Source organism: Lolium perenne, chromosome 3 (genome assembly GCF_019359855.2).
Source record: "Lolium perenne isolate Kyuss_39 chromosome 3, Kyuss_2.0, whole genome shotgun sequence".
Taxonomy (NCBI): domain Eukaryota; kingdom Viridiplantae; phylum Streptophyta; class Magnoliopsida; order Poales; family Poaceae; genus Lolium; species Lolium perenne.
In genome coordinates, this window is record NC_067246.2 from 211819313 (window position 1) to 211891034 (window position 71722).

Sequence of the window (71722 nt, forward strand, 5' to 3'; positions counted from 1 at the left end):
CATGTCTTACCTTTTCTTATGAGAACCCATCCCAAGTTTTACTTGTTTTCCAAATGATTTTTCCTTTTATAGTTAACTTTGGTCAAAATACAAGTGGTTGTTGGAGTAGTGAGTTAGCCTTTCCAAGCAAAGCAAGGTAGCACCCCTCATGACTTAGAGCTAGTGCTAATCAACTAAACTTGACTACTCTAGATGGGAACTTTGTGATTTTGAAAGGAATTTGAAACCTTGGAATGAAGATGCATTCCATTGAATGATTTTTGAAGGTGAATATGACCAAGAGAAGATGGTGATTTTTGATAAAACATGATGTTGGTTTGAATGCGATACCTTTCCAATTCTCAAGTACCCCCACAATACCTGATTATGGGTAGGGCTTAACTGGAAGTTTATGCGTCTTAGTATGGGTTCCCTCTAAACAAGCGTCATCGGGGTTATGCCGAAAGCTGCCTCTACCACAAAAGAAACGATACGATATGACGCGAAATGAGGTGAATGTCCGGCCCAAGCCCTGTGCAGTTCCCAGGTTGACAGTTGGTCTTCACTGGGAGGCCAAGCTCATGGGGAGAGGTGCTCATACTAGGATTCGTAAGTGAAAGGTTATGGTTGATGATCCGCGTACTGTGTTACGATTATTCGGGGAAATCCCGACGGATGAAATCAAATGTTGTGGCACAAGTGTGCAACCTCTGCAGAGTGTAAACCTATTCGAATAGCCGCGTCCACGGTTACGGACGGTTGGAAAGGCCATACAGTTTCCGATGTCATATCTTTGAAAATGATGTTGAAAGGTGATGGTGAAATGACTTGTGGTGGATTGAATTGAAATCACCACTTGAATGGTGGGAATGACACTAATGTTCCCACTTGGGTTAGTTAGCACTTGAGTAGGCTTTTCTCACAGCTTTGTGAACTAAAACTAGCTTTATGCAAATAAACTAGAGCTTAGCAAACCCTACTAGAATGTCTAGCACTTACATTAGTATCAGTTTGCGAGTACTCAACGTACTCACGGCTTTGTCCCTGGCTATTCAAATGGCCAGAGTATGAAGATGAACAAGGAGATGACCAGCAGGACGCCTACGACAACTAAGCGCCTTCCGACGTCAAGCGTTGGCCTGTGGACTAGAGAGTCCTTGTATCTTACGCTTCCGCTATGTTGAACTATGAACTTGTGTTATCCGTTGATCAATAGATCAACTATTCGTGTAATATGGATCATGTGATTCCAATTTGTAAGACTTATGGTTTGTAATGAATGATGACTGTGATACTTAACTATTATGCCTCGCAACAACAATATTCCTGGGATTGCGATGTATGACATAATAGGCATTCGGACTTAAAAATCCGGGTGTTGACAAGAGGTCGGACGGCCGATTCCTCTCCAGACAAACCATAACGGTACCCCAAAAGTCTAATAGAAGCGTCATATTTGAGTATCTATATGTCAATTTGCAGAGTTCTTTAAAAAATATTTGCCTCTTCAGTGTGCATTGACATTTCAATAGACTATCCAATTCTCGATCTCTAAATTCTATCCAAACCATGGCAAACGGATGCAATTCTCGATCTCTAAATTCTATCAACACCATGGCAAACGGATGCAATGTGTTCACAAACTGGAAAAGTTAATGATAGTTTACACTACTCCAGCCACTTTTAGTAGTTGAAACTTGAAAATAAACTTATTATTAATTGAAGAAAAGACCTAAAAAGAACAGGGGAGAAGGGAAAGTGAGATGCTCTCCATGTTAGTCATGTGCCTATACATGAACTACTCATCAGCCATGCTATGTGTTTATTGTGCAATGTGAGAGTCAATCATTTTACATCGACAAAATATATCTCCTAGCTTTGTGACAATATCATCCAGGTGCTATATATGCAAAATAAAAATAAGAAATCAAGAGTGTTTGCTTGCCTGATATACTTTCTTGCCTAACTATTTTTCACATAACTTGCAGCCTCTGATATCCATTTACTCATATAAGCGTAGGAACGATTGAATCAATTCAAGAATTTGAAATAATAGGCACTTTCGTTCAATTGAATCACATACCAAAGTCAAGAGAATTTTATTATTAGAATAGAATACTAATCCAAACATATTAAGAAATATTCAGAAAATTATTTCAAAAACATATATAGTACCATGTGATTTTTACATGACGGGCTAGGGACCTAAAAGCAGTTACAGAGGTAAATATAATTCTAATATGTAATCCATTTAACATAATCTAAGTGTACCATTTGGTCTGTGTATAAGTGAATTGCAGGTACAAATCTTTCAAGCTCGAGATTTAAAAAAATTAGGACTATTTACCGTCATATACAATACATATCTCGCTTCTTCTGGAGTTTGCATCTTTGTAAATGGAAAATGATGGCATGAGAACCAAAAAGAACAAATCCTGCTCAATAGTTCCAATTGTGGTGCCACTAATTAATTAATACCAACATCTCCACTAAAATGCGATGCACGTCAAGTACAGAATACCAAGTATTGCAGATCTTCAACAGATTGGTGTAGGCTTCAAAAGATATTAAAGTACAGAATTCGCATAATATTCTCCAGCATCAGGTCCATCACATGGTCATCATCAGCGCAGCACACACTTCCCATAGTATCATCAAGCTGGGCAGAGAAAATGATGAAGGAAGGCAACGCGCGCACCGACCCTATTTCCACAAGTGCAGAATCACCTGCAGTACCACGCTTAATCGTCCGGAGATTCGTATAGAAGGCGAGACGAAGGGTTCCTCTCGCTAGCACCAAAAATTCCACCAGATCTCCCACCCCTGGGCATGGACAGAGGGATCAGGAGCAGGACCATGGGCTTCTTGGGCACCTCTTTGTCGTCGTCGTGAATATTAGGGGGCCGAGGCCGATGATGGAGGTGCCAGTTCGCAAGGCGGAGCGGTAAATCCTGGCAGCGGCCGCGTGAAGAAGAGGCCAGAGGCTCCAGCTCACGAGGCGTTGCGGTAGAGGCCGGCGGCGGTCGCGCGAAGAAGAGGCCCAGGGATCCCGTTCCTCCCGCCGGAGGAGAGCGGCAGCGCCTGTCGCCGGGTATCGAGGCTTCTAGCGGGTAAGAGTCCTACAGATTACGATCCCGTGCTTTAATCAATTTGGTGTAGGCAGATCGATCGCTTCTTATTTGGATTGGAGAAGGAAAGAAGAGGGACTCGTGTTTGATCGGGATACTCAGGTCGAGGACGACGCCCAACCAGATCTTGCGGTCATCTCAGCTCGAGAGAGGGGATCTTTCGGGAAGAGGAGGAATAAAGGACTGAACCGGTACCCCACGAATCGGTACGGAGGTGGCATATGTGTGTTATATGTATTTTGGTGGAAGGGTAAAACGGTCTAAAAATTGTTGTTGACGAAATTTTTGGCAGAAATTTTGGTTAGACGGACCGAACCAAGGAAACGTTAGCTCCTTTATTATTAGGTATAGATTGGGTTTGAGCGGTGTTATCCTTCGACTGCCCTAAAAACAGAGCCGGCCGGTTTTCGTTTAGCTTTTTTTTTTTTTTTTTTTTTTGCTAGGAGATGATGCTCTAGGCCTCTAGCCTCTAAGATACGGCCATTACGGGAATATACGGGATCTCCATAGCCGTCGTTTCCATTGACGTTCAAAAGTTCAAAACTTTCAAAAATTCATGCCCGGAAAAATGGAACCCTATATCGGTGGATGAGACTGACATGGTGACACCACTTCCCCTCTCTCGACAAGGAAACGGCAAGGCCAAGTCTGAGACCCCCAAAACCCTTGTCAGCTCTGCGACTGCGAGCGGAGGGCGATTGCCTCCTCTGATGCCCCCCTCGACGCCCAAGCGGCGGCGCCCGCTTGGCGCCGCCGCCGCCGCCTCACCGCGCACCCGGAAGAAGCAGAAGCGCCTCGACGCCATCTGCGACGTCGCGCCGCCGCCTCCCCCGTGCGGCGGCGGCGGCGGCGACGGCCAGGATTCCGACGCGGAGGCCGTCCGCCGGAGCACGCGGTTGCGCCGCCCGCCGGCCACGCTCGACACGTCGCCGGCCGCCTCGCCCCGCCGCAAGAGGCCCCGCCGCGGCGGGTCCAGCGGGGGCTCGCGGAAGGGGGGTAGGGCACGCGGCGCGGCGGTTGCCCGATTAGTGGAGGGGGAGGAGGGGGAGGATGAGGAGGACGGCGGGGGAAATGCGGCGTGGCGCTCGCGGCTGCGGGATAGGGCTAAGGGGAAGGCCGGGGCGAGGAGGCGAGCGAGGTCCATGTGGTTAGAAGACGAAGATGGGGAGAGGACGGTGGCGGTAGGCGTTCGGGAGGGCACTAAGGAACATGAGGGGGCCGAGGAGTCATCCCGACGGAGGGGAGTCAGAGAGGGCGAGATCAGTTTAACCATTGATTTGACTGTAGGAACGCCCGAGGGTGTCACTGTAGTAGAAGAAGTAGCGGAGGAAGATGATGGTGATGAGGATCTGGAGGACGAGGAGGAAGAAGAAGCAACCAGTGTCGGAACTGATCTAGCCCAAGCCAACGTGGAGGAGGACAGTTTGCCAGGGGCACCTGTACAACTAGAAGGAGAGAATGATGATGAGTTGGCTTGTGCTGAGAATGCCAACAAGGCCGAGTCTGGCGATTCGGGGGAAAATGAGCAGCTCGGTGTGCACCATGGGCAGATTGCGGAAGTGAGCAGCCTTCCTGATGAGCAGCAAATGGAACTTGACGGTCCTGGTCCTGGTGAGCAAGTGGAAGAGGTCCAGCAGGATGAGCAGATGGATGGTGCCCCAAATATAGTGTTGTCTGGGGAGGCTCTGGATGAGAGAGCGGGGAAATCTCTAGTTTCAGATGAAAATCGAGGAGGTCTGGAAATCAAAGAAGGGAGGAGGTGCGGGCTATGTGGAGGAGGGACTGATGGGAGACCACCTAGGATCGCACTGCATGATACTGCCGACAGCGAGAATGAAGCCTACGAGGGTGCCTTGCCTTCGGAGGACCCAAACTATGATGTATGTGATGGATTCAGTGAAGATCCTGGATGGCTTGGAAGGTTACTGGGTCCAATACATGATCGATTTGGGATTGCCCGTGTCTGGGTTCATCAGAATTGTGCGGTTTGGAGTCCCGAGGTATGTTCCTCTGGTACATTTCAAAATTCTTATATGTTACTTGAATGTGTATGCTGAGTTGTATCTTTTTTTTCCCACATGCCGAGTTATTTGAATGTGTACCTTAGGTTCTTAGCTCTATTTTGCACAGGCAGATGGGCAGAAATGCCCTTGCCAATAAGCCCCTCTTTTTTTTTGAAAGGAAATTATAGGGAAGCCCTCGTAGTTAAATAGGAACCCGAGTGGTGGGTTGTACATCCACTCCCCCGCCAAAGATAGCCAGGCTTCCTCAGTAACCACCTTTTAGCTGCCATGTTTTTTTTTGCTGAAAATAGTATGTACCACTGTGTGGCCAAGTGGTTATGGACCTGCATTGTTTGTTGTTGATTTCTTGCTGAGCTCCAATAGAATGTATTGCCAGTAAACCTAGCTAAATTCTTCGGTATACATCATGCTAGTGATGCTAAGATTTTATGATGTATTGCTGGTATGAGAATCCATATTTTGGCGTCAAATTTCAGGTTTACTTTGCTGGTTTGGGGTGCCTAAAAAATGTAAGAGCTGCACTTTGCCGTGGAAGGCTTTTGAAGTGCAGTCGATGTGGCAGACCTGGAGCAACTATTGGGTGTCGTGTTGACCGCTGTCCGAAAACCTACCATTTGGTAATTACTTTGTGCTTAGGCTACATTTCATCATTCTATTATTGCTCTTTATTTAATATGCATTATTTTCTCCCCATCTGTATTCTGCAGCCTTGTAGTCGAACAGAATCCTGCATATTTGATCACCGGAAGTTTCTTATAACTTGCAATGACCATCGGCATCTCTTCCAACCCCAAGGAGATAAATATGCTGAACTACTCAGGAAGATGAAGATAAAAAAGATGAAGGCTGATCTCAGAAAGTTGTCACATGATGCGTGGAGAAAGGATATAGAGGCTGAAGAGAAATGGTTAGAGAACTGCGGGGAAGATGAAGAGTTCTTGAAACGTGAAGGGAAGAGGCTAAACAGGGATCTTTTGAGGATTGCACCTGTTTACATAGGAGGTTCTTCTGAAAATGAGAAGTCGTACCGTGGATGGGAATCTGTTGCTGGTCTTAGTGATGTTATTCAGAGCATGAAGGAAGTGGTGATACTGCCTCTTTTGTATCCTGAGTTCTTTAGCTCTTTAGGTCTCACACCACCACGAGGCGTTCTCCTGCATGGTCACCCTGGTACTGGTAAAACACTTGTTGTACGTGCACTAATAGGGGCATGTTCTCAGGGTAACAGAAGGATTGCTTATTTTGCTCGAAAAGGAGCTGATTGTTTGGGCAAGTATGTTGGTGATGCTGAGAGGCAGTTAAGACTTCTATTCCAGGTAGCTGAAAAATGCCAACCCTCTATCATATTTTTTGATGAGATGGATGGTTTAGCACCTTGTAGATCCAGGCAACAAGACCAGACACACAACTCAGTCGTCGCGACTTTGCTCTCATTGCTTGATGGTTTGAAATCACGAGGCTCTGTTATAGTAATTGGGGCTACGAATCGTCCTGATGCTATCGACCCTGCTCTTAGGAGACCAGGAAGGTTTGATCGTGAGATATACTTCCCGCTCCCGACCCTTGAGGCTAGGTCTGCTATTCTTTCGTTGCACACAAAAAAATGGCCAAGTCCTATTTCAGGCGCATTCCTCTCAGCTGTTGCAAGCCAAACTGTTGGATATGCGGGTGCTGACTTGCAAGCAATTTGCACCCAAGCTGCATTAAATGCTCTGAAAAGAACTTGCCCGTTGCAGGATATTTTACGCTTTGCTGAGAAAGGAACTGAACATGGGCGACTTCCTCTACCATCAATTGATGTGGAGGAAAGGGATTGGTTGTCTGCTCTTGCAGCTGCTCCCCCACCCTGTTCACAAAGGGAAGCAGGGATTGCTGCAAATGATCTAGTTTCCGCTCCGATTGATTCCTATCTTTTACCATGCCTTTTAAAACCATTACTTCACCTCCTTATTTCCCTCAATTTGGATGAACGAATTTGGTTACCTTCATCTGTTCTGAAGGCATCTTCCTTTATAAAGGAAGTTGTGTTTTCCTCTATGGAAAAGAACAATGTACCGCACACTTCGTGGTCATCCTATCTTCCCTCTTTGATACAGCAGAAGGATATTGCAAATAAGATTGAATCAATCCTGTCAAGCTATGGTCTTACAGCTTCCCAATTAGGAAATCATGGTTCAATGTTGTTAAGTCAGAACAAAGAACACGAGAAGTTTGATGACCGCAGGTTGATTTCCACTGGTTCTTCAAACAAAGGAGGGTTAGCATATAAATTATCAGGTTTTCGAGCTTTAGTTGCTGGAGAACCCAGATCAGGCCAGCGGCATCTAGTCCGTTGCCTTCTTCATGGTTTCATGGGTCAGATTGTAATACACAAGCTTGATCTTGCAACTATGGCACAGGAGGGAAATGGTGACATCCTTAATGGATTGACACAAATTCTTTGTAAGTTCCTTTAATTTCCTTTTACTTCTGAAATGTTGATTGAGAAATTGCCAATTAACTTTTTCCTGTAACTTGGGTGTTAGTGTTCTTTGCATGTGTATTATATTTTAGCTTATTTTATACTGTCTATATGCTTGTAGCAGAGGCTGGGATGAATAAAATCTCCACCATCTGAAAAAAGTGACTCATGAGTATGTGAAATGAACATCCACTCCGAAGTTATCTGTATAAGAATCAATCCCTTTACGCTTAATTTTTTTTATTCTGTAAGCAGATCTTGTCATTATGAAAGTTCATGGTGCTACTGTTTTTTTTATCAGAAGCTGTAGGGGAGGCTCTGACATTAATTGTTTTAGAAAAGAAATGTGTACAAAGGGAGAGATTACAATAGAGATGAGAATATACCAATGGGGCTGGGGAATATACAAAAGATAGAGCAAGGGAGACTAGGGGTTACTTATGTGCATGTGCTACTTTAATCTGATATGGCCCATACGGGCAGCCGTCCACAACTTGAACCATATTTTCACAAGCACTCTGCAGTTCACAAGAAGTAAAAACAGAAAACTTGTTTTTTTGATTAAAAACTTGTTTTGTTTACTCAAAAACAGTAGGTATATGAAAGTAGTTATGTACTCGATGTTGGATCTTTCTGGTGAAAAAAAGGTTGCGTTTCTGTTTGAAGAGTGCTTTGCAAATTTAAAACTGGGTTGATTATTTACATGGGACAGTTTGAGTTTGTTGATCCATTTGATGTTGAATTCATTTCAATTGAGCTGCACATTTCCAAATTGGATCATTAAACCTAAATTCATATATGCACTGAAGATTTATGCATCATGCAAATGATGATTCTTTATAGTTTGAATTTAATGCAAATCCATATCTGGCCTGATGTAAATTGACAAACTTAGTTTATCCTATTTCTGGCCACATCATCTGAGCTCAGAAGCCACTGTCACACCATCCGAAGGCATTCAGTAAAACGTTGATTCTGTGGTTTAAAATCATGGAAGATGCCCCATTCATTCTTTAGTCGGTGTCCAGTGATCTATTGACTATCCGTAGTTCCGTACTGTATTAGTAATTTAGTATCCTTCATTTGTTTCCAATGGATATGAATAAGTAACCATAGTTTATTTGCTTTTCCTTGACTAGTGAAAGGCCTAAACCTTGGAAGGTGTTTAATCTACATGCCTAGAATTGATTTATGGGCAGTCGACAAGGTCCATGAGCAAGAAACAGAAGACCATGGGCTCAACGCGGGGACAAGCAAGTTGTCCTCCTCGCCAATCGGAAGCATGACAAAATGTTCAGAAGTTTGGAATACATTGGTTGATCAGATGGATTCATTGTTAGCTTCTGTATCCATAAGTGTTCTGGTAAGCTTCATTTGCACTCTTCATGGGATATGCCTTTTCAATCCCTTTTTGCTTGTACTTTTCTGGATATGTATGTATATTCATTCTATCCTTTTCTGGTGAGTTCTGTTAAAGTATGTGTGGATTGCCCACCTTCTATCCATAAGTTCAGACTTCTGGTTCTACTGGTTGGTGTATTAAACTTAGTATGGTATCAGCGCAGAGGTCTTGGGTTCAAGTCTCAGATTTTGCAATTTAATAAAAAAACTTGCTATATTAAGTTTCATGCACCAACCAGTAGAACCCAAAGTTTGAACTTATAGAGAGAAGGTGGGAAATCCACATATACTTTAACAAATTCATGCTAAAATACTGAGATTTCAGGTTCATTAACATGACGAATAGAACTCTGGGGTTTCAGATTCATACAACATTAGCACTTGTTTGCATTTCTCTCTATATAACAATCTAAACTAAATCTCTGAACTGGTTACTGAGAAACAATGCCCAGAGTTACTATTAATATGAAATAATTAGTACGGAGTAGTAGTTTAGTTTAGTACATAGTCGATGGCCAACCACTTCCTTTTTGAATCAATACTTATATATTCAAATAAAAGGGAGGACAAATAGATGGAATGGCCCATATGTTACTGGATGCATTGAATTTAGCGTTTACTCCCCCTGGTTTCAAAATAATTGCCCAAAATGGGTGTAGCTACTCACTAAAACATGTCTAGATACATCTATTTTTGGGCAATTATTTTGAACCGGAGGGAGTACTAAATCATGCTTTTGGGCCTTACAAGATAGATATTTAAAAGGATATGCAGTGTATTATAATCGAAGACGAAGGACCTGCCTGGTGTTGTGATCTGTCTGTGTTGCAAAATATAGTTAGTTAAGAGAATCTTTACGTATGGCTATAATTTTTTTTAAATCTAAAAGCCACTGCATTGCTAAACTAAGTTCAAATTTGCTCCAGAGGTTAGTACCAAGTACTTTGTACCTGGGAGTCACTGCTCATAATCAATTGCACAACTTTGTATAGCAGTATTGCCCATGGATCTTAATAGCAACAATAGTGAGGTGCTCATAATTTGTGCTAATGATATAAAAGCTACATGGTGTTTGTTTCTGTCTTGCTGGTTAATCTTTGATCTCATGTTCGTGTAGAACACGCCACGGTGAATGTTATCATCATTGGCTATAGGCCCTTACTATCTTGGATTTGAGTTCTAGTGGTAATTGGCTGACCTGATTTTATGTAAATCGGAAATGTAGCTGATAATTCACTTTCAGGCCACTAGTGAGCTAAAGTTTCAAGATCTTCCATGTGGAGTAAAGCGCTTCTTCAGCACCCATGTTGTGGATCAATGTCTTAGTTCTTCAGAACACACCATACCAAGGTTCTCTGTGAATGTTGACAGCTATATTAGCTGTGACGATGTGCTCGATTCATGTGCTTTGCGGTTATCACATGACTTAATTCAGCATCATGTTCAGTTGTTACATGACAGAGCTCATAACAATTACGGTGAGCAGAAAGAAGTCTCTACTCCCATGGAAATTAGTGCACCACGTGAATGTAAATCTGGTGAGAACAAGGAATCAGTCATATTAGCAAAATCTTCTATGGACGTTGACAAACAACCCTCATGTCCTACTAAGCTAGCTACATGCAGTGCTCAGCTACAGCCAGCAGCATCTGATGTGAAAGATAAAGAGGAAAATCCCAAGAAACTTGATTTTCACGAGAGTGTCTCAAGAAATCCTTCTAGTAGAACTGTGAAGGGCAACGAATCAATTGCTATTATTGCCTTTGGAGTTCAGATACTGCAGCATCCTCAATTCTCCAAACTCTGCTGGGTTACCTCAAAACTGCGGGAAGGTCCCTGCACTGATATAAATGGACCATGGAAAGGCTGGCCATTTAATTCCTGTTTATGGCATAGCAGTAGCTCACATGATAAATCATTATCTGAAGAAAACACTGTTCTTAAGAGCAAGGAAAAGGCTCTTTTTGTGAGAGGACTGGTTGCTGTTGGTTTATTAGCATATAGAGAGGTTTATGCATCTGTTATGGAAGTCTGTGCTGATGTGAGGAAGGTCTTGGAACTGCTAGTTGGACAGATCCGAACTAAAATCTTGGAAAGAAAAAGTCGATATCGGTACTTTCATATCCTATCCCAAGTAGCATATCTGGATGACATCGTGAACAGCTGGGCATACACCTTCCAAAGGTATGACTAAAGAGTCTTTGTTTGTGTTTCTATTGATTGCCTGTATTGTTTCTTACTTAATTCAGGTAAAATATACAGCGCTTGGCCAACAATATGGTCTTGGTACTTAATATTGCTGATCTCATGACAAACTCTGCTGACCTTTTTCTTTTCTTCCTTTTGCTTTCATCTACAGATTACATCCTGACAATAATATAAGAGCATTAGGTACAAAGAAAACAAGTCTAGGAAAGTCCTGCACAAGAGAATGTGAAAGTACTAGCCATACTACAAAAAGCAATGTAGAGGCTGCTCCTCGTGGCTGCTCTCCCGAGGTGCAAAACAATTCAGCCCAGCAGTCACATGACCATCCAGTTGGCCCAGCTACCTGTCCTAGTGAGATGCAAGACTGCCCAGTCCAACAGGGTCCAGACCAACCTGAAATCCATAGTGTGGTGTGCAACCTTGATAGTGATCATTTGACATCTATATCCAGGATGGATGTAGTGGAACATGACCCTGTCCATCAGGCTTTGCATGACGTGCACAAGGGTCCCCTTACACCTGCAGATACAGTAATAAATGATGGAGGATCTGGTGGAGTAAACAATGGTGAAGAAAAGTGCAAACCAGATATTCAAAGATCTGAAAGCCTCTCTGAATCAGTCGAAGAGTTCAACAATATGCTAAGGGCAGAAAATTTCGTTGTGTCCTCAACTACCATTGACAATGTAGAAATATCCAAGAATGTGGCGTCTTCTGAAGCTCATGGCAATGGTAATGAGTTGAACACCAGCTTTCCTCTAAATGATGCTGAACCAGATCATTTAATTAATGGTCAACCGCAAGATAGCATAAAGAAGTTCCCTGCTCCAAAATCTTTGTGTCTCTACAAATGCTGCTCTGCATGCTTCGATGCCGTTTATAAGGTGTCCCATGATATTCTTTCAAATGCAGTACGGCCTAACCTTGATTGCTTAGCCGTCGATGATATGCATGACATTCTCTCATCATGCTCATCGAATCTACTAGCAACAGTTAGAAAATGCTACAGCTCTCAAGATCTAGTTGGCTGTGAAGAAAAAAATGGAAACAAATATTTTGTAGAAATCAGCTCAGAGCATTGTGCTTGTCAGAATGATGCTAGTTTTGTTTCAAGGGATTGTGCATGCCACCTGGAAAGCAGCGGAGAGGCTGAAACCAGTAATAAGGAGAGCCATTCTCTATGTGGGCGATCGTTAAGTTTTTTCTTTAAGGATGGTGTATTGATGCCACAAGATCTCACTGCAGGAACTACACTCGATTGCAACTTCAAAAGATTATGTTTTTGCTCAATACCAGGAACAATTTCTATGCTCGTTCGTATCCCCAGTTGATGTGATCATGCGAACATATAGAAATACAGTGTGTTATCCAATGCTAAAGATGCCACAGTTCATAGTTTTGTTCACCATAAGAATGGCAAGTCTTCTGTTTTCTCATTCTTGATGCAACTTTCAAGCTGCCTTCTGCAAAGAAATCCCCTTTATCGGTTATCGTTGGCAGTGAAATGCTGGCTTGTGTAGTCGCTGTGAGACATGAATTGGTTGGAGAAAACTGAAGCGGTTGATCTTTTGTTTGTTAATTAAGTGGCTCTGCTGTAGACAAGGACTGTTGTTACCGATGCTGGAATCTGTAGAACTAGATGAATGCTATGCCTTCTCGATTCTCATTGTATTATGTTTTATAACTCAATTCCATCAAGTTGAAACAAGGATGACAAATACTAACAGGCTCGGGTGTTACCTTCAGTCTGGTTACTGGTATGCTTTCTAATGAGCAACTCTCATTCAGCATGATCATTCTGTATAATTGAGTTTGGTGTTATTTAGACATGCACATAGTGTTTCGATTGTGACCAAACTCTACCTTACCAATTTATTTGCTATGACCAAAAAGTTGGTGTGTGTTTCGATGGTTGCCAATTTTTTGGCATGCCCAATTCCCCAATACCAACTCTAGTTCATTTTTTTAGCCAATGTTGGCCAATTCATGGGCAAGCAAGACATCAACCAGGGCTTGCCAATCTTTGGTAGGACAACCCTGCGCATAAATAATGACTAATGTACTTTTAGTTTAATGACAAATTTGAGTTTTGGCAGCAGAAATAATGACTAATATAGTAATATACTTTTGTTGATTGGTGATGACATTAACTCTTTTTTTTTTAACAATATGGATAAAGCAGTGAACCTTAGATGCCAGTAAGAAACCCTATCAGATGTTTGAAGCATATGATGACTGGTGGGTTAGAGCCCAATTGACGATATATATTATATTATATGCAATGGTTAGGTTGCATATTTGGCCAAGTGTCTGAGTACTGCCAGTTACCTGTCATAGCCATGCAATATGTTCATTGTGTCAAGGTTTGTACTTGGCTACGACTTATCTCTTTTGAAGCTAAGCAAGTTCCACCGGGTATTTTTTGTTGGACTAGGGGTAGTTGGAGGCATGATATAACTTTCCTACGTTTTTCGAATCAAAACTTCATATTTTTGTTAGTGCACTGATTCCAGATGGTGGATTAGCACTTATTACTCGTGCAAATGCTGGTCAGGATTACTAGAAACGTGTAATCCTATTCTGGGTCTTGAAACAGAAAAGGCCAGATATTATCCAGCTAGTGGCCAAACTGGTTTTCATATGGTTTCTTTGGAAACAAATGGAAATTTGAATCATGGTTATAAGTTATAGCAGGCTGTCCTTTCTTCCTGATGCATGTGTACCTCCTGGTTATATATGACTAGGTTTGATAGTGAAATGGTCTGGGCCCTGTGTCAGTACCGCTGACAATTTTTCACATAATTTGTGTTACTACGACCTACAGTCTTGTGTTATCCACTTGCTTTGTTCCTGTTTGGACTGGTTTGAGCTGTCTTGAGGTACCACAGGGTTGACTTTCCAAGATCAAAGTAAAACCAGCTAATTAATTTCATATTGTATTGAGAAATCCCATTTAAGGTGCTTCTTGATGCAATAAAGTAGCTAGACAATTTCATCACTTTATGTTCGCGCTTGGCAGGTACTTTAGTGCTTCCTATATGACGCAGAGCGTAGCACTGGCAGCTCTTTCTCAATGAACTGTAATTTTAAGCTGATCTTTCGCAAACAATGCAGTGGAGGTTGTAGCTAGTAAGAGTTAAATGGAACGAATAAGGTATTACCATGGGCCCACTGGGCATGAGGGTGTCAAAGGGCACTGCTTCTATACCTTTTATTGTGAAACAAGTTAATGCCTCTGACTACATTCTCAATGCTTCCCGAGAAAATTAAATATGTGAGGGCCTTATCGAGAATCTGTAAAAGTCTAGCTGTTTCCTTCTAATTAGTGGAAAGATATGCAGATCTTCTGCGCATTCTCAAAATATAATAAAAAAATGCTCAAGGTCCCTTAGGCCTTTTATGTCATCAGATTTGCGTTAATTACACCAATCAGCATGGAGATCTTATAGTAACAGAACTACTCATAGTGCAGCATAGCAGTTCGGCTTAAGTGATGCCTGCCATTCTTCATGCTATTGTATACTGCAGATCTGATTAGAATGATGCATACTTTGTTTCCAAAGAGAGAAAAGAGATGGCATGTGAACCTGAAAACACTGCACGACTCACTGGAAGATGCAGTTTTGTTATAACATGATTAAAACATTTCACATTTCAGCGTTGGAAGTTCTGTGCAGCCTTTTCAAGCCATGGAAGGTTGGAATAATATTTTTGCAGAACTCCTGTCATGCCAGGAGAAAGTTTTGATTTATTGAACAGGTCAAGAATATCTGGCGTTAAAGAAGAATCATTATTGCCATGAGAAGAGTGCCTTAAGTGCAAGTAAGTTTTCGCTTAGCATCTCAATAGTTTTTGTATTAAATTCTTACTTCTGAATTTTCGTACATAAGGTTCAAAATAAGTCATAGAAGAAATTGCTATTAAATAATATTTAGGGATTTCCCCCAATGCAGTTGTCTTTTTTTGTGTACTTTTGGCGAAAATTGAAGTATTTATTTGTATAGAGAAAACCACAAGAGTTGATAAAACGATATACGGATGGCATGTTCCTCTGAATTTATTACCGATAAAGGGTATATACTGTCTTTATACGCCAACGCTTTGCTAAATGAGTAACTGCACTGTATCCAGTCTCTAGTTTGGTGTTTCTGAAGTGTTCCTGTTCTCCAAATCTCGTGTCAAATGTACTTTGCTAGACGAGTAGCTGCACCAAATACTGGTTTTACATGATCTTACCATAACAACTAGGCAACATTGTGTTATTCTTGTCAAATTTGGAAGCAGGAACTAATAGTTTTAATTTGAGTAGAGAAATATCCTGCGTAACACAACCACATTTGCGTCTTAAAGGAAAATTCAAGACATCAGTGCTCTTTGATGTAGAGTAACACACAAAAACAACACTGGCTGAATGTATAAGTAACCAAGTGATAGAAGGCACAGTTAACTACGCACTTCGTGATGAACCACACAAACCACGTTCATCTTTCAGCTTGTCTAATCTGCTATCTACAAGGAATGACGAATTTACTGAAATTCATCAATAATGATTATATTGTTCTGTGTTTGTCTGTTTGCTCAATTCGCTAAATATTCATGGGGCTTATGAAACTGTAAAGGAAAAGCAACTGGTGTGGAAGAAAATAATGTACTACTCTATTGCAGATCTATGTCTAGAAACTATTTGCAGAACCCATTTAATTGTCTTCTAACTCTTTCAGCATTAGAAACATTTTATACCAGAACCCTCACAAATGCAAGAACAGTAATAACAAGATGACGTATATACGAGAGCCAAATACTGCACACCTAATTTTCCTTACCAGTCTTGCAGCCTCTGATGATACCAAACACAATTTCAGTAACACAAGGTAGAATATCTGGAGGATGGATCTAATCTTTCCATTTCATGCTACAAGGTATACAACTTAGAAAATCACATGATTGTTTAAGACTAAGCTTTATTCATTCACGCTTCTGGTCACATGTGATCAAAAGTATGCAGGATGGTAATCTTCATCATCGTACACCATGAGATCTTTGGCAATCTGATCCATTGTTGGCCTCTTGCTTCTTTCGTCAAGACATGAAATTGCTATCTTTGTCATAACTGTTGCTTGCTCATGATTGAAATGCCCTTTCAGCCTGGCATCCACTATATCCAGGTCTGCCCCACTAGTGAGCATCTGTTTCACCACCTGAACAAATTGCATCAACCCCATCTCTTCTCTGCCTTCTGTTTCCCCACTCGAAATTTGCAATGAGTCAATATCTTCTTTGCCTACTGTCACCTCACTGGAAAGTCTACTCCCGGTGACAATCTCTAGAAGCACAACTCCATAGCTGTAAACATCTACCTTTGCATCGATTGGCAGATTCAGTACCCATTCTGGTGCCATATAACCCATTGTGCCTCTCATATGAGTAAAATTTAAGCTAGAACTATCTCTGTTGGAGAGCTTGGATAGTCCAAAGTCTGCTATCTTGGCTTCGAATTCTCGTGTCAACAGTATGTTTTCTGGCTTTACATCACAATGGACAATCCATTCGAGACATTCATGATGCAGGTAAGCAAGGCCTCTTGCTGTCCCCAACGCAATCTTGAACCGCTGACTCCATGAGAGCAGTCTTTCAGTGTCTCTGTCATCAAAAAGGTATCTGTTCAATGACTCATTCTCCACAAACTCGTAGACTAATAACCTGTGTTGACCTTCTGAGCAAAACCCATACATTCTTACCAAATTCATGTGATTGATCCTCCCAATTAGAGTCACTTCCGCCCAAAATTCCTCTTCACCTTTTCTAACATCTGTAAGCTTCTTTACTGCCACAACCTTCTTGTCTCCGAGTATTCCCCTGTAAACTACTCCATTGCCACCTTTCCCGAGCTCTTCTTTGAATTTTCCTGTTGCTTCAACCAACTCGCGGTATGTAAACCTCCTGAACTGGCTTGTTATCATTTTGTAACCTTCCTCCACGGACTTGGGCATGTTATGCATTTTGAAAAGAACATACCATCCTGTTATGATAAAAAGCAATTCAACTGCTCCTAATATAGCAGCAAAGGTGTAGAAGTATGCCCATGTTATGTTGTCAGAGTTTTTGCTGTATGCAGATACTAGCATAACCTTGGATCTCTCTGGGCTGCAGGCCGTAATACCAGTATGTTTGGAGGCCGAAGATGTTGAACTGACATTCTTAGGAACTTTGAAGTAGTTGTCTCCTGGAAAATATGGAAAAACCTGGCCATTGTAGAGCAGATTTTTAGTGTAACATAAACCCTCTCCACCTTTGTATGTGAAAGATATGCACAAGCAGCTCTCCAAGCAAATCTTGGTGCATTCTTCAAGTGAGATTGACGTATTGGAAGTAAGATCAAAGCCATAGAAGTCACCATGAGGAACTTTGATGAATGTAAATTCCTCATATGGTTGCCCACAGTCGATGCGGAATGTTGGCGTGCAGCCTTTGTTCCAATTCTCCGGATCAATCATCTTATATCCTGGAGGACAAGTGCAACTGACACGACGTGGCGAGTACTCACAAATTCCATTCCTTCCACACAATCCATGCACATAGCACATCTGCTGTACAGCTTCCCCTGTAATAGCCCAGTTACCATTTGATGCATTCAAGCTGTACATTCTGAAGTTCCCATCATAATCAATGGTAATCCTCCTCTTGATCCCCAAACCTAAATCCGAAGCTATCATTCTGAACCCATCACTTGACAAGAAATTGCCCTCCTGGTCCAGGACTGCTATCTTGCTGCTGTTGAACCTGGTCCGACCATTTTGTAGCGCATTGTAATCTGGACTTGGCCAGTATATGCTTGTGATCTCTGGTCCATTGTACAGGAGCCGCAGGACGTTATCATTGTCAAAATAGAGGCGATGATAATCAGAATGAGAGGCCAACCTGTTTTCTCTCGTCAGATGCTGCGACGGAAGCAAGGTGTTGGTAGGCGAATCGAAGCTCTGCCATATGATCTTATCAGCCGAGGCGTTGATCACAAGGTTCCCGGTGTCGAGAAGAGATACTGTTGTGTGCTTGCCCCAGCTCGTGTTGCTCTCCCATGCTGTGGAGCCATTGACATCAGTAAGGACCAAGTTTCCGTCATGGTTCAAGGATATCATGGAGCGTTGGCCATTCACCGGAAAGCGAGGATCTGCTGTCCAGACGACGGTCTTGTCGGTGGAATGTGTGAACCAGATAGAGAAGTAGAAGGCAGCATTCGTGTCGTTTCCGGATGGGTAGAAGCCGCAAGAAAAGGTAGTGTCTGGTGAGATGAGCAAGACTTTCTCATGATCTACTTGCAGAGATGTGCCTGTGCTCATGGTGTGCCATGGGGACGCACAAGAGCACAACAGAAGGGAGAGGAAGGAAAGGAGGATTGGATAGACGAGTCCAGACATCTTTTTTCTGGTTGTTGAAGGTGATGGCAGGGAGTATGCCCTCTTATGTATCCAGCGCGGGCTGTTTTGAGTGGTGCCTGTCCATTTCGTGACCAGTAGTATTATGTACTACTAATTATGGCTGGCTTTGTACTGCTTTGAGCATCTGCTCGTGCTAGGGTGGAATCTGCAGTATACTGCTTTCGACTTGTGATCTTGACTAATTTATCAGGTCGTCGAGGAGAAATAGGTCATTCATACTAATCAGGCTTTATAAACTTAAAGCCGGGCAATGATACATGTTATATAAAAAAATAGGCCACTCATATTCTGTTTAAGTTCTCTCCAGATCTCCCTTTTTTTTCTAGGCAGGAAAATTCCACCAAATATCGCTTTCACATATGGTCCACAGCCCACAGGGGTAACATGACCCATAGATATTGATCATGTGCTCTGCTAAAAAAAAAGATATTGATCATGTGCTATTCTCCGTGACCACTGACCCGGAAATGTTTCTTTGAAAACGACCTACCGATTACAGTGCTGCTCAGTCCTTTGCATCTTTTTATGGACGGAGAGACTATTATTATCTGTTCATACGTGTACCCATGTGATCATCTGATGGCCATCGTGTATTAGTTTCGTAGTACTGTATATTTTATGGTTCGAATCCCTCTATTTAAATATGGATCTCGTCTTGTAGGAATTTTGGCTTGGCTGGTGGGAACGACAAAACAATTTGGCAACTCTACCTCAAGCATCTGTCCTAGTTTTCCTAAATAAAGTGGTCTCACCGAATAGTTTTGGCATCTTGTCCCAATCTTGTTTGGCGGTATCTTACTACTACTTGCCTTCCGTGGTGCGTATTTTCTAACAGAATTATTTGTGTTGAAAGTAACTTGTTGTACCGATTGTACCTGGTTCTGCAAGCGCCGGGCAATGTTCGTATTTGGCTTGGGTAAACAGACGGCGTCGACTCTGTTCTCCCGTGTGAAGTGGGACCCGTCGGCTGATGATGCCTGAAGTGAGAACCCGTCCTTCTGTTTGTCAGGCTGCCGAATGGAAAAGGCCCACCATACCCAGCCCAATGCTCCAGCACATGAATGATGATGAATCATGATTAAACAAACGAAAAACAAATTTCCGCTTCCCAACTTCGCGTCCTCCCCTCCCCTCCGCCATTGACGCTGGCGCCATTCCCCTCTGCCTGATTCAACTCCGGCCAACTCCCGCCGCCTACGAGCGCGTGGAGAACTCCCATCGATCCTGTTATCATAATGGCACAATCCCGTCAATTTTCGCAGGTAGTGTCGTGTGCAGACTGGTCGTGTCCCCAGTGTATCTGACCCCTTTCGTTGAACTCTTCCCCCAATGGTTGAGCAAACTATTACCATTTCGCGTTTGTTTGGTCGGTCCTCATGTTGCTGTCCAGCAGCAGCATTAGTGCCCTTACCCCCGTGTGGATGGGGAAGGAGTTTATCAACGTAGTGGACTACTGGTAATTAAGTTATCATGGACTTAGTGTCATTTTTTGTCGAGTTAAATTTATTTCCTCTTACTAGTACAATACAATTGGCATTGGCATCTCTTGATGACTAAAGATTGACTAAAGCCAGGGTAACAAACAAGGTCTGCATCAGGACTGCTCATGCAGACAGATTTTCCGCATGCAATCCATCAGAAGTTGCTGGTTCATGAGGTGACTTCCCTTGTACATCAATGTGCAGTAGATATATTGTTTTGCTTTGCGTATGGAGTGGTTCTCTTTTGATGGAGAGACTGGATACCTAAAAATGGCGTTTGTAAAAATAAAGCACATAACCAGACAACGCTGATAGAGTTTACGGACATGTATTACTGAATTGTGCTTGCCTCTTTCTGTCTAATTTTACCCAAATTCATTGAGAAAAAGAAAACGTTGCTGTCATGAGAACACCTGCTGCTGATATGTACGGACATATCAGTCCAGGATACTATTTATCCGTGCATCATTACAATAGGTTCTTGCAAATATGCACAGCAATTCACTCTTTGCGTCTTATTATCTACTTATGCCTATTGGCCTATAACGTTAACAGAGTTAACAAACAGTGTGCGTAGTCTAGTGTTTACATATCACTTGCATGTCAATATGAGTAGGCAGGATGGTCGTCTTCATCATCAAATTTCTCCTATAAATGATGCTAGACTACCCTCTCAACCAGGGGGTCTGAGAGGGGCAAATGAATCTGGTCCGTCCGTTTTACTCTGCTCAGTCCCACTTTTCACCACAGCCGTTCGATGCGTAAAAGATTTCCTCACCTGTTAGTTTTCTTAGACAGTCCATGACGCGTGGGACCAGACCTGTGCAGGACCGACAGACAGAGGCAGCAACGATAGCTTGTTTGGGTCGCACTCTTTTCCTACGCGCGTGGGGCACGGTGAAACCCTAGATCGATCAACCACTCCCCCAGTTCAATCGGCTGGCCAACCAAAAGCCTCATCCTCTCCCCAATCCCGTGCCTCCCGTCCTCCCCAATCCCTGCCTCCTCCTCCTCTAGAGACGGCGGCGGCTCGGCCTGGCCATGGAGATGGAGCTCAGCGTGGTTGGAGGTGACAGCGGGTGCAGGCGTTGGACGAGCGTATCCTAGAGGAGGGTGGCGGCGACCGGACGGAGCTAGATCGGATGTCCACGGTGGCGCGCCGCCTCTTCCCTGGGTTGCCAGACGGCCGAACGCTGCGACGACTAGACGCGGCGGAGGCTCGCCAGACGGCCGGATGCGGCGGCGCAGCGGCTGGACGCTGCAGCGGTGGAGGCTCACCGGAGGTGGATGGCCGGAAGGCCGGCATGCTTAGGAGGCGCGGGTCAGGCGGCGGCATGGCTGATGTGGGGACCATGGACGCCTTCACCGTTGTGCTGCTCGGGAGAAGCCTCTGCAACCCCGTCGACAGTAGCGGCCGCCGGAATTGAAGGGGGCGGCGGCGGCGGCCAGAAATGGACGTGGTGGCGGTGAGCAGAGCGGGAACGGGGCGGCGGCGCCTCGTCTCGGTGGCCCTGGGCGCTCAGGAGGAGCCCTCGATCTGAGGTAGGTTGCTGCCTCTTCTTTTCCTGTGCGCCGCTCCTCCTCTTCTCCCCACAAAAACAGCAAGCGAGGAAGGCTCCTCCGTGCTGTCCATGGCCTTTGCCAGGACAAATCATTTCCTTCTCCTTCCTCCCGCTTGAGCTCCAGATTGATTCCATTATCTGAAACTAATTTCTGCTTTTCAGCTAGGAGGGACAAGAGCGGATGAGGTGAAGTTGTAGGAGTAGCTCGGATGGGGTGGGACTCAGCGTCGAAGCTTTCCTGGCTTCTTGCCGTTGTTGAACATCTAGCGATCCATGTGTGCGTCGTCGCGTCCCTGAGCTGCTCACGGTGAAATTTCTAGCGATCCGTGTGTGCGCCGTCGGCCGCGTCCCTTAGCTGCTCACCGTGAAATATCCATGGGAGAATTCCCTGTGAAGGTAATGTTCAGCCTACACTCTACTGCTCTAGCGACAACCCACGTTCTTGTACTGTTTCTTCTGAAATAATGTCCGCAATCGTTTGGTTGGGCATGCTGTGGAGGTAGCCTTTAATTACACTCACTGGTACTCGCTCAAATGTCCTTTTGCGTCATTCTCATGTGTCCAGGAACACCGTCTGATCTTAGAAGGTGAATAAATATGAAACTATATTTACTCTGTACCAAGATACTTGAACCGAATCTGACATTTTTTCAATAATAAGCCACTTGAGGACAGATTATAGTACAAAGCCACTTGAAGGGATTTCTGTCATTTTTCCATTGCATTTCCCTTTCTTGTGTACTCATGAAATTGTTCCTTTTGTTATCTGTTGAACCTTTGGCTACTGATTAGGTTTACATTCAATTGCAATGCTGTGAAGTGCTGTCTATTATCTGAAAATTGTGTCTTTTGTTATTTGTTGGACCTTTGGCTGCTGATTAGGTTTACATTCAATTGCAAATGCTGGGAAGTGCCGTCTATTATCTGACTCTTAAGTATATATGGATGTATTTTGATACATATGAAGATTTGTTTACACCTTTCTACAAGTTGCAATAGTTACATGGGGATATTACTGGTGGTACATTTGAACTTGGATGCTCACAACAGATCTATTTGGTTATTGTATCTTGGCTGATTATTACCTCTTGCACTGCAGCTATTTGTCGGCATTGATTACGCAATCCTTCTTGGATATAGGATTGGTGGCTAGGATACTAGACAGTATAATGAAGCTCTGCCTGCGATTCTGTTAGAGTATCGAGCAATATGTAACAGGCGCAAACATGTTTGAGATTGATCACATAACTGAGGTAAGGTCACACCTGACACTATCAGCCTTCTCTAAACAAATAATTATGTGCCAGTGCTTAGCACATCACTCAAGAAAGTATTATCTCTTCGCTTAGTTTTATTAGTATATGTACCATGAACTTACATATACTTGGTGATATTCAGGAGTTCAACAAGAAATCAAATTCGATGTACACTATTCTAAGGAGTAGTCGACTTATGGGAAGTCAGAGAGCACCTTCCCTAAGGCAGTTCTGATGAGACTAAACTTCAACTGTTTCTTTGAGGTGAAGTGCCCTCTCCAGTTTTGAACAAGTAAGCTGTCCATAGACATTTTTCTTTTACTTGGGAAGGCTCCGGCCAAACACGGCAGGCTAGCAGCTATAACCTGTTTTTGCGAAGGTTTACACAAAAAGCCTGCTGCTTGCGGGCAATGGCGCTCACGCGTCACACAAGAATGGGAGGAAGAAACTGTAGCCTCTGTAAATTATCTGTAGTCTGAAGTTGTTTGCCCTGAAAAGTGAACGCTAGGTAAAGTTCGCTTGTGCCAATGGTTATGTTTATGGCTCCTCGTGCTTGTTCTTGATCCTAGGTTTTGATAGCGCGAGTTGTTTGCCCAGGAAAGCGCACAAGGCGATGTTTGTTTCCGCTGAGCGCTGATGATGTGATGTGCCCTGATTGCCGACATTTCCCATGTTGTTTTTAAGCTGCACTGTGGGGTAATCCATCATCATGATATAAGTACTCCCACCATTTCAGTTTGCTGAATTTGGGGCTAGCTTAAATAAGCTGATGATATATACCCTTGTTTTTTCTTCCAAGAGAAAGCCATTGTATTTATATAAACTATTGCCGTGCCTAGAGTCTTGACATTAGTTAAAAATATAACTCGGGCGTGAATGAAAAACCATAGTATACAGCTTATTGCTACAACTCGGTGAAAAATTATTTATGTTTGTTTTATATTAACTGTTTGTAGAATATATTTTTTTCACCTATACAATAATGTAGCTGCTGTGCCAGAGTCCCTGGACCTTGAGGTTACAAACATATACCATGAAAATCAATTGGTGGTTTGTTGTCATTCCTCTGCTGAAATTAACATGTAACAGAGTAGTTCTCGTTTCTCTGCTGAAATTAGTCTTGAATATAATTATAAAGGTATCAACAAACTTTATATATGTTACTGTTGCATTGGAAAATTTATTTTGGGTGAAAACAAAATGTTGTTTTGTTTTATTTCCTATGTAGTTGCAATTATCGGTAAATGTTCATGAATTTGCCAACGCAATTTGGTCCAATTTGGTCTGAAGTCAGTGTTGCAAGAAATAGCTCTTCCACTGTTACATACCAGTCAAGTTGGATGATTTTATATTATACAACACAATTTTTATTTTCTATTGTGATCTCTTTTTCGATTTGCAAAATTGAGGAGTATCATGGTTACTTTTTACATTGCTTTTGGGATTGGAACCTTTCACCCTGTGTAGAGCTATCAGTGAAGGCATGTAACTACAGATATTCCTCTAGGAATTTCTTTTCAAACTGCATAATATTTCCATGTTCCCCTTCATTGGGTGACCTATCTATATCTAGGTGAGCATCACTTGATAGTGTTGATGAACTTTTGTTACTTTACTCTATAGTGGTGTTTCATACTGCTCTTTCGATATGTTTCCTTTATACTCATATATGAGCTTTATGATGTGATATACACATGTTTCTTCTCTGTTTCAGCAGTCCTTCACTGATTACTTTGTTTTATGATTACCCGTGTTTTTTTGCGTGCAGATGTGGTTGGTATTTAGGGCACATCAACATGAAAATATAAGATATGATAGATTAGTGTAATGCAATTTTAGTGTGGTTCACCCTGGACAATGAAGGAAATTGATAGACAAATATATCCATAAAGATGCTTGTGGTTCACAATTTATTTCAGTGTACAAGAGGCGATTTCTCTATTCGGCAAACATTATTTATTTTGTGTACTGTGAATGCAACAAATAGATAGCTATTGCCTTAGTTATTAGAATACCATCTACTGTAGCACCATGGGCCTTTGGTATCTCCAGTTCACCTCTGCAGTGCAGTACCTCAGAAAGTAAAGGATATTTTCTAAAATTCTCCTGAGATCGTGTCTTGCAATTCTATCTACTTTCAGTTTCATGAAATGATGTGCGCTGAAAAGAACACTTGTGCAGCAGCTCCGGCACTAGAACCATGCTATTATGGTGGTTCATCTTCGTCTTCCCTTTATATGTTTGTATTCATTTCTTGTATGCACTGGCTTTGCGGTGAACTTTTTAATCAAAAGGATCACATGCAACAGTTTTTCTGTCGTGCGATCTTTTCAGCTTAAGCTCTTACCAAATGAACATCTTTATGCTATAGATATTGTCTACTGACCGTATGTGAAGATAGTGAGGATTGCTATTGGAGCATGGAGACTGGTTAATTACTTCATATAAATGTTGAAACACTACCCGGCCAACCAGGCCATCTGAGAGGGGCAAACGAATCTGGATCGCACGTTCAGCAGCCACAGTAAATTCCAATCCCGCTTTTCTTCACAGCCGTCGGATGTGGTAATTTTTTTTCCACCGGCCTCTGCTTGTTCTGAGTGCATGACCACTCTTGGGACCGTGCGTGCGTGGGACCATTTATTTGAGAGAGTGCGGGTACGTGCTCGCGTCGCTTGAAAAATGAAAACCATGAAAACCCTAACTTTACCGAGAGCTTCCTCTCCCCAATCCCGTGCCTCCCTCTCCTCGATTTGTACTCTATTTCGATTTGAGATGAAGATTTTTATCGGTGCTGCTGCTTCCGGGTTTGTGCAGGATTGGATACAACATGGTCATTTATGTGTTGGAGAGGGAGTCCTGGAGGTCATCGTCAACCAGAGATTTCTAATGGTATTGCTGTAATTTTTGCCTATCTCTATATTTCTCTTTATTTTTCATATCCATCATGTTGTGTTAAAATTAGTGCCACATTTGCGTTGCAACTAAGTTACAACTGAGAAAGAGCATTTGTGTCACATTTGCCTACAGAGGAAGCGACCCCGACAAAAATAAGTAGTGTCTTTCTGGGCATTCTTGAATTTATTGGTATCTATACCAACATGCTAATTATTATTCCAATGAATTTTTACCTTGAAATAGCAAGAAATCATATGCTATGGTAATCTTTGTATAATATACTACCAAGTGATTTAAGTAGGTGTACTCGTATTCAAGTTTCTACTAACTGGATTCTTTACTGTCAACATGTTTCAGTTCTTTCCTGAGGCAAATGAGGTTACTATTGCAAGACATACAACCTTTGAGGATGTTCATGAAGGGGATTATCTAACAAAACCATCCTTATTCAAAGATTCCGGTGTTACAACAAAGGTCAAAATGGCGGCCCACCTACAATGTCAATGGTGTGCTTTTCTGGTCTTTAGAGTTTAATCTATCCTCCCCTTATTACGTTTTTCAGTCACAATTCAGTTTGTTGCTATATTATTGTGCCATTGTTTATATTTGTAAGTGGATGTATCCCTTTGTTAGAGCTCATGCTCCATTGATTACCTTTAATGGGGAGCTAGAAACTCTTATCTTGTAATTCCATGTTTGTAGATTTGACAATTGATTAGACTTCTATATTTGGACGTTGCAAGAGGGATTATTTTCCTTTCGTAGTATTGTTCGACTCATATCTTTTTATTTTACAAGTTTCAGCATTTTCTGCTTAATCTTTGTCATTTTTGGATCTTGGTAAGGTTTGGAGCGTATCAAACCTTTGCATTTATGGTAACCCTTTTAATTACTAAAAATAATGGAGTTTTCCATTCTGTGAGTTTCTATTTTTATTTCCCCGGATGTTGAGTTAGTTTTGGTGAGGCCGGTTCATGCCCGATCCATTGCCTCCTTCATGCTCCAGACCAAGCTCTCCATCAAGGTATATAAAATATCCCTCTTGAGAATACTATAGTGAGTTTGGGATTGGTTAGTAATGTATTGAAATACAGCCAACCTGTTTTTATTATGGTGGCTTTACTATTTCACACTGTAATATTTATCCCTCATTTTTGTCGTGCTGCAATGTTTTTAAAATCTTCATTATGCGTGATCACAAGTGATCATATTTCTTATAAATTAAACTATTGCCAGGCGTGTCCTACATCCTGATACTTATGCATATAATGGGAAGTTCATTGCTGCTGGGCTGTGATGTCTTTATAATTCCTGAACTGTGCCCTATTTTTCTCACCCACAGCCAAGTGGCGGGTGAAGCTGGAGCCAGAGCGCGCGCCAAGTGACGGCGACAGCCGGATGCGGCAGCGGTGGTAGGCAGCATGCGCCAAGTGACGGGGCAGGTGGATGCCGCAGCAGCGGCTCCCCCTCCCCCTTCTCTTCATCTCTCTAATGGGTAAGTCGATCCCTCCTATTGTCCATATTGGAAATGCCATATATACACTTTGCAGGAAGCTGCTGCACCACATATTGTCTACCTTGTGTGTTAATGCTCAAGGTTTTCCATGCTACCCAGTGCTAGAGTAGTTCTTGCTTGTGTATTGTTCTTTTTATGCATCTCAAAGCAATGTGAAACTGGTATCTTTTGCTGATATACATCTTCCTTAAACATAAAACATTAATTTTAAAGTTCAACAAGTGGCTATCTAAGCTTTTCTTCAGTTCTGAATGTTGTGGATAAATATAGAGCAGCGATGGTATTATCTAGGTGGTCCAAGCACTTCATATTCATCCAGTCAGATGGATCGGTTTCTATTTTCAGCAGAGTAATAATCTCTATAAGAAAAACTGAAGTGCAGATCACCTACCACAGCCTTTTAAATACCTTACTACATGGCTAACTATCATATTTGTTAAATGGGCAATCTGCGACTTCTAGCTAATCTTTTATGCAGAGCACAATATAGGCTTCTTTGGTTATTCAAAGTTTAATGCTTGGCCTTTTAACAGGGTTAAAATGATAGGCCACTCACTCTGCACTAATTCTGTGACCTGTCACTTCTACTTAGATCAAAGCATCCATACAAAATCACTTAGAGGTTAAGCAATGCAATCTCTACATAATACGCAGTACACAAAAAATTAGTTGATCCGTTTTTGTTTCTATGATGACCTTCTGAATGTATTATACATTTTTTCATAAACCAGTTACCAGTCCTAACTAGAGTCAAATGTTGAACTTTTGAATGGTTCAAAAGGTATTATAAAAAGCACCAGGTCCAGAGCAAAATGGAGATTTTATGCTTGAAGATGTTGCTGCGTTCAGTAGTTCATAGGTAAATGAATGTGTCTCTTTTTCCAGTTCTGATTGAACCGTTGGGTACAGTACCATCCTTCTGGTTGCATCTCCTTGCGTGAGCTCTTTCCTCCCAAACTTTGCCGCTAATTTTGGGCTCAGCTTTTGAGCAGTTCTCGCATGAGGCAATAAATACAGTATTTTCAGTGGTCCTCTGGAATACCTTTTTAAATTCCTCTGCTAGAGTGTTTTGTTATGGCTTTTGGTTCTCTAACATATTTTAAAGTTTGTCATATTTCAGAAATATCAGAGCTTATACCTGGATAAAGGTATGAAGAATCTGATGGCAATTGATCCCCCGTTGGTAAGTAGGTCTACAGAAACATCAAATTTACTGTGTGCTATTTTTAGCTTTGCCTACAATACAATGCTCAAATAGTGATCATGTATATACATCCCGAGCAAAGACTGGATTGTGTTCTTGTTACCAAAATTTAACGGTACCTATTGTGTTTATCAACATAATTGAAGCATGGAAGAAAAATACATATCATATACTCATCGTTTCCTAGAACCACTGGCCTGGCAAAGGACCTGCATAAAAAGTAGTATTGTTGCTTGATTTTCTGTACTAGAGAGTTTAATGCTCATCGTTTCCTAGAGCCACTGGCGTTCCCTCTAATATGGTTACGTGTTTAATGCTCATTTGTTACTAAATGTATGATCAGCAGTTCAGCACTACCAATCTTCCCCAGATAAATTATTTACTTCATGATGTCCCTAAATCAAATTATCTGAGCCTATCCAAATATATAGTTTAGAAAATGAGTATGAGAGTTGGAATACTTCTCTTCTTCCACTGCAGCCACAGTTTATATGTATAAGTGATATTTACTAGCTGAATTTATCATCACATGATCGATCCTCACATGTCAAATGCAATTTCTTTACTTTTTCCATACAAGTAGTAGACTAAAATTTGACGAGTCTTGCTCCAAGCATTTGCTGCAGTATGGTTTTTTATATGGTTTAAGTTAAACGATGTGACAGTTTACAAACAGTTGGTGAGCACTGCTGGTTGTTAAGATTATTTGAGAGTTGGAGGATATGCTTCTTCAGGTAACCTAATTGTTTTAGTTTGGTTGTCGATCCAGCTTCGGTAATGCTTGTTTATTATTCAGATCCAGCTTGGCTCTCGACAGAAAAAAACAGATCGAGGATGTTGTTTCTCTTTCCATGTGTAACAATAATGCATTAGAGCAGAACGATTTGCGCACTTTGCTAAATAAAGCAAATATAATGAGAAGTTTGGGCAGTCGCTTAAACACTGATCAAATTTGAAAAATCATTTAGAATCTGGAAAACTGCTCTAATATTGCTTTAGTTTTGAGAAGAAATAAATGTTGATATGTGCTGCTACTTTGCTAAAATATAATGATATGAACTTACTTATTGTATTTAGACTGCATGTATCCAAAAATGCAAGATACGCTCGCTTGTTATCTTCTCTTGTTAGTTCAATAATACTAGGTTTAGGTGTTGTTGTTTTTATCAGTGCTCTGGATTTCTCATTGCAAGTCGCATTGATGTTGTCCGATATGTGTAAATCCTTTGTCTGCCATGATCGTTCATTGACTGAATCCACACTCACTAAAGTCGACGAGGTTTTTGTCCTGCCGTGCAACGGTGGCTCTAGAAATTGAAACAGTGAGGGTGCTAAACTCCTCTCTTGTTTTTACCATCACGTCTATTCACTGCAAGATTTTCAATTTAGCTCTACAATTTGCATATGACACAACGTGCAGCCTCTATGCCAAACTATTTTAGGTTATCTGGAATGGATTTATAGAACCAGACGAAATAGAGAACCTGCTATTTTTAGTGTGTATACAATGTTTGAGCAGTATTCCAGAAATTGCCGCTATGCGCCTGCTGGGCCAATTTAAGTGCCACTTTATGTTAAACCAGCAATACTCGTCTGGCTTAGTTATTGCATTCCCAGTCAGTTTTATTTAAAACACCAGCTGAGCATGTGAGCTAAATGAATTGGTTTGGCCAACACTGAGTATTAGAAACAACATTATAGGATGAACATAGTTTCGCCATTTCCCTTGCTGATCTACTTGAGTTACTACACTTGTTGCACTTTTAGCCTCTTCTATGAACGGTTCAGTTCATTTCCAGGTTGTGATATAGTAGATTGTTAACTTCAAATGGTCAGTTGGTGTAAGTAGGACTTCTACTTAGTCTGGAGTTATATGTTTGGTTATCTGTGGTGTCAGATGCTTGCCATTTGTGCATATGTTTTAAATTAGCAAAATTCATTAGTACAACCAAATGCCAATGGTCTTAAAGATATATACTACGAATATTTACTTTCTTGCCCACCAGGTCACTAAGTATGTTATGAATGCAGCTTCTTTAATCCTTCACTTTCTAATTATTCAGGTCACTGAAGCCAAATCAATCATGTAGTTGCCCAGTTCGATGGAGGATGAGCTAGAAACAGAAAACACTGTAAGACTGATGCCTCTGGTCTGTGCCTGCTGCTAATGTAATAACACGGGAAAATCTACAGAAGGTTAGCTAACCTCAAACCTGAATATGGAACTAATTGCAACTGAATTTCTTTCCTCGCTTCCATTTAACAACTTATATACCTATTTTGCTCAATGAAACCTAACTAGGAAACTCCAGACATGTCTTCGTCCTTAAAAGGTGTCCATAAGGTAAAATTTCTGATCTATTCACAGATTTGTTATCCGGTTCTCATATGCAAATGACCACCTTCTAAAACAGTGGGAAAATTCAGAATTCTATTGAGAATGCATGTAGCGCTATTTGTGCAACTGCAACCTATGCAAATACCATTCAAGGTCCCTACAGCTTTACTAAAGAAGATGACACGAAAGAGTATGTCTCTTTATACCATTCAACATTTATTTTGGCTAGCTCTTTTGGTCACTATTTTATATACCATTCACTGCTACCTTTTTTTCAAAAGGAAATCTTTCGGTTCCATCACCTAGCCGAGAACATGCCGCGATTAGCCGTTAAAAACGCAGGCTGATCGTTGATTCGGAAAGTTCTTGATGTACAGGTTCAGATTTCATTTGCTTTGGTTTATTCTTTGGTGGCCTAGGTGACCTGACGATGTTTCATATTTTTGCCATTTTAGTTTCTTCCTCTCTTTGAATACTTGATATTTTTGCACAAAGTATTTTCTGAATTTTGGAAGCCAACACATCCTATATCCTATATGTGTTTCTTTTGTCCTATGATGAAGATTGTACCACTCAAACTTTTCTTCAGTTTTCCTGTTAAAGTTTTATTATTAATATGTCGAGGCAAAAATTGTTAGTCCATATATTATGCATTCTTCCTTGGTAACATATTTTCTTATGTTCGTAGCATAATTTGTTGAAGAACGGGTGCAACTTATGTCTATAATCAGTAAAAATATAGTGCCAGCTAAGACTTCAGTGGTAGAATTGTAGTTCTAATATCTTGGGTGAGCAAATGTGAATTCCTTCTAATATTTTCCCGAATTGAGAAGTGAACCTTGTTAATAGATTTCATGTACATATGCTTTCTGTGTGTGTGTCATGTGTACATATGCTTTGTGTGTAGAATTGCATGTCTAATATCTTGACATATTTCCATGCCCTCTCATCCTCCAAATCAACAGGTCTTATCAGGTGATAATTAGGTGTGTAAGGATGTCTCAGCATATCTCTTGTCCTCCTCTTTGAGTAAGAAAACATCTTCATTCTGCAGTTAGTACCTCTGCACCGTTTTTAATTCCATACAGAAGTATAATTCTGCTGTGACACTTTTCCTAATAGTTCAATATCCATTATCTTGCCAGTTTTATTATGAAATGAATTAGCAGTATCCTTCTCTAATCTTCCCATACTCAGGATTCCTGTTTCGCATTCATGCAAATCAGAGATCATATATACATGTTAATAACATTACCGATCACTGCTAATACTATCTTTGGTAATAGCATGTGCTAGAATTTATATGGTCTTGTGTTTTTAATTATTTTATAACATAATTAATGCTCACTCGAGTTGCATGCAGCCTTGGGTGAGCTCAGCCTTGGCCGAGCTGATACTGTCACCAGCACAGGGTGGCGTGTGCTTGAGATTCCACTCGAGATCGACCGGATTTTGTAGTCAGTCGAGTTGTAGTGTTCAGTAATCAGAACTTGTCAGGTCGTTAAATTTCAGAGATGTAAACTGGTATGAGTTTCAGAATTATATGGCCATATCCACTGTAAATTTATCCCAAAGCTGCTAATGTATGAGTTTCAGCGCTGCAAATGTATGAGTTTTGTGCACTATCCAGTCATCTACTACAATGCCCAAGCTTGTGCATTGTAGTTTGAAGTTTTTGTGTATTTATTAATCGACTTGCTAGATGGAATGGTGTTCAGTTAGAGAAGATGGATGCTTGCTTGGTAGCCTATCATATGTACTGTCCCTTTCGATTTTGCTTGTAGATCTTCAGATAGTATTTTTGCTGGCAAACCTTCTATAAACAAGATGGTATATGCCCTTGCCATGCTCTATAAAGAAAAGGGATTCCATGTGTTTGTGCATGTGGTATTCTCCAAACTGTATTTCTCTCTTATTAGCACAGATTTAACTATCTCCTGATGTTTCAGGCATTGTCTTCTATGGTTTACCACATTAGTAAAAAATATTGTTTGCAGAATATAACTGTCACAGTTTTCCCTGTGTGGAAAATTAACGACTATAGGTCCATTTTTGGCTGAGATTTTGGTTTTGAAAGTGGGATGTACCTAGCTTGGCATGTACATCTTGACATGGCTGTTTATCCCAGGCTCCAGGTGACACAATAGGGATTTGTGCCAATTATCATCGGTCATCATAGTGTGATGCAAACTTGTGTCTCTACACCACTAACCTAATCAGGCTACGACCATGATTTCAAAAATTAGTTTGCTGGCTGACTGAAAATAATGTTTGTTGTGTGGTAGTACTTGATTGCCACTTGACTAACATCTTGTGTATATATCTTGAAGGAACTGAGCTCGGCAATCGCCTCCAAGCGAGTGGCAAGAGAAAATGATGACTTGTGCTATATTACTAGAGCTAGAATCGTTTGCTGGTTTTAGGCCTTAGATTAATCTTTGTAGATTGCATGACACTGACATTAAATTAAAATTCAGTATAAACCATCATGTTTACAAATAGTGAGAGTTTTGTTGAGGACATCTAACTGAAAGAGGTTTATTTTTGACATCAAATTCTTCATGAAATATGTCAGCATCCACGGCCAGCTTGGAGCATGTCCGTGCGCCATCGGCATGTGATCCTGTTGGAGTAGATGACTGGCAGAGCCTCATTGCAAAGGTACATGTTACTGTAATTGTGTCTGATAAAGGCACTCAATTTCGAATGGTATGACTTTCAAAAAAATAAATAAATTCGAATGGTATGTTTGGAACCTGGTTACATAATGTATGCAAGTATTGCAGGCGTTGTATATGCGGTCAACTACAGTTTGTGTGTCCGTTTAAATAGCTGCAGCAGCTGAACATCACATGTATCTATTTTTTTAGAAACTCAATTCGGCTCCCGGGTGCGTATGATCCCTCTACCATAAAAATATATTTCCAAGTATAAAAAAATTTGACAAAAAAATATGCATGTACATCTTCATAATATATGTGTGTTCGTCAAGTTTCATGAAAAAATAATATTTTTTGTAGTCTACGTGAAAAATAGAAAATTTATCTCATGACAAGTCTTTGTTTTGGTACTGAATTTTATCATTTTTACACACGGCACAGGACAAGTTGATTTTTCATGAAACGACTTTGTGAGCGCGTAGCACATGAAGATGTACGTGCGAATTTTTTTTTTCAATTTTTTTGATATTTCAAAATATGACTAACATGCATTTCAAAATAAAGGGAGCACGCGCTCCCATGTGCCAAAACATCGCTCCCGCTATGTAAAAACTATATAATTGTAAGTGTCATCGGATGTAATGCACATATGATATATGCACACTCTGGTAGTTCTGTTTATTGCGTTCGATCTCCTTTTTAGGAAATTGGTTCTCCTATTTTATAGCTTCATCTTGCATAGTACGTTGGCATGTTAGCATACTCACTAGGCTGGAGTGTATTGGTTCCAAATTTTGGGATATTATAGGCTAATATTTCTTTTTTGTTCTTGCTTTGTTCACACGATCATGTGATTATTTAGTTTAGGTCTGCAGTTACAAACATGTCAAAGGCGCTATTTAGGATCTTCACTAAACAAGATTTCTAATGCTGAGTTTTGTGCTCTTGCCAATGAATATTTCCCTGCCTGATTTGAGGAAGATGCACGGTTTTCAGACTACGGAAATTTATTGTTTATTTTAGTTTGGTCATTGTTTATTTCGGTTTATTTCTAACCCTGGATTATATGAATGGATCATATCAAAAGTTCATAATAGATGCATCTACTTCCAGCAAGTGTTTCGGTTCACTTGTGCAAACATCCACGCGATATATTTATGATTTAGTTATATACCATATGGTGCTTACCAATGTGGTTCCGGTAAAGCGTGATAAGTTATAGAAATTGTGAAATATTTAGTATCAATGGACAATAGCATAAAATGGGAAAACAAAATCTCATGGCAAAAATGGAAGGCGAATCTAATAGAACCGTGGATACTCTCCGCATTAACTTTGAATGACCAATACATGAAAGATCGTCTTACAACTATTTTGGTATGAAACATTCTGTATAATTCTGTAAAATTTAGAGGAACAAGAAATAAACGCCATATTTGATGCGTATATAGCAACTCAAGACATGAACCATCACCAAAAATATAGATTTAAGCACCGAAATAAATTATTTTATTAAATTACCATCCTATATATCAGCATTCATTGGCATATTAATACGCTTTCATTTGCACTTGCGCGATAGCGCAACGGGTCATCTAGTGACATAAGAGCCTGCAGAATTTTGTCCATTGTTGGCCTCTTGCTTCTGTCTCCAAGGCATGAAAGAGCTATTCTCACCATTGCAATAGCCTGCTCTTGATCAAAATGCCCCTTCAGTTTGGCGTCCACTAGATCAGCGATACTCTCGCTAGCCAGAATCTGTTTGGCCTCCTGGATAAAGTCTGGAAAATCCACTTGTGTTTCGTCGACAGTCACACCACTTGAAACCCTAGTTCCAGTCACAATCTCCAGAAGGACAACCCCGTAGCTGTAAACATCAACCTTCGCATTGATCGGCAAGTTCAACGCCCACTCTGGTGCCATGTAGCCCATTGTGCCTCTCATGTGGGTGAAATTGAAGCTAGCACTGTCTCGCTTTGCCAGCTTGGCTAGTCCAAAGTCTGCTATTTTGGCATCGAAATCTCGAGTTAGGAGTATGTTTTCTGGCTTCACGTCACAGTGGACAATCCACTCAAGGCATTCATGATGAAGATAAGCAAGACCCCTTGCTGTGCCCAAGGCGATCTTGTATCTTTGGCTCCAGCCGAGCAGACTTTCGGTAGTTCTGTCACCAAAGAGGTACTTGTCCAGCGACTGATTCTCCACATACTCATAAACTAATAGTCTGTTTTTCCCTTCTGAGCAAAATCCCATCATCCTGACCAAATTTATGTGATTGATCCTTCCAATTAGAGTAACTTCTGCCCAGAATTCCTCTTCTCCCTGTCGAACATTTGTAAGTTTCTTTACTGCCACTATTCTCTTATCTTCAAGTACTCCTCTATAAACAATTCCAGCACCCCCTCTCCCAATCTCTTCTTTGAACTTTCCAGTTGCTTCCCTCAGTTCTCTGTATGTAAACCGCCTGAACTGGTTTGTTATCATCTTGTATCCATCCTCCATGGACTTGGGCATGTTACTCTTTCCAAAAAAAAGACACCACCCTGTCACAATAACAAGCAACTCTAGGGCTCCTAATATTGCAGCAAAGACATAGAAGTATATCCACTTTATGTTGTCCTTCTTTATTCCATACATATTTGCCGATCCTAGCATGATCTCAGAACCGTTGGGTCTGCAGGTTAGGTTTTCTTGTTTGGAGATTGAGGATGCTGAACTGTTGAAACTCTTTGGTACTTTCATGTAGTTGTCTCCAGGGAAATACGGGTACACCTGACCATTGTAGAGTATGTCTTTAGTGTAACACCAACCATCCCCACCCTTGTATGTGAAAGATATACATGAGCTGCTGCTCAGGCAAATGTTCCAACATGCTTCAAACGAGATGGATTTGTTAGAGCCCAGATCAAAGCCATAGAAGTCTGCATGAGGTTGCTTAACAAATGTAAAGTCCTCATGTGGTTGCTTGCTACTAATTGTGAATGTTGGTTTGCATCCCTTGTTCCAATCTGTAGGATCAACCATCACATGTTCTGGAGGACATCTACACTTAAGGCCTCCTGAATAGTCACAAAGACCATTCTTGCCGCATAATCCGTGCACATAGCACATCTGTATTACAGCCTGCCCTGTAACCACCCAGCTCCCTGTTGATGCATCGAAGCTGTACATTCTGAAATTGCCATCCTTATCAATTGTAATCCTCCTCTTGATACCCGGGCCTGAATCTGAAGCCACTATGTTTAACCCATCACTTGACACAAAATTACCCATGTCGTCGAGAAATGCTACCCTGGTGCTGTTATATCTATTGCGTCCATTTGCCAGTGCATCGTAATCTGGACTTGGCCAATAGATGCTTGTAATCTCTGGGCCATCATACAATAGGCGCAAGACATTGTCGTTGTCAAAATACAGGTAATGGTAACCAGAGACTAACCTTGTGTCTTTCTTCAGGTTCTGCCAAGGGAGCAAGGTGTCTGTTGGTGAGTCAAAGCTCTGCCACACAATTTTATTGTCAGAATCATTGATCACAAGGTTGCCAGTGTCGAGGAGGGAAACAATTGTGTGCTTGCCAGAAGATGTCTTGCTTTCCCATACTGTCGAGCCATTGGTATCTGTCAGGACCAGGTTTCCATCCTTGTTCAGCGATATCCTGGAGCCGTAGAGGTTCACTGGGGAACTGTAGCCATTCACCGTGGAGTAGGGATTTGCCGTCCAGACAACCGTTTTCACGGTGGTGTACCAGATGGCGAAATTGAAAGCATTAGTTCCAACTCGATGGAAGCCACAAGAGAAGGTGCTATCTGGTGAGAGGAGGAAGATTCTGTCATGATCTTCTGGTGTCATGTATGATCCAGTGGTCATAATCTGCCATGGGGATTCGCAAGAGCAAAACTGGAAGAAGAGCGATGAAAGAAGGCTTAGAAAGAGCAGGGCAGCCATGTCTCCCTTTCCCGCAAACTCTACCTGGCTATGGAGGCGTAGAGATTAGAGAGAGATAGCTTTGGGTTATGCTTCAACGCCGTGCTGCATAATTATACGACGATGTGCATTACCGCATAGACCCGTCTTCGATGCTGACTTGAACTATTGAAAATTAGGGTGAGAAGACAAAAAATGCATGCGGGTCCAGAGTGTACACAGTGTATTGCTGTCATTGAGTATGATGTCAACTGATGGAACGTTTCCTTATCTGTGTGCATAGGGGGATTGCACGGGGTAGTACCGTACTAATACTATTTCTGTTCTAGTTTTTGTTTTGTGCAAACCGTGTGGTTATTCTTTGTATTTCCCTTGCATGTTAACACTATATAAAAAGAATACACAGACTCTATACCGTGTGTAAATTGAACGCATCCACATTTGCATCATCCACAATCAGTATTGAACGACTAGTGGAATGTGAGTCAGTGCTAACTAAGATGCTAGATACTTCTGATGTACTAGTAATGGCTTCCCATCAAATAAAAAGTATCTATCATGGGGCCATATTGAGTTCTTTTCTTCAACGATATTCTCTGGGTTCATGTGAACATAAGCTCCTCGCTTTCTTTCCATGCTATTTTTTTTCAATGGATTCACTAGTGGAGAAGAGGCCTTTGGTCCCAAGCCCCCGGAAGCAAATATCCCAGTTCTGAACCAAACCGGGATCAATTGGGGGCATTGGTCCCGGTTCGTTTAGCCCAGGACGACCCCACTCGCTGGAGCCTGTCCGTTAGCGGCCTTTGGTCCCGGTTTGTACTAAAAACCGGGACCAAAGGGTCGGCGGCAGGGCGCGGCAGACCGTGTCAGGAGTGGAAAACCTTTAGTCCCGGTTTGTAATACAAACCGGGTCCAAAGGTCCACCCTTTGGATCCGGTTTGTATTACAAACCGGGACAAAGTTTTACAAACCGGGACAAAGTCCCCAATCTGGCTATATAATCTTGCCCCTGCCCAAGTGTGAGCCACACTTAGCCATTTTTTCACTTTCTTCACAAGAGGGTTGTATTGCTTTGCTCTCTTCTTCACATGCACAAGAGGTGTTCGATGAAATGCTTAAGAGGATTTGCCACTTGAGTTTACACAAATCAAGCCACACTTAACTTGCTTTTTTCTTCTCCATCGAGGTTAACAACTTTATCCTTTTCATCTGTAATTGATAAAATGCATGTGTATATATACATCGTGATGTTCTGTAATGGTTTTGATCAGCTTAATTATATCATGCAGATGAATCGGCAATGGATGTACATTGACCGACGCTTTGACGAGTTCACTTCGGGCCTGAGTAATTTTATGGCCGTGGCTGAGGCAAACAAACATGGTGGCTTCATGTATTGTCCATGTGTTGACTGCAAGAATACCGTAAATTACGTTCACTCGAGTACCATTCACGGCCACCTTCTGCGATCCGGTTTCATGCCCAGTTACTATTGTTGGACCAAGCACGGAGAAAGAGGGGTTATGATGGAAGACAATGAAGAAGAGGAAGAGGATGATGACGGTTATCCCAATTTCCCTGAATACGATGATACTGCAGAAGGCAATGAAGACAATGAAGTAGAAGATCAAGAGGCACCAGATGAGCCTGCTGATGATGCATGTCCGGTGTGCACTGCATTGCGGTATAAGATCAGACGAGATGACCCTGGTGATGTTGAGGGCGAGCGCCCCAGGAAGAGGGTTCCTGCCAAGGTTATGTGGTATGCTCCTATAATACCACGGCTGAAACGCTTGTTCAGAAATAAAGAGCATGCTAGGTTGTTGCGATGGCACAAAGAAGACCGTAAGAAAGACGTGATGTTGAGGCATCCTGCTGATGGATCCCAATGGAGAAAAATCGATAGAGAGTTCCCAAACTTTGCACAGGATACAAGGAACTTAAGGTTTGGTCTAAGTACAGATGGCATGAATCCTTTTGGAGAGAAGAGCTGCAGCCATAGCACCTGGCCTGTGACTCTTTGTATATATAACCTTCCTCCTTGGTTGTGCATGAAGCGGAAGTTCATTATGATGCCAGTGCTCATACAAGGCCCGAGGCAACCCGGGAACGACATTGATGTGTACCTGAAGCCATTAGTCGAAGAACTTCTACAGCCGCGGTCCATAGCAGGTGTACCTGTGTGGGACGAGCACAAGCAGGAGGAATTTGACCTACGAGCGTTGCTTTTCGTAACCATCAATGACTGGCTTGCTCTTGGTAACATTTCAGGACAGTCAAACAAGGGATACAATGCATGCACGCACTGTTTACATGAGCTCGAAGGTGATTATTTGGAAAAATGTAAGAAGGTCGTTGAAAGTGCATGGAGCCCCCATGTGTGGTTTTGGTAATTAATGACAATCCCTATGGACTAATGTTTGCATTGAGTTATATTTGTAGGAGTTGTCCATAGGCAATTCTTGAACCATATGTTGGCTTCAAGGTTGCAATAAGAAGAATTTGATGAAGGATATCTTCAAGGTTGCAATAAGAAGAATTTGATGAAGGATATCAAGTGTCAAGTATGTCTTGAAGATGAAGATGAAGTGAGCCATCAAGTTACTTCAAGACATCAACATGTTTGTATTAGGTTGCAATAAAAAGAAATTGATGAAGGATATCAAGTGTCAAGTATGTCTTGAAGATGAAGATGAAGTGAGCCCTCAAGTTACTTCAAGACATCAACATGATGAAGAATGAAGAAATGAAGTGCAAGTTCAAGATGAGCCAACTCGAAGAGATCATAAGCTTGAAGCTTGCCATGGAGAAATGAAGTGCTAGTTCAAGATGAGCCATCTTGAAGAGATCCTTTGATTGACTCTTGCCATCCATATGGTGATCATGGATATGTGAAGTTGCGCCGAAGAAGAAGCTCTCCCATGGTGGTTTATGGGGGAGCAATCTACAATACTTCGTCAAGCAAGAAAAGCGTTCCATCTTGTTGCGGTCAAGATCGTCATCATCGAGCTCAAGTGGAATGCACAAGTATAAGGTTTGCTCTAGATATGGTTTCTTTCTCACCGGTCTCATAGTGTAGTTGGAGACCGGTTTATAGTTTAGTTGTCGTACTATCAAGATGGCTCTCGAGTGAGTAACTCGATCGTATCCTTCGGAGAGCTCAAACCTTTGCATCCTTGCATCATCTTTCTTGGTTGTTATTTGTATCTTGTCCATATGGTGTTTTAGAGCTTGTGCTTATTCTCATGACAAGCTCTAGTTCATCGAAAACGGATTCCGCATGAATCACTTGTTGCGTTTTCGATATTGGAGTTTTTCTCGGTTTCTCGTATTGAGAGGTTTCACTCTAAAATACATAGAAAAACCTACCCCACTTGTTCTTAATATTTTCACTCTTTGTGGGGTAGCTCTTGTCATCTTCTTTACAACAAATTTGGTTTCACCCAAATACGAGTTTCCTAACTCAAGTTGTTGCATTTTCGAGGTTGGAGGTTTTACCGGCATCTCTTTTTTAGATAGGTCAAACCTTTCATCATTTATTTCTATCCTACCTTACTGGACTATGATGGTTCCCTGCATGATCTTGTAGAGCTTGTTACTAGCTTTGAAACGAGCCCAATATCATCAAAATCGGAGTCCGGATGCAAAAGTTATTCAAATTTCCGTGAAGCCGTTTTTTTGGCTGGAAGTTGGTCGGTGTCCGGAACTTCCGCCATACTTCCGGTGAACTTCCGGAAATGACGAATCTGCACGCAGAAAACATACCGGGAGCATTCCGGGGGCGCCCTACTTCACCCAGAAGTTGGCCGGAACTTCCGGGGGGCGGAAGTTCCGCCCCAAATGACCGGAACTTCCGGTTTTGACGAGTTTTGTGCATAACGGGCAGATTTATCTTGCCCTATTTAAGGGGGTCTTCTTCCCCAAAGTTTCCCAACCGTTTGAGCTCGTTTTGCCTCCATTGTTGCCCTTCTTTGAGCTTGCTATCTCCCTCTCCCTCCCATGAATCTTGCATCTATTTGAGAGAAAGATAGAGGAGATCTAGATCTACATCTTCACAAATCAAATCCCTCTCTTTGTGAGGGGAACCCACTAGATCTAGATCTTGGAGAAATTTGGTGTTCCTCCTCCTATTTGTTATTCCTCTCTTATTCCCCCAATAGCTTTTGTAGCTTTGTTGAAATTTGAGAGATAAGTACTTGAACATCTTTGTGGTGTTCTTGCCATTTCATTTGGTGCATCGGTTTGAGTTCTCCACGGTGATTCGTGGAAGTGAAAGCAAGAAAGTTGTTACTCTTGGGTTCTTGGAACCCTAGACGGATTTGAGGCCTTTGTGGCGATTTCTTGGGAGCCTCCAATTAAGTTGTGGATGCGTGCCCCAAGCTTTGTGTAAGGTCCGGTTTCCGCCTCGAAGGAAATCCCTTAGTGGAACCGTGACCTAGGCCTTTGTGGCGAGGGTCACCGGAGATTTAGGTGAGGCGCCTTCGTGGCGTTCGGTGTGTGGTGTGAGTACCGCATCTTGGGGTGAGGCCTTTGTGGCGTTGGTGTGCATCGAGCAACCACACCTCAAGGTGAGCCTCTTGTGGCGTTCGGGAGCACTAAGCCACCGCACCTCTCCAACGGAGATTAGCACTCGCAAGAGTGTGAACTTCGGGATAAATCTTCGTCTCCCGCGTGCCTCGGTTATCTCTATACCCGAGCTCTTTACTTATGCACTTTACCTTGTGATAGCCATCGTGCTTGAAGTTATATATATCTTGCTATCACATAAGTTGCTTGTATTGCTTAGCATAAGTTGTTGGTGCACATAGGTGAACCCTTGCTTAGAATAAGTTGTTGGTGCACATAGGTGAACCATAGTATATAGGCTTTGGGCTTGACAAAGTAAACGATAGTTTTATTCCGAATTTGTGAAGCCTATCTCGTAAACGTTTTAAACCGCCTATTCACCCCCCTCTAGGCGACATCTGTGTCCTTTCAATTGGTATCAGAGCAAGGTCTCTCATTCTTAGGCTTCACCGCCTTGAGAGTAAAGATGTCGGTTAGGGGATTAGCGCACAATAACTTGTTTATATTTGATGGCACAAATTATGATCTATGGAAAATTTATGTGCTTAAAATCTTACGGGGTATGTCCCCGGACATGGAGCGATTTCTTGGCATGGGTTTTTCTTCTCCCAAGGATCCTCAAAATTTATCTCTTGAGGAGGAGAAAAACTCTTGCCTCGATGCTCTTGCTTCTCATGTGTTTTCCATTGTTGTGAGCAATGTAGTTACTTCGTCAATCATGCCTTTTGGGAGCTCTCATGAATTATGGACAAAGCTTCAAGACAAATATGATGTATCCAATATTATTAAGGATGATTGTATTGCTTCCACTTCCGGCCGTGATGATTTCTCATCTTCATCCACTTCACCAAAGTGTTTCAAGACACAAGGTAATGATATGGTGAGTGGTGATGAAAATTGCAATGTTGATATTGAGCTTTCTATTGATGATTCTTCATCTCTATCTCATTGCAATGTTTCATCTACGGACTCAAACACATCTAGCACTAGAAATGATTTACATGCTTGTGTTGATAGTCCTTGCATATCATGTGTAAGTTGCTTGAATAAATCTAATGATGATATGCTTGCTTTGTCTTGTGGCCATGATAAAAATGCTTCTATTTCCTCTAGTTGTTGTGTGACTAACATTGTAGAGGAAACCAAAGATTCTATTGGTCAAGACAAGATCTTGAAAGGAGCCTCAAGTAACTCCTCATCTTTATCTCACGGTTCTCATATGTGCCTTATGGCCAAGGGTTCCACGGTATCTCCTACCATGGAACCTCATACTTCTCGTGGTGATAAGGATGAGGATGTTTATGAAGAAGAGGATTGGGTTGTCTCTCTAGGAGATAAGGGTAAGAGTGTTTTCAAGGTTATTTGCAAAGATAAAATTGCTTGCTCTCACTTCTTTGAAATCTTGACTACCGCTATTGAGAGCCAAAAACTTATTTGGATGCATGAGAACACCATTGATAAAAAGGGTGCTCTTGAACGTGAGTACGCCAATGATGTGGCATCTCTAAAGGATGAACTTGAAGAAGAACAAACCACCAAGGAAGCTCTTGAGGAAACCTTTGCTCTAGAATTGTCTAGAGAAAAGGAAAACCATGATAGAGCTCTTGAGGTGGCAAATGAACTAAATCTAAAAAATGATAAGCTTGTGTGTGTTAATGCTAAACTCCTTGAGGATTTTGAGCAACTCAAAAAGGGCTCAAGGGTTATTGAGAGTGCGCTCACCAAACTCACCGAGTCGCATGAGCAACTTAAAGCTTCTTATCTAAAAGAGCATGACAACTTGCCTTCTCCCATTGCTATTAATAATGATGCTTGTGCTACTAACTCTACTTCTTGTGAAGCATCTATCTTGAAGGAGAATGTTGAGCTAAGGGCTCAACTTAAATTGCTAACTAGCAATTATGGGAAATTGGAAGAAAATCATGGAAAGCTTTCTAGCTCCCATGAGGATCTTCTAGCCTCTCATGATAGGCTAAAGTTAGCTCATGAGGCTATAATATCTAAGGCAACACCTTGTGAGCCTCATGTGGATACTAGCACTACTACCCAAAATGCTATATTGCCATGTGCTAGTCCTAGTAATTCATCCACTCATATTATTGCTAAATCTTGTGATGAATCATCTTCCTTGCCTTGTTGCTCTAACAATGAAGGTTCTACTTCCTCTAGTACTTGTGTTGTTACTAACCATGTAGAGGAAATCAAAGAGCTCAAGGCACAAGTCTCTTCTTTGAAGAACGACTTGGTAAAGGGTCATGAAGGGAAATGCAAACTTGACAAGATGTTAAGTGTGCAACAATCCCCCAATGACAAGAGTGGACTTGGATTCAACTCCAACAACAAGAACAAGTCCAAGAACAACAAGATTAAGAAGGGCCAATTACAAGTCAAAGACCCGGCCAAGATTGTTTGCTTCAAGTGCAAAATTGAAGGGCATCATGTTAGATCTTGCCCTTTGAAGAAGAAGCAAAAAGGGAAGCGGCCTCAAGCTCAAACTCATATTCAACCTCAAGTTGAAGAAATGCCACTTCCCAAGAAGAATCAAGCCAATGCTCCCATTGTGGAGAAATCTAGTGAGAAGAAGGAGAAGAAAAGAACTTGCTACATATGCCGTGAGAAGGGCCACATATCCTCTTCTTGCACTATTGGTACCTCATCCAACTCTATCTCCATTGATGATGTTTATTCTCTTCGTAAGGATGAGGGTGGCAATGTGTTTGCCAAATATGTTGGTGCTCAAACTGGTGTCAAGAAAAGAACCATTTGGGTTGCCAAGACTATTGTGACTAACCTCTTAGGACCCAACTTAGTTGGGGACCAACAATCCAAAACTTGATCAATAGGTGCTTGTTGGAGGGCATTGGAGACTTGGCTACATCATGAAGAATTAAGGGATCTTCATCATTTATATTATATCAAGCCAAGTCTTTTGATTATCTTGCTACTATCATATATCCAATGTTCCTCCTTGCGGTAACATGTTCTCAACTCATTTTTATTGAAAGTTACTCGCCCCTTTGCATGTGTTAGTTCTTGTTCCTAACATGTGTTTGTATATGTTGTGCTTCCTAATTGTTTTGCTTGAGAAATCAAGTCTATGCATGATGGGTTGCACACCATGTATTTGTGTTTGTGTTGGAGCCTCTTTGCATCTTGTTGTATCTTATATGGCTCTTATGAGCGATTAATGGACTATCCCATTTTGGGGGAGTGATATTCCTTTGGGAATTTCATGATCCTAACAATGTGTGTACATGAGGAATATCACTTAGAATTGATATTGCAAGATTATCTAGTCTCTATGTGGTATGTCATATTCATGAGAAATTTAAATTCTAATGTCCATTAATATCTCTAGTTGGATCTTATTTGCCTCTTGTGAAAATAAATTCCTTATCACATTATGGGGGAGTAATAAGCTTTGTGCATATTACAAGCCTAGAAAATGTGAACATTTGAGGTTGTGTCACATAGAATTGATACCGTAAATTATCTCTCTCCTATGTGGCATGTTTGCTCAAACAAGCTCCAATTTGCTTAAATGGCTTCATTGCTAATATCTATGTGGATCTTATTTGTGAAAGTTTTTCTTGGCATGGTTTTTCACAACGTGTCCCTCAATACATTTTTGGAAAACCATGTGCTTCAAGTCATACTATTAATTGCTTTGCATGTTGGTATGAATACTATTAATTGCTTTGCATGTTGGTATGAATACTATTAATTGGCTTGCATGTTGGTATGACTAAATGAAGCTTTCAAGAAACTATATTTGCATGATGGAAAACTCTTATCTTTTACCATATGCTTTGTTCGTTGTAAATATGATCTTATGTATACTTAATCAATTATGAGGTAGATATTTATTGATCATATCTACATTGGCTCTTGTGTTTAAATTGCCTTATTTATTGCCATGAATTTGTTGTGCTTTGACTCCCATGTGTCTTCCTTGCATCTCATGGATCTAATTTGTCTTTTCAAACTTTCTTAGCATTTTTAGTAGATATAGGTAGCGTGATGATCCTAGTTTTGTGCATTTTGTATCCATATTCTAAATCCTAGATAATGCACTAATCTTGGGGAGCTCTCCTATATTTGTTATAATGCTTAAACTTCTCTTGATCATTATCAAAAATTTGGTTTTGGGAGACATAAATTTTCTTTTTGGTACTTTGTGCCATCATAAAAAGTGTCGAGGGTTTGGTTTATTTGTTGGAACCTTGCTCTCTTGGGAGTTGGTTATCTCATTCCTTTGTGCTTAGGCTTAATTAGCTTCTTATAATGAGATAAGTCTTTGGAGTCAATCTTGTGTTGATTTGATTCTTTGATATAATTTGGGCAACCATTGTCTCTTGATTTATTTGGTGTTTTGTCCAAATTGTATCTTCCTTTGGTTCTTGAAAGTATTGTGCATGCATATTTAATATATGTATATCTTATGGCATGTGTTACTTTCTTTGATCCAATATATAGGGTAAACTCCATAAAATCCTAATTTGGCTAAGATGTGCATGAAATTCAATTTCATATCTATATGCACATAGAATTGTGGAGTTTGTCCTATATTTTGTAGTGTGTCTAACTACTTCGGACCCAATTAGTTTGGGGACCATTTTGTACTTTCCTTTTGTGTTAGGTACAATGGATATGCATTGGTTGCTTGTCTCACTCTTGGAAAGAAGTGGTGACTCAATGGTAACTTGAGGCAAGCTAGGATGGTCAACGAATACATATCTACTACATCCACACCAATGCTATCTTGGTAACAAGTATCTTCTCATGCATACTTTTCTTGTATCCAACCTTATGGTTGCATCTTGGCATGAATCTCTTGATTTGCAAATATTGTGCTTTTTGCAAAAGTCTTAATGAAACCTCTTTATTGTGAATGTGAGTAATTTGAGATGAGTGCATTTGTTGGGAAGCATATTAAATCATGCTCATGATTCATCCATCCCAACTATGCCTATATATACCTAGCAATTTTATTGCATATCAATTCCTCAAGGATCTCACATGTGCAATATAGATGAAAGTGCAAATTTAGTTACTTCCTTTGGTATCCTCGTTTGTGATACTTGTTGCCTTTATCTAATGCATCCCAACTATCTTCTATCCTTTGTTGGAATTTGAGAGAGAAGGACTTGAGCATCTTTGTGGTGTTCTTGCCATTGCATTTGGTGCATCGGTTTGAGTTCTCCACGGTGATTCATGGTGGTGAAAGAAAGAAGGTTGTTACTCTTGGGTTCTTGGAACCCTAGACGGATTCTAGGCCTTTGTGGCGGTTTGTTGGGAGCCTCCAATTAAGTTGTGGATGTGTGCCCCAATCTTTATGTAAGGCCCGGTTTCCGCCTCGAAGGAAATCCCTTAGTGGAACTGTGACCTAGGCCTTTGTGGCGAGGGTCACCGGAGATTTAGGTGAGGCGCCTTCGTGGCGTTCGGTGTGTGGTGTGAGTACTGCATCTTGGGGTGAGGCCTTTGTGGCGTTGGTGTGCATCGAGCAACCACACCTCAAGGTGAGCCTCTTGTGGCGTTCGGGAGCACTAAGCCACCGCACCTCTCCAACGGAGATTAGCACTCGCAAGAGTGTGAACTTCGGGATAAATCTTCGTCTCCCGCGTGCCTCGGTTATCTCTATACCCGAGCTCTTTACTTATGCACTTTACCTTGTGATAGCCATCGTGCTTGAAGTTATATATATCTTGCTATCACATGCTTGCTTGTATTGCTTAGCATAAGTTGTTGGTGCGCTTAGGTGAACCTTTGCTTAGAATAAGTTGTTGGTGCACATAGGTGAACCATAGTATATAGGCTTTGGGCTTGACAAAGTAAACGCTAGTTTTATTCCGCATTTGTTAAGCCCATCTCGTAAAAGTTTTAAACCGCCTATTCACCCCCCCTCTAGGCGACATCCGTATCCTTTCAATTGGTATCAGAGCAAGGTCTCTCATTCTTAGGCCTCACCGCCTTGAGAGTAAAGATGTCGGTTAGGGGATTAGCGCACAATAACTTGTTTATATTTGATGGCACAAATTATGATCTATGGAAAATTTATGTGCTTAAAATCTTACGGGGAATGTCCCCGGACATGGAGCGATATCTTGGCATGGGTTTTTCTTCTCCTAAGGATCCTCAAAATTTATCTCTTGAGGAGGAGAAAAACTCTTGCCTCGATGCTCTTGCTTCTCATGTGTTTTCCATTGTTGTGAGCAATGTAGTTACTTAAATCAATCATGCCTTTTGGGAGCTCTCATGAATTATGGACAAAGCTTCAAGACAAATATGATGTGTCCAATATTATTGAGGATGATTGTATTGCTTCCACTTCCGGCCGTGATGAGTTCTCATCTTCATCCACTTCACCAAAGTGTGTCAAGACACAAGGTAATGATATGGTGAGTGGTGATGAAAATTGCAATGTTAATATTGAGCTTACTATTGATGATTCTTCATCTCTATCTCATTGCAATGCTTCATCTACGGACTCAAACACATCTAGCACTAGAAATGATTTACATGCTTGTGTTGATAGTCCTTGCATATCATGTGTAAGTTGCTTGAATAAATCTAATGATGATATGCTTGCATTATCTTTTGGCCATGATAAAAATGCTTCTATTTCCTCTAGTTGTTGTGTGTCTAACAATGTAGAGGAAACCAAAGATTCTATTGGTCAAGACAAGATCTTGAAAAGAGCCTCGAGTATCTCCTCATCTTTATCTCACGGTCCTCATGTATGCCTTATGGCCAAGGGTTCCACGGTACCTCCTACCATGGAACCTAATATGTCTCGTGGTGATAAGGATGAGGATGAATATGAAGAAGAGGATTGGGTTGTCTCTCTACGCGATAAGGGTAAGAGTGTATTCAAGGTTCTTTGCAAAGATAAAATTGCTAGCACTCACTTCTTTGAAATCTTGACTACCGCTATTGAGAGCCAAAAACTTATTTGGATGCATGAGAACACCATTGATAAAATGGGTGCTCTTGAACGTGAGTACGCCAATGATGTGGCATCTCTAAAGGATGAACTTGAAGAAGAACAAACCACCAAGGAAGCTCTTGAGGAAACCTTTGCTCTAGAATTGTCTAGAGAAAAGGAAACCCATGATAAAGCTCTTGAGGTGGCAAATGAACTAAAGCTAAAAAATGATAAGCTTGTGTTTGTTAATGCTAAACTCCTTGAGGATTTTGAGCAACTCAAAAAGGGCTCAAGGGTTATTGAGAGTGCGCTCACCAAACTCACCGAGTCGCATGAGCAACTTAAAGCTTCTTATCTAAAAGAGCATGACAACTTGCCTTCTCCCATTGCTATTAATAATGATGCTTGTGCTACTAACTCTACTTCTTGTGAAGCATCTATCTTGAAGGAGAATGTTGAGCTAAGGGCTCAACTTAAATTGCTAACTAGCAATTATGGGAAATTGGAAGAAAATCATGGAAAGCTTTCTAGCTCCCATGAGGATCTTCTAGCCTCTCATGATAGGCTAAAGTTAGCTCATGAGGCTATAATATCTAAGGCAACACCTTGTGAGCCTCATGTGGGTACTAGCACTACTACTCAAAATGTTACATTGCCATGTGCTAGTCCTAGTAATTCATCCACTCATAATATTGCTAAATCTTGTGATGAATTATCTTCCTTGCCTTGTTGCTCTAACAATGAAGGTTCTACTTCCTCTAGTACTTGTGTTGTTACTAACCATGTAGAGAAAATCAAAGAGCTCAAGGCCCAAGTCTCTTCTTTGAAGAACGACTTGGTAAAGGGTCATGAAGGGAAATGCAAACTTGACAAGATGTTAAGTGTGCAACAATCCCCCAATGACAAGAGTGGACTTGGATTCAACTCCAACAACAAGATCAAGTCCAAGAACAACAAGATTAAGAAGGGCCAATTACAAGTCAAAGACCTGGCCAAGATTGTTTGCTTCAAGTGCAAAATTAAAGGGCATCATGTTAGATCTTGCCCTTTGAAGAAGAAGCAAAAAGGGAAGCGGCCTCAAGCTCAAACTCATATTCAACCTCAAGTTGAAGAAATGCCACTTCCCAAGAAGAATCAAGCCAATGCTCCCATTGTGGAGAAATCTAGTGAGAAGAAGGAGAAGAAAAGAACTTGCTACATATGCCGTGAGAAGGGCCACATCTCCTCCTTTTGCACTATTGGTACCTCATCCAACTCTATCACCATTGATGATGTTTATTCTCTTCGTAAGGATGAGGGTGGCAATGTGTTTGCCAAATTTGTTGGTGCTCAAAGTGGTGTCAAGAAAAGAACCATTCGGGTTGCCAAGCCTATTGTGACTAACCTCTTAGGACCCAACTTAGTTGGGGACCAACAATCCAAAACTTGATCAATAGGTGCTTGTTGGAGGGCATTGGAGACTTGTCTACATCATGAAGAATTAAGGGATCTTCATGATTTATATTATATCAAGCCAAGTCTTTTGAATATCTTGCTACTATCATATATCCAATGTTCCTCCTTGCGGTAACATGTTCTCAACTCATTTATATTGAAAGTTACTCGCCCCTTTGCATGTGTTAGTTTTGTTCCTAACATGTGTTTGTATATGTTGTGCTTCCTAATTGTTTTGCTTGAGAAATCAAGTCTATGCATATTGGGTTGCACACCATGTATTTGTGTTTGTGTTGGAGCCTCTTTGCATCTTGTTGTATCTTATATGGCTCTTATGAGCGATTATTGGACAATCCCATTTTGGGGGAGTGATATTCCTTTGGGAATTTCATGATCCTAAACAATGTGTGTACATGAGGAATATCACTTGAATTGATATTGCGAGATTATCTAGTCGCTATGTGGTATGTCATCTTCATGAGAAATTAAAATTCTAATGTCCATTAATATCTCTAGTTGGATCTTATCTGCCTCTTGTGAAAATAAATTCCTTATCACATTATGGGGGAATAATAAGCTTTGTGCATATTACAAGCCTAGAAAATGTGAACATTTGAGGTTGTGTCACATAGAATTGATACCGTAATTTATCTCTCTCCTATGTGGCATGTTTGCTCAAACAAAGCTCCAATTTGCTTAAATGGCTTCATTGCTAATATCTTTGTGGATCTTATTTGTGAAAGTCTTTCTTGGCATGATTTTTCACAACGTGTCCCTCAATACATTTTTGGAAAACCATGTGCTTCAAGTCATACTATTAATTGCTTTGCATGTTGGTATGAATACTATTAATTGCTTTGCATGTTGGTATGAATACTATTAATTGCCTTGCATGTTGGTATGACTAAATGAAGCTATCAAGAAACTTTCTTTGCATGATGGTTAACTCTTATCTTTTACCATATGCTTTGTTCGTTGTAAATATGATCTTATGTATACTTACAAACTACCACCGGGAAATATTTCCTAATACCTCTTGTCCTAGGACAATTGGTAATCAATTATGAGGTAGATATTTATTGATCATATCTACATTGGATCTTGTGTTTAAATTGCCTTATTTATTGCCATGAATTTGTTTTGATTTGACTCCCACGTGTCTTCCTTGCATCTTATGGATCTAATTTGTCTATTCAAACTTTCTTAGCATTTTAGTAGATATAGGTAGTGTGATGATCCTAGTTTTGTGCATTTTGTATTCATATGAAAAATCCTAGATAATGCACTAATCTTGGGGGAGCTCTTCTATATTTGTTAGAATGCTTAACATCTCTTGATCATTATCAAAAATTTGGTTTTGGGAGACATAAAATTTTCCTTTTGGTACTTTGTGCCATCATAAAAAAAATGTTGAGGGTTTGGTTTATTTGTTGGAACCTTGCTCTCTTGGGAGTTGGTTATCTCATTCCTTGTGTTTAGGTTTAATTAGATTCTTATAATGAGATAAGTCTTTGGAGTCAATCTTGTGTTGATTTGATTCTTTGATATAATTTGGGTAACCATTGTCTCTTGATTTATTTGGAGTTTTGTCCAAATTGTATCTTCCTTTGGTTCTTGAAAGTATTGTGCATGCATATTTAATATATGTATATCTTATGGCATGTGTTACTTTCTTTAATCCAAGATATAGGGTAAACTCCATCAAATCCTAATTTGGCTAAGATGTGCATGAAATTCAATTTCATATCTATATGCACATAGAATTGTGGAGTTTGTCCTATATGTTGTAGTGTGTCTAACTACTAAGGACCCAATTAGTTTGGGGACCAAAAACATCTCCTGAATAACATCAATATTGAAGATCAGCTGTACTTGCTGGCCCAGACACCATCTTCGACTATAGTGACTTTCCAAGGGTACGAGATAAATGGGAATGCACATTTTACACGATCGCCCAAGATAAAAAGAGCACCAACCAAAATAGTGGTGTCCGATTTGATGCAATAATGAATGAAGGCCCAAATGACACATATTATGGTTACATAGAGGATATATGGGAACTTGACTATGGACCTTCTTTTAAGGTCCCTTTGTTTAGGTGCAAATGAGTCAACAAAACAGGAGGCGGGGTTCAGGTAGACAAGTTGTATGGAATGAAAACAGTGGATCTCAACAATCTTGGGTATAGAGACGAACCATTCGTCCTAGCCAAGGATGTGGCCCAGGTTTTCTATGTGAAGGATATGTCTACCAAACCAAGAAAAAGGAAACATAAGGAAACAAATACATCAAACGATGAGCCAAAGCGCCACATAGTTCTTTCTAGATAAAGAAACATCGTGGGAGTGGAGGACAAGACAGACATGTCAGAAGATTATAATAAGTTTGATGAAATTCCACCCTTCAGAGTGAACATTGATCCAAGCATCAAGTTAAATGATGAAGATGCTCCATGGTTATGGCCGAAGAAGGTTAAATGATGAAGATGCTCCATCATCAAGTTAATTGAAGAATGTTCATGGCACAAATGAGTATCTCAGCATGGCAATCAATTTCCCATTTATTTTTGTGTAATCATTTAACTATATGTAATATATTAAAAGTGGAGATGCGCCACGGGAGATTTCCCAACCCTTTCCCCAACACTGTTAGAGGAGATGTAGTCGTTCAGTGGCTTGCAGGGAAAAAATTCCAAGGCGCAGTTTCCGAAGATGCCGTAGGGCGTGTGCACCAATGACATCTTCGAGAAACTGCGCCACGGGAGATTTCCCAACCCTTTCCCCAACACTGTTAGAGGAGATGTAGTCATTCAGGGGCTTGCAGGAAAAAATTCCAAGGCGCAGTTTCCGAAGATGCCGTAGGGCGTGTGCACCAACAACATCTTCGAGAAACTGCGCCACGGGAGATTTCCCAACCCTTTCCCCAACACTGTTAGAGGAGATGTAGTCGTTCAGGGGCTTGCAGGGAAAAAATTCCGAGAAATCTTGTCCCTACATATCATTGATTTCCTTCCTAGCGTGCCTTTTCCACTTAGTCTCCCTTCATGCCGTGATTCAGGAACACCAATCGGCTTAAGGTCAGGAATAAAGTCAACACAGAATTCAATGACCTCCTCTGTTCCATAGCCCTTGGAGATGCTTCCTTCTAGCCTAGCACGGTTATGAACATATTTCTTTAAGACTCCCATGAACCTCTCGAAGGGGAACATATTGTGTAGAAACACAGGATCGAGAATGGAAATCTCATCGACCAGGTGAACGAGGAGATGTGTCATAATATTGAAGAAGGATGGTGGGAACAGCAGCTCAAAACTAATGAGACATTGGACCACATCATTCTGCAACCTCGGTAGAATTTCTGGATTTATTACCTTCTAAGAAATTGCATTGAGGAATGCACATAGCTTCACAATGGGCAGTCGAACATTTTCCGGTAGAAGCCCCATCAATGCAATTGGAAGCAACTGTGTCATTATCACGTGACAGTCATGAGACTTCAGGTTCTGGAATGTTTTCTTCTCCATATTTATTATTCCCTTTATATTGGAGGAGAAGCCAGATAAGACCTTGATACTGCTCAGACATTCAAAAAATATTTCCTTCTCTGCCTTTGTAAGAGCGTAGCTAGAGTAATGACGTCCTTTATCTCTCTCATGCAGTTTTTTGGGGTCTTTCCTACGTTGCTGGTCCTCCCGTGCTTCTGGTGTATCTTTTGTCTTCCCGTACACGCCCGGAAAGCCTAGCAGGTTCACGCAAAGATTCTTCGTCACGTGCATCACATCGATTGAAGAGCGGACTTCTAAGACTTCCCAATAGGGTAGATCCCAAAATATAGATTTCTTCTTCCACATGGGCGCGTGTCCGGCAGCGTCATTCGGAACAGACCGTCCGCCAGGACCCTTTCCAAATATTACATCTATATCCTTGACTATACCAAATATATCAACACCATCACGATGGGGAGGCTTCCTCCGGTGATCAGCCTCACCGTTGTAATGCTTGCCTTTCTTTCTTACGGGATGGGTATGCCTAAGAAATCGACGATGCCCCAGGTACACGACTGAAAGGACACAGATGTCGCCTAGAGGGGCGGTGAATAGGCGGTTTAAAACGTTTATGAGATGGGCTTAACAAATGAGGAATAAAACTAGCGTTTACTTTGTCAAGCCCAAAGCCTATATACTATTGTTCACCTATGTGCACCAACAACTTATTCTAAGCAAGGGTTCACCTATGTGCAGCAACAACTTATGCTAAGCAATACAAGCAACTTATGTGATAGCAAGATATATATAACTTCAAGCACGATGGCTATCACAAGGTAAAGTGCATAAGTAAAGAGCTCGGGTATAGAGATAACCGAGGCACGCGGGAGACGAAGATTTATCCCGAAGTTCACACTCTTGCGAGTGCTAATCTCCGTTGGAGAGGTGCGGTGGCTTAGTGCTCCCAAACGCCACAGGCTCACCTTGAGGTGTGGTTGCTCGATGCACACCAACGCCACAAAGGCCTCACCCCAAGATGCGGTGAAGATCAAGGCGTATCGATGCTCCTTTTATAGGCACGACACCTCTTCTACTTTGTCTTGTTCCTTCGACAGGGCGTCGTGCGCTACATGCTTTATCTCATCGAGCAGTGCGTCCACCCATGCGTTCTTATCCTGCCGACATCTTTAGTCCCGGTTGTACCCACCAGCCGGGACTAAAGGTTACCCACACGTCCTTATCCCACCGACAGTTTTGTTAGATGACAAAAAAAGGATCTTTCGTCCCGGTTGTACCCACCAGCCGGGACTAAAGGTTACCCACACGTCCTTATCCCATCGACAGTTTTGTTAGATGACAAAAAAGGATCTTTAGTCCCGGTTGTACCCACCAGCCGGGACTAATGTTTGCCTGGCTAATCCTCCCCAGATATTGCAGAAACCAGATAAGCCTCCCCCAGATAAGTTTTCGGCGCCACTGCGTTCCCGCCTATTTTTCTTCCCGCGCTTTCCACTGCTTCCCGCCTCCGTCCTCCCGCCATTTTTTCACTATATATATGTAGGCTTGGCTTCCATTTACATATCACATCTAGACTCATATCTTCAAACCTCATCACTCTATCCCATGGCTTCCATCGTATCTCTAACCCTCCGGGAGGCGGAGGCGCTTTGCGCGTCGAATTACCCCTGCCCGCCGGGCTACCGCGTCCCGACCGGCTGGTTTCTGAGCGTCGGAGGCGTACCGGTCCCTCCTGTCCCTCTAGGTGTGGCGCGCGAGATGGCCATCACGAACCACTACTAATTCGAGCTCACGCCAGAGCAGCGGAGGAATCCCCAGTGGCATCCCGACTACAGCCCGACTTGGAAAAGCTTCTTCATCAATCGGCGTGAGAGGGCGCTTGCCAGGCACGAGGAGGGCGGCCCGCCTCCTTCGAACTTCAACGAGGCCGGCCGTCGGCTGTGGTGGCGCGGCCGGACTCTCCAGGGCGTCATGGCCTACCGTGGCCCCCGCCTGCGCTACCCTCAGTCCCAGCCCACGGGTGCTCTCCCGCCGAGGTTCGACTACCGCGACCCCGATGCCAGCGACAATGATGACGGCGACTACGACGACTACAGTGGCGAGTACTATAGGGCTAGGCACGAGTATGACTGAATGACTCGAACAGTCGAATCTGGCCATGTATCTTAATTTTCAGTTGAGCTCTGTACTTTAATTCCAGTTCAATCGTAATAATTTTTTTATTCCGCCCATTGTTTCCCGCCCTTTTGCTTCCGTGCGCCTTCGTGGCGGGAAACTTTTCTCATCATCAGCGTCTGCCACAATGACTTTATTGAAAATACAATTAAAATAGATAAACAACTAGTCTACTCGATCTACTCGTCGTCGGAGGATGTCTCGGTCCCAATGTCGTCCCACCGAGGGTCGTTGTCGGCCCAAGTTGTATTCGGGTTGTCGAGCTCGAACTCGGCGACGGCCCGACGGTGGCGCCTGTTGGACCTGCGATGTGCCCGGAGGTCAGCGAAGAACGCGTCGGTGTTTTCGACGTCGTTGGGGAACTGCGCCCTCCACTGGCGCATCAACTCCTCGTCGTGCTCGGCGATGGCGATCCGGCGCTGCACCTGGCGGTGGCGGCGACGGTCCTCGTCATCGACGAGGCACGACGTCGGCGCGAGGAACTTCGCCTCCTCTAGCGATTCGACGTCTGGGAAGTTCATGTCGCGCCGTGGCCGCCGAAATCGCCATGCGGCCGCGTCGTAAGCGCGCACCGCCAGCTCCGGGGTGTTGTACGTGCCGAGGGTGAGCCGGAAGCCACCGGCGCGCATCTCGGCGTAGAACCTACCGTTCGGACGTGCTCGGACGCCACGGAAGCCGGACGAGCCGCGACGGCGCGGCGGCATCCCGGCGACGAATGAGCGGAGGCGATGGCGACGTGTGGTTGCGCGCGCACGCGGCGCTTTATAGCACATGAAGCGACGCGGCAAGTTTGGCGATAGGTGGCGTGGGAAAGCGGCGGAGCGTGGTACGTGGAAGAGGCATCTACACGTCGCACGCCGGCGGCGGCGGGGTGAGGCACGTGGAAGCGGCGGCGACAGGTGGCGCGGGGAAGCGGCGGGGCGTGGCACGTGGAAGCGGCATCTACACGTCGCACGCCGACGGCGGCGGGGCGAGGCACGTGGAAGCGGCGGCGACACGTGGCACGGGGAAGGGACACGTGGCACGGGGAAGGGACACGTGTGGAACGGCGGCGGCGGTGGCCAGTACATGGCGGTGGCGGTGGTGGCCAGTACACGGCGGTGGCGGCGGTGGCCAGTACATGGAGGTGGCGGTGGCGACGGTGGCCAGTACACGGCGGTGGCGGTGGCGGTGGTGGCCAGTACATGCATGGCGGTGGCGCAGTGGCCAGTACACGGCGGTGGCAGCGGTGGCCAGTACATGGCGGTGGCGGTGGTGGCCAGTACACGGTGGTGGCGGCGGTGGCCTGTACATGGCGGTGGCGGCGGTGGCCAGTACACGGTGGTGGCGGCGGTGGCCAATGCATGGCGGTGGCGGTGGCCAGTACACGGCGGTGGCGGCGGTGGCCAGTACATGGCGGCGGCGGACACGTGTGGCACGGCGGTGGCCAGTACGTGATTTTTTTATATTTGAAATAAGGCGGGAACGAAATTTTTTTAAAAAAATTGGCCTTTGGTCCCGGTTTGTATTACAAACCGGGACTAAAGGCCTATTTTGCTGCGATTTTCGCTGCGCGCGAAATAGGCCTTTAGTCCCGGTTTGTATTACAAACCGGGACCAAAGGGGGGGGCCTTCAGTCCCGGTTTGTAATACGAACCGGGACCAAAGGGGGTCTCCTCTATAACTGCTCGTCTCCTTCCTCGTGCAAATCAATCGCGCGAGGAGGAGAACCAGAGCGCCGCCAGGCTGCCCCGTTCACCGCCCGCGATTGCCGCCGCCCACCGCGCCGCCGCCACCGCCCGCACCTCCTTTCGCCGCCGCATCTCCGCCCTCTCTCTCCGCGCGCGCCCGAACACACGCAACCGTGCGCCTCTCAATCGGCTGCCTAACGCGCCGGCCGATGTCGCCGCCGAACGCCGCCCCACCGCCCGCCGACCATCCTCGCCGACTGCCGCCCCGCCCACCGCCGGTGAGGCCCTCCTCTCTCTCTCTCCTCCGGCCGGCCAACCGGCGGCCGGCTATGCCATATATGAGCTTTTTTTTTGTTAATTTCTAGTTTCTAGTTTCTAGTTTCTAGTTTTTAGTTTTCCGAAAATAAGTGACTCAAATTTTATATACATGGGTATATGTATCTATGCACCGAACCTCATCTAGATGCATCCGTACCTAGATTTTTGGAATTACCAAAGGACTATCAATATAACCTCTTTTCGAAAATAAGTGACTCAAATTTTATCTACATCTATATGTATAAATGTATCCGTACCTAGACAAAACTGAGTTATTACACAATTAAGTTTGACCAAGTAGATAAAAACCGTCCAGAAATAGCACCTCCTCCCATCAAAATTAAGTGTCGAGGATTCACGTCGTTGCCTAAATTTGTCTAGGTTCACTAAATCTGCAACAATGATTTAGATCAGATGTAGTAGTACAATCTTTTGTTTTGCGAGAACAAATAGTAAAATGAATGATCGATCCGGGGTCGTGGAACGCGGCGTCGACGCCGAACCGGCCCGATCGCGGTCGTGACATTATATGTTAGAAATATTTGTTAGTAAAAAAGTAGTGAAGTTTTTTTATTTAGCACAATATTATGTTTTTTTATTTATATTAGTACATATATGAATTGGTTTCGTAGCTACGATGCCGCGACAGCCGCCGCGCCGTGGTGTGACTATTCTGGAGGAGATGCAGCAGATGGGGGAGGTCCGGGACTGGGCTCCGCCGGGGTGGCACTGGGAGGTCTTAGCTTCCGGGGCGCGCACCTTGGTGCGGAATCCGGGTCCCGTCGTCGACCCGGATATTTTCTGGTGGAGGTCTTATGGGCCACGATCGTTTGAGAGGGAGCCAGCCCCGCCGGAGGAGGTAGCTCATCGCATTGCAGCGGAGGACGAGCATGTTCGCCGTTACATGTATGCGTTAGACACCATGTATAGGATCGGATGGTCAGTTATGCAGGGATCTCATGTTAGCTATGCTCCCGTGACTGTTCCGCGGCTTTGGGGGTTCACCCGGCGCGGCTCAGGACCCGGTCGGCGTGTTATAGGACCCGGTCGGCGCGGTTGAGAGGTTGTAGTAGTGATTGATGTATTAGGGTTAAATAAACATGAACCCGATCTATGTATGCATGTAACTGCACTATCTACTTTCAGCACTATATTATCGATCCTTAGTTAAGAACTACATATGTAACTCCATTTTCAGTTTTCTGCATTATCCTTAATTTGATCATATGATGGTTCCTATATATAGCTTGCAAGTCGTTGTAGAAAGCATGGTGGGACACAGAGATGAAGCTTCAGAAAATTTCATGGCTGACCTCATAGCCAACGGTACTCTGGATGATCGCGACGATGACGTTATTACAGATGATGGCGGTGACGATGTCACCGCAACTTTTTTGAATGACTCCGGTGAGGGAGCGGAGAATATTGAGGAAGAAGATCCTAATGGCGCCGGTGAGGAAGAAGATCATCATAATGGCTCCGGAACCGTAGTTATCACCCAGGTATATAAATTAAGCCGCGGCTGATCGACTAGATGCATTAAATTGTACTAACTATGAATTATTTATTTTTTAGCCCTCCGGATCGAGCACTTCTTCTGTAAAGTCGAAGAAGCGAGGCCCGGCCAAAAAGTTGGACGACGGTGTTAGGCACGACATCACCCATATCGCTAAGGATGGTAAACCGATTGCTCCAGAGAAAAATGCAAATTCATTTATAGCTCAATGCAGAGTGCTTGTTAGGGACCACATCCCGATCACCGTTCGAGAATGGAACAAGCTGAGGGGACTAGTGCTGTCTACAGAGGAAGAAGCTCAAGGTCTTTATATCGATGATGTAGCCAAAGACAGCATTCTGACCAAGCTCATGGCACATTTCAACATAGTACCTCCAAAGGGGGATGCCGCTGAAAAGGCTAAGATGGAGTAGGACCTCCGCGACTTTGCCAAGAAGAAGATGGCCGAACTATTCAATAACCACACGAAAAGATTGCGCGGCTTTATCAAGAAAGACAAGACTCCGGACAGTGAGAAGGTAAAAAATCACTGGGACGAATTCTTGAAGTACAGCACGGAGTCAGAAGAATTTAAGAAAACGTCAGAAACAAATAAGGCAAATGCTGTGATACGCGTGAAGCACACGTCCGTTGGGAACCCCAAGAGGAAGGTGTGATGCGTACAGCAGCAAGTTTTCCCTCAATAAGAAACCAAGGTTATCGAACCAGTAGGAGTCAAGGGCCACGTGAAGGTTGTTGGCGGAGGAGTGTAGTGCGGCGCAACACCAAGGATTCCGGCGCCAACGTGGAACCTGCACAACACAATCAAAATACTTTGCCCCAACTTAACAGTGAGGTTGTCAATCTCGCCGGCTTGCTGTAAACAAATGATTAAATGTATGGTGTGGAAAATGATGTTTGTTTGCAAAGAACAACAGAGAACAATGACTGCAGTAGATTGTATTCAGATGTAAAAGAATGGACCGGGGTACACAGTTCACTAGTGGTGTCTCTCCAATAAGATAAATAGCATGTTGGGTGAACAAATTACAGTTGGGCAATTGACAAATAGAGAGGGCATAACAATGCACATACATATCATGATGACTACTATGAGATTTACTTAGGGCATTACGACAAAGTACATAGACCGCTATCCAGCATGCATCTATGCCTAAAAAGTCCACCTTCGGGTTAGCATCCGCACCCCTTCTAGTATTAAGTTGCAAACAACAGACAATTGCATTAAGTATGGTGCGTAATGTAATCAACACAAATATCCTTAGACATAGCATCGATGTTTTATCCCTAGTGGCAACAGCACATCCACAACCTTAGAACTTTCTGTCACTGTCCCAGATTCAATGGAGGCATGAACCCACTATCGAGCATAAATACTCCTTCTTGGAGTCACAAGTATCAACTTGGCCAGAGCCTCTACTAGCAACGGAGAGCATGCAAGATCATAAACAACACATATATGATAGATTGATAATCAACTTGACATAGTATTCCATATTCATCGGATCCCAACAAACACAACATGTAGCATTACAAATAGATGATCTTGATCATGATAGGCAGCTCACAAGATCTAACATGATAGCACAATGAGGAGAAGACAACCATCTAGCTACTGCTATGGGCCCATAGTCCAAGGATGAACTAGTCACAAATCAGTCCGGAGGCGATCATGGTGATGTAGAGTCCTCCGGGTGATGATTCCCCTCTCCGGCAGGGTGCCGGAGGCGATCTTCTGAATCCCCCGAGATAGGATTGGCGGCGGCGGCGTCTCTGGAACTATTTCCGTATCGTGGCTCTCGGTAATAGGGTTTTTGCGATGGAGAGTTTAAGTAGGCGGAAGGGCAGAGTCGGAGGGCTGACGAGGGGCCCAAACCATAGGCCGGCGCAGGCCCCATCCAGGCCGCGCCGCCCTATGGTCTGGCCACCTCATGGCCCCACTTCGTACGCTCTTCGGTCTTCTGGAAGCTCCGTGGAAAAATAAGACCCTGGGCGTTGATTTCGTCCAATTCCGAGAATATTTCCTTTGTAGGATTTCTGAAACCAAAAATAGCAGAAAACAGGAACTGACGCTTCGGCATCTTGTCAATAGGTTAGTGCAGGAAAATGCGTATAAATGATATAAAGTATGTATAAAACATGTGAGTATTGTCATAAAACTAGCATGTAACATAAGAAATTATAGATACGTTTGAGACGTATCAAGCATCCCCAAGCTTAGTTCCTACTCGCCCTCGAGTAGGTAAATGATAACAAGGATAATTTCTGAAGTGACATGCTATCATAATCTTGATCAATACTATTGTAAAGCAAATGAGATGAATGAAGTGATTCGAAGCAATGGTAAAGACAATGATTAAACAACTGAATCATATAGCAAAGACTTTTCATGAATAGTACTTTCAAGACAAACATCAATAAGACTTGCATAGGAGTTAACTCATAAAGCAATAGATTCTTAGTAGAAAGTTTTGAAGCAACACAAAGGAAGATATAAGTTTCAGCGGTTGCTTTCAACTTCAACATGTATATCTCATGGATAATTGTCAACACAAAGTAATATGATGAATGCAAATAAGCAAGTATGTAGGAATCAATGCACACAGTTGACACAAGTGTTTGCTTCTAAGATAGAAAGAAGTAGGTAAACTGACTCAACATAAAGTAAAAGAAAGGCCCTTCGCAGAGGGAAGCATGGATTACTATTTTTGTGCTAGAGCTTTTCATTTTGAAAACATAGAAACAATTTTGTCAATGGTAGTAATAATTCATATGTGTTATGCATAAGACATCCTATACGTTGCAAGCCTGATGCATAGAATACCAATAGTGCTCCAACCTTGTCCTAATTAGCTTGGATTTACATGGATTATCATTGCATAACATATGTTTCAACCAAGTGTCACAAAGGGGTACCTCTATGCCGCCTATACAAAGGTCTAAGGAGAAAGTTCGCATTGGATTATTCTCAACTTAGACATCCATACCGGGACAGCATAGAAAACAGATAATGAACTCCTCTTTAATGCATAAGCATTCAACAACAGATAATATTCTCATAAGAGATTGAGGATTAATGTCCAAACTGAAACTTCCACCATGATTCATGGCTTTAGTTAGCGGCCCAATGTTCTTCTCTAACAATATGCATACTCAAACCATTTGATCATGATAAACCACCCTTACTTCAGACAAGACGAACATGCATAGCAACTCACATGATATTCAACAAAGGTGTAATAGTTGATGGCGTCCCCAGAAACATGGTTACCGCTCAACAAGCAACTTATAAGAAATAAGATACATAAGCTACATATTCTTTACCACAATAGTTTTTAAGGCTATTTTCCCATGAGCTATATATTGCAAAGACAAGGAATGAAATTTTAAAGGTAGCACTCAAGTAATTTACTTTCGAATGGCAGAGAAATACCATGTAGTAGGTAGGTATGGTGGACACAAATGTCATAGGTTTTGGCTCAAGGATTTGGATGCACGAGAAGTATTCCCTCTGAATACAAGGCTTTGGCTAGCAAGGTTGTTTGAAGCAAACACAAGTATGAACCGGTACAGCAAAACTTACATAAGAACATATTGCAAGCATTATAAGACTCTACACTGTCTTCCTTATTATTCAAACATCTCACCAGAAAATATCTAGACTTTAGAGAGACCCATCATGCAAACCAAATGTCAACAAGCTCTACGGTAGTTCTTCATTAATAGGTGCAAAGTACATGATGCAAGAGCTTAAACATGATATATTTTAGCACAAAAATTGCCAAGTATCAAATTATTCAAGACATTATACCAATTACCACATGAAGCATTTTCTGTTTCCAACCATATAACAATGAACGAAGCAGTTTTAACCTTCGCCATGAACATTAAAAGTAAAGCTAAGAACACCTGTGTTCATATGCAACAGCGGAGCGTGTCTCTCTCCCACACAAAGAATGCTAGGATCCAATTTTATTCAAACACAAACAAAAATAAAAACATACAGACGCTCCAAGTAAAGCACATAAGATGTGACGGAATAAAAATATAGTTTCACTAGAGGTGACCTGATAAGTTGTCGATGAAGAAGGGATGCCTTGGGCATCCCCAAGCTTAGATACTTGAGTCTTCTTGAAATATGCAGGGATGAACCACGGGGGCATCCCCAAGCTTAGACTTTTCACTCTTCTTGATCATATTGTATCATCCTCCTCTCTTGATCCTTGAAAACTTCCTCCACACCAAACTCAAAACAAACTCATTAGAGGGTTAGTGCATAATAAAAAATTCACATATTCAGAGGTGACATAACCATTCTTAACACTTCTGGACTTTGCACAAAGCTACTGAAAGTTAATGGAACAAAGAAATCCATCCAACATAGCAAAATAGGCAATGCGAAACAAAAGGCAGAATCTGTCAAAACAGAACAGTCCGCAAAGACAAATTTTTCTGGGGCACTTAACTTGCTCAGATGAAAAAGCTCAAATTTAATGAAAGTTGCGTACATATCTGAGGATCACACACGTAAATTGGCAGATTTTTCTGAATTACCTACAGACGGGGCTACTCAATTTCGTGACAGCAAGAAATCTGTTTCTGTGCAGTAATCCAAATCTAGTATCAACCCTACTATCAAAGACTTTACTTGGCACAACAATGCAATAAAATAAAGATAAGGAGAGGTTGCTACAGTAGTAACAACTTCCAAGACACAAATATAAAACAAAAATTGCAGAAGTAAAATAATGGGTTGTCTCCCATAAGCGCTTTTCTTTAACGCCTGTCAGCTAGGCGCAAAAAGTGTGAATCAAGTATTATCAAGAGATGAAGCATTAACATTCTTACCAGGGGCTTTACGCCTACCCTTCTTACTCTTGGGTTTAGGGAATATATGACCACATCCGGGTGTAGAGGTAAAATTTAGAGTGCCTTTCCCCACATCTATGATTGCTCACATGAGTTTCAGCAGGGATCTTCCAAGTGTGATTTGTCCTGTCCCTACACATTCAACAACGAGATAATCAGTGGATACCGTTCTTCCAAGAAAGGTTGTGAACACGCCTTCAGCTATTCCCTTAGGAATTATAACAGAGTTATTAATAAGAGTTATTCCTTCTCCTCCTTCAATAAGTTCCCAAAGTGTCAAAGATTCATAAATTCTTTTAGGCATAAGGCAGAACTCAGACATAATATCACAACGGGCACGATTTTTTTTACCACAAATAGCAACTTTAATAGTAGGCACCCACATTGAAGGTTCAAATCTTACTGGGACATAATCATAATATTCACGAATCTGGTTGTACCCTTCTTTTAAACAAGATATATTCATTTCGAGAGTGTTTAATCTATTATGAATGCTAGCAAGAGATGAATCAAAATTATTAGCGGAGCTAGATGATGTAACCAATTTTTTTATGGCATTAAAAGCTTGATCCCCATCACAGTGAAGGAAATCTCCTCCCACTACAGCATCTAAGGCATATCTATAGCGAAGAATAAGCCCAAAATAGAAGTTACTAAGAAGCAAACTTAGAGTCATTTTAGGTTCAGTTTTACTATAAGAATCAAAAATTCTAGACCAAGCTTCTTTAAAACTCTCCTCACCCCCTTGTTTAAAAGTAAAGATCGATTCCTCAGGTGATAGAGTAACAGCTACAGGACTAGTCATGATAACAGAATAAAGTAAATGCAAGTAACTAATTTTTTTGTGTTTTTAATATTGAGAATGCAAACAAGACAGTAAATAAAGTAATGCAAGTAGCTAATTTTTTGTGTTTTTGATATAAAGAAAGCAAACAAAGCAGTAAATAAAGTAAAGTAAAGCAAGACAATAACAAAGTAAAGAGATTGGATGTGGGAGACTCCCCTTGCAGCGTATCTTGATCTCCCCGGCAACGGCGCCAGAAAACAGTCTTGATACGCGTGAAGCACACGTCCGTTGGGAACCCCAAGAGGAAGGTGTGATGCGTACAGCAGCAAGTTTTCCCTCAGTAAGAAACCAAGGTTATCGAACCAGTAGGAGTCAAGGGCCACGTGAAGGTTGTTGACGGAGGAGTGTAGTGCGGCGCAACACCAGGGATTCCGGCGCCAACGTGGAACCTGCACAACACAATCAAAATACTCTGCCCCAACTTAACAGTGAGGTTGTCAATCTCACCGGCTTGCTGTAAACAAAGGATTAAATGTATGGTGTGGAAAATGATGTTTGTTTGCAAAGAACAACAGAGAACAATGATTGCAGTAGATTGTATTCAGATGTAAAAGAATGGACCGGGGTCCACAGTTCACTAGTGGTGTCTCTCCAATAAGATAAATAGCATGTTGGGTGAACAAATTACAGTTGGGCAATTGACAAATAGAGAGGGCATAACAATGCACATACATATCAGGATGACTACTATGAGATTTACTTAGGGCATTACGACAAAGTACATAGACCGCTATCCAGCATGCATCTATGCCTAAAAAGTCCACCTTCGGGTTAGCATCCGCACCCCTTCCAGTATTAAGTTGCAAACAACAGACAACTGCATTAAGTATGGTGCGTAATGTAATCAACACAAATATCCTTAGACAAAGCATCGATGTTTTATCCCTAGTGGCAACAACACATCCACAACCTTAGAACTTTCTGTCACTGTCCCAGATTCAATGGAGGCATGAACCCACTATCGAGCATAAATACTCCCTCTTGGAGTCACAAGTATCAACTTGGCCAGAGCCTCTACTAGCAACGGAGAGCATGCAAGATCATAAACAACACATATATGATAGATTGATAATCAACTTGACATAGTATTCCATATTCATCGGATCCCAACAAACACAACATGTAGCATTACAAATAGAAGATCTTGATCATGATAGGCAGCTCACAAGATCTAACATGATAGAACAATGAGGAGAAGACAACCATCTAGCTACTGCTATGGACCCATAGTCCAAGGATGAACTACTCACACATCAGTCCGGAGGCGATCATGGTGATGTAGAGTCCTCCGGGTGATGATTCCCCTCTCCGGCAGGGTGCCGGAGGCGATCTCCTGAATCCCCCGAGATGGGATTGGCGGCGGCAGCATATCTGGAACTATTTCCATATCGTGTCTCTCGGTAATAGGGTTTTCGCGACGAAGAGTTTAAGTAGGCGGAAGGGCAGAGTCGGAGGGCTGACGAGGGGCCCACACCATAGGCTGGCACGGGCCCCATCCAGGCCGCGCCGCCCTATGGTCTGGCCACCTCGTGGCCCCACTTCGTATGCTCTTCGGTCTTCTGGAAGCTCTGTGGAAAAATAAGACCCTGGGCGTTGATTTCATCCAATTTCGAGAATATTTCCTTTGTAGGATTTCTGAAACCAAAAACAGCAGAAAACAGGAATTGGCGCTTCAGCATCTTGTCAATAGGTTAGTGCCAGAAAATGCGTATAAATGATATAAAATATGTATAAAACATGTGAGTATTGTCATAAAAGTAGCATGGAACATAAGAAATTATAGATACGTTTGAGACGTATCATGCTGCGTTGAAGATATATCACCAAATTCTGGGTCCAGGTGGATACAGGGCTAACCATCCTGAGTGGCAGACAGCTGAGGCGGAACTGACCAGGAAAGGGATCAGATTAGGGACACACGGTTGGACCGAACGGTCGAAGAAGGGGTTCTACGGGATTGGGGGAACGTTGCATCTAGAAACAGGGAAGTGCATCTATAAGAAAGCTCATCTGAAGTTTCCCATTGAAGCCCTGGAACAAGTACCTAAGGACGTGGAGGAGGGGAGGTTCCAGCCCGAAAGAGAGAACGATGAGCTGACACGCGCCCTTGGGAACAAAGAACACGACGGACGAACACGAGGCACAGAAGGCTCCGTTCCGTGGAAGTATGGGTTTCCTGCGAAAAAGAAGAGATTTCCTGATAAAAGCCATGAGAGGAGAAAGGCAAGGGAAATAGACCGCGTAGCGTCCTTAGAGGATTCTATGAGCACCATGAAAGCCCAATTAACCATAGTAACCCAAGTACTTACATCCCAGATGGCTCAGGGGCAGGCTGTAGATCCTGCATTGCTCAATGCTATCGTCCCGCTGCAATCTCAACAACACCGGAAAAGCAGCGTGGCTTCCAGTCAGCAGGTGGATAACGATGATGATGACCAGGTGGTCGAGCCTCCTCGCTACCCCCCCCCCCCCCCCGTGGATGATCTCACTGAGATCCGTCCTTGTGAGCTGCATGTTAAAGTTTTCAACCTATCCTACAAGGCGGCGGTCGGCATCCTCTTACCTACAAGGTCTTACCATTGTCATCCGGTCCAAGACGACTTTGCTGTTGTGATGGTGGATGAAGTGTTGAGAGATTATGAGGGGTTGGTGCTTGAGCACTCTGCAGGTGAAGATGGGGAAATCAAAGAACTGGGAGAAGCCCGTTGAACCACCGTGCAATGGCAGAAGGAGAACATTGTGTTTCCAGGTGAGAAGCCACCAAGCAAGCCACCTCGTCCGCCTCCTCCGCCACCTGCGCAGTCTCCTCCGCGTGATGATTCTCCTCTGCGCGATGATAATCCCCCTTTGCATGAGCAGTCTCCTCCGCGTGAAAATACTCCGCCGCCTCCTCCTCCTCGTCAGGAGACTCCGCCGCCTCCACCTAAGCAAAAGAGGAAGCTAACCGCGGAACCTCCTACAGCTCCGAAGAGATCATCAACTCCGATGAGGGCACATACTCCAGAGTTGTTACCACATGAGCAGACTGAAGAGCAAAAGGCGTTTCTTGCGCCGAAGAAGACGTTTATTGCACCGCATACAATGAAGCACGTTGCCGAGACGAGAATAAAGAGAGATGAGCCGAGAAGTGATTATGACCGCTCTCTTGGAAAGTCCTATAGAGCGGGCAAAGCAAAAAATGTTGCCCAGCTTGGACAGCAGGACATTCAGTCCATACCCCACTTCGTCGTGCAGTCCTATGATGATCCAGAGACGGCATCGATGATCGAACGGGAGGCTAGAGCTCAGGGAGCATCAGTTGAGTACGAAGATTACTATCCAACGGCTCAAGTCATAAACAAGTATATATACGGATCTGATCTCGTCAAACCTGGCGAGCTCGCGCGTCTAGGGACTCAGATGCGAAGGTTGCATGAATGGTACCTGAAAGCCTGTCGAAGAGGTGATCGCTACCTCACGGTGTATCTTAGAGATGAGCATTACTTCCGGGGGGACGAGGAGATAAACCTTGAGTTAGAAGAACTGTTTCAGTTATTCAATCAAGACGCCCTCGATAAAGCTGTCATCAGTTGCTACTGCCTGTAAGTGATTTATTTATGTAATTAAGTCTGTAGCTCAGCTCATTCATTTGCACTAACAATTATATTTAATTATGCAGGATGAAGAAGCTCGAATGCAAAAGAGGCAAGCTCCACGAGCTGGGGTTCATTGACCCAGACACAGTTCATGAAGTTACAGTTCTACAGTACCCCAAGGACACAGAGGACAACATGCTAATGTTTTTAGTGAAGAAAGCAAACAAAGAGGATATATTCTTTCCCTACAACTTCAAGTGAGTGTTATATATAACATACATTATGCTTGTGCAGCTTCCACTTTATTCTCGTAATCATTGAGCTATGCTTGTGCAGATTCCACTTTATTCTCCTAATCATTGATCTTCACAAAGGAGTCGTAAATGTCATGGACTCAAAACGTAAAGAACATGCGGAATGGGCGGACATGGCTGCCATCCGCCAGAGGTAATTTCAATCAATTTCGTATTGGCATCTTCATCTATTCTAATTCGACGATATCATCAACTAATCAATAAGTCATTTACTCATTATTTTTTGCCGGGCAGGGATTGGTAACGGTTCATCAATACTATTCTGGGTAAATGGAAACCGGAGCTTACATTTAAAGATTACCCTGTAAGTAGTACTATATATATAGCTATGTCCGTGAAACTCTATATATGATATTTACTTTCAATATAATGCTTGATTATTAGTTTGATCGAACTAGGCAGGAATCCGGGAATAACTTATGTGGATACTACGTCTGCAACTTCATTCGTGATATGGCCTGTCCCAGGGGTGCGGATGCCGCTATACTCCAGTACAATAACAAATTTTCACAATTAATCTTACTACCATCAATTGTATTGAGTTCCATTCATATATATATATATATATTGATCTCCTTTTTTAAATATAGATGATACGCCTGCGGGACACTCCCATAACGGAGGATCACATACGAGAAATTCAAGAGGAAATCGCGGGATTCTTTCTTACCGAGGTCATTGCCCCAGGTGGAGAGCACTATGCGAAGGTCGTAGATATGGAGCAACTTCGTAAAGGCATCTAGATTTAGTAAAGAGATCCGACTAGCTTTATATTGTAAATATGCATGCATTACGTGTACTGTTGACGATGTCTATATATTCACGACGTTTTATTGTGGTTTCTTGAATGATATATGCATTGCTGAAACTCTGCCGCGGCAGAGAAACGCCCTGTTTCTCTGCCGCGGCAGAGAAACGCTGCTCCACCCTAAACCTGTGCCGCGGCAGAGAAATAGCAATTTTCTGCCGCGACAGAGAACATCCAGGCCCGGTTCGTACCACGAACCAGGACCAAAGGTCCTCCACCGCGAGCGCCCTGGCCGCACCACGTAGCGACGCCTTTAGGCCCGGTGCAACTTTGAACCGGGACTAAAGGGGGACCCTTTAGTCCCGCCTTGTTGGTCCCGGTTTGGAAACCGGAACTGAAGGTCCAGACGAACCGGGCCTATAGCCCCGTTTTCCACTAGTGATTACTGGGTATCTTTGAGAGAAACCAAGATTCTTTTTTTACATGAACGAGAGAAGTCCAGGTGAACAAAAAAATTACGTAATTTTTCGCTAAATCCTAACCGTAAATTATAGATCTAACAGTTAATAATATTTACGATGATGTGGATTAATATGGTGTCTCTATTTTAGACCTCCGTATTGTACTTTTAATATATAATAGATATGCTCTTGCTGATGGCGTCGCAAATGGTTCTTCGACTTCATTTCACAGGTGCCGTTGGATAAAATCAAAGAAGTGTACTCAGTTCGTGCAAATGTCCTGCAGTATGAGATTGCACGATTTGTGTATCCAGTATGTTGTATTGCTTATGTTTATATATTTTTCACGTAATATAAATTATGTACCATGTTTAGTTGTTTAAACATATACTCCCGGCGATCCATAATAAGTTTTGCCGTTTTAGTTCAAATTTGGATTAACATTTATTTTTTCTTTGCTTTGAACCTTCCTTATAGAACTAAACGTCAAAAAACATTTTGTTTATGTTGAACCTTTCTTATGATTTTTCTGTGAAGTTGGTTGTTTCGGTATTTGTCTCCGTGTTATCGCCCGGAATATTTTTCGTTATGCAGCTGAATCAAAGATTATACAGTAGATACTAGTAGTTATTGACATCCCTATGCATGACTTGGCCTACTAGATACTACGTACTCCCTCCGTCCTATGAAAGTTGTCTTAGATTTGTCAAAAAATAGATGTATCTAGACACTATCTAGTATTTAGATACATCCAAATTTGGACAAATCTCAGACAAGTTTCATGAGACGGAGGGAGTACTAGTTTGGTCTTTCTGGAGTACTCATCCATCATCCTTTCCTGATCAATCTATTATTATCTTTACTCTAGTAGTCATCTTAGCAAAGCAAGAATCAGCAGTTCAGGTTTTGACCTGGTCTATTTCTGCAGACCAACCAAGCACCTTTTTTTTAAGGAAGAGGGAACTTCTCGGTCCACATAGCCATAATAATATTAATAAAGTTGATGCAAAGCAACGACGCTAAAACAACATGCTGAGTACATGAGATATAAAGCAATGACAAAGCCATGTCAAGGTATGGCGATTAAACACTTGCGATTATATGAGTTATCTAAAAGTATCGCTAAATTAAATTAGTTGCAACGTAAATGAATAAACATATGTACTGGCAAATAGATACACATCGGATAAGTGCTTTGAAGCACAACGTTAAGAAGACAGTGACAATGACAGCTGATTGAGGTACTGCCATAGAAATGATAGACATTGAAGAATAGGCAGTATACAAGAAGCAGTTGAAACAATATGAGTTGTGAAGAGAGACAAA

At 42.4% G+C, this 71722-nt stretch overlaps 4 protein-coding genes across 30 annotated transcripts; 2 read left to right on the top strand and 2 right to left on the bottom strand.

Annotated features, from left to right (window-relative positions):
* The first annotated feature begins 3736 nt into the window (after positions 1 to 3736).
* On the top strand, positions 3737 to 12946 carry LOC127343255 (uncharacterized). 2 transcript variants are annotated; one of them, XM_051369383.2, is made up of 6 exons: positions 3737 to 5107; positions 5608 to 5748; positions 5839 to 7573; positions 8732 to 8955; positions 10219 to 11177; positions 11353 to 12946. In XM_051369383.2, the coding sequence occupies exons 1-6, from the start codon at positions 3818 to 3820 to the stop codon at positions 12530 to 12532; spliced, it is 5529 nt and encodes a 1842-aa protein (XP_051225343.1). In that variant the 5' UTR covers positions 3737 to 3817; the 3' UTR covers positions 12533 to 12946. The 2 variants fall into 2 exon arrangements, with proteins under 2 accessions (XP_051225343.1, XP_071684416.1); XM_071828315.1 differs by having other exon boundaries at positions 10237 to 11177.
* Positions 12947 to 16005: 3059 nt separating this feature from the next.
* LOC127343256 (putative receptor protein kinase ZmPK1) lies at positions 16006 to 18731 on the bottom strand. The gene has a single exon (XM_051369384.2). It carries the CDS (start codon positions 18614 to 18616, stop codon positions 16193 to 16195), a length of 2424 nt encoding a protein of 807 aa, XP_051225344.1. The 5' UTR covers positions 18617 to 18731; the 3' UTR covers positions 16006 to 16192.
* Positions 18732 to 21067: 2336 nt separating this feature from the next.
* LOC127343260 (uncharacterized) lies at positions 21068 to 33753 on the top strand. 26 transcript variants are annotated; one of them, XR_011755690.1, is made up of 11 exons: positions 21071 to 21660; positions 21843 to 22076; positions 22780 to 22933; positions 23079 to 25594; positions 25754 to 25828; positions 26192 to 29288; positions 30618 to 30750; positions 30857 to 31082; positions 31174 to 31269; positions 31858 to 31921; positions 32256 to 32537. XR_011755690.1 is itself a non-coding variant. In XM_071828317.1 (11 exons), exons 5-8 carry the CDS (start codon positions 25541 to 25543, stop codon positions 27217 to 27219), a joined length of 321 nt encoding a protein of 106 aa, XP_071684418.1. In that variant the 5' UTR covers positions 21079 to 21660; positions 21843 to 22076; positions 22780 to 22933; positions 23079 to 23228; positions 25308 to 25540; the 3' UTR covers positions 27220 to 29288; positions 30618 to 30750; positions 30857 to 31082; positions 31174 to 32537. The 26 variants fall into 26 exon arrangements, 3 of the variants coding, with proteins under 3 accessions (XP_071684418.1, XP_071684419.1, XP_071684417.1); XR_011755698.1 differs by having other exon boundaries at positions 21073 to 21660; positions 26192 to 27329; positions 28471 to 28533; positions 29220 to 29288; positions 31174 to 32537; XM_071828317.1 differs by having other exon boundaries at positions 21079 to 21660; positions 23079 to 23228; positions 25308 to 25594; ... (1 more) ...; positions 27177 to 29288; positions 31174 to 32537.
* Positions 33754 to 35091: 1338 nt separating this feature from the next.
* Positions 35092 to 37536, bottom strand: LOC127343258 (putative receptor protein kinase ZmPK1). Its single transcript, XM_051369385.2, has one exon. It carries the CDS (start codon positions 37495 to 37497, stop codon positions 35092 to 35094), a length of 2406 nt encoding a protein of 801 aa, XP_051225345.1. The 5' UTR covers positions 37498 to 37536.
* Between the last annotated feature and the right edge of the window lie 34186 nt (positions 37537 to 71722).

Excerpts from the sequence above, each read along its gene's own strand:
- LOC127343260 (XM_071828317.1), top strand. The coding sequence starts at position 25,541 with ATGACCACTCTTGGGACCGTGCGTGCGTGGGACCATTTATTTGAGAGA. Across the intron at positions 25,595-25,753 it reads ATTTATTTGAGAGAGTGCGG|GATTGGATACAACATGGTCA; the intron begins GTACGTGCTCGC and ends GGGTTTGTGCAG. Across the intron at positions 25,829-26,191 it reads TCAACCAGAGATTTCTAATG|TTCTTTCCTGAGGCAAATGA; the intron begins GTATTGCTGTAA and ends AACATGTTTCAG.
- LOC127343256 (XM_051369384.2), bottom strand. The coding sequence starts at position 18,616 with ATGTCTGGACTCGTCTATCCAATCCTCCTTTCCTTCCTCTCCCTTCTG.
- LOC127343255 (XM_051369383.2), top strand. The coding sequence starts at position 3,818 with ATGCCCCCCTCGACGCCCAAGCGGCGGCGCCCGCTTGGCGCCGCCGCC. Across the intron at positions 5,108-5,607 it reads GTGCGGTTTGGAGTCCCGAG|GTTTACTTTGCTGGTTTGGG; the intron begins GTATGTTCCTCT and ends GTCAAATTTCAG. Across the intron at positions 7,574-8,731 it reads TGGATTGACACAAATTCTTT|TGAAAGGCCTAAACCTTGGA; the intron begins GTAAGTTCCTTT and ends TTCCTTGACTAG.
- LOC127343258 (XM_051369385.2), bottom strand. The coding sequence starts at position 37,497 with ATGGCTGCCCTGCTCTTTCTAAGCCTTCTTTCATCGCTCTTCTTCCAG.